Source organism: Poromitra crassiceps (genome assembly GCF_964638095.1).
Source record: "Poromitra crassiceps genome assembly, chromosome: 15".
NCBI lineage: Eukaryota > Metazoa > Chordata > Actinopteri > Beryciformes > Melamphaidae > Poromitra > Poromitra crassiceps.
This window is the reverse complement of record NC_139634.1, coordinates 26,145,342-26,206,289: the sequence shown is the minus strand read 5'-3', so window position 1 is coordinate 26,206,289 and position 60,948 is coordinate 26,145,342. Positions and strand designations below refer to the sequence as shown.

At 43.4% G+C, this 60,948-nt stretch overlaps 2 protein-coding genes across 2 annotated transcripts; one reads left to right on the top strand and one right to left on the bottom strand.

The window, feature by feature from the left end:
- Window positions 1–8,545: 8,545 nt before the first annotated feature.
- On the top strand, window positions 8,546–21,731 carry gpc2 (glypican 2; the record flags this gene model as incomplete). The annotated part of the gene is made up of 11 exons (XM_083651827.1): window positions 8,546–8,699; window positions 10,702–10,860; window positions 11,561–11,695; window positions 12,736–12,911; window positions 13,025–13,105; window positions 14,450–14,615; window positions 16,831–16,961; window positions 18,166–18,312; window positions 18,644–18,780; window positions 20,574–20,746; window positions 21,460–21,731. 11 exons carry the CDS (start codon window positions 8,546–8,548, stop codon window positions 21,729–21,731), a joined length of 1,731 nt encoding a protein of 576 aa, XP_083507953.1.
- A 2,405-nt stretch (window positions 21,732–24,136) lies between these two features.
- Window positions 24,137–55,765, bottom strand: LOC310790147 (integrin alpha-6-like; the record flags this gene model as incomplete). The annotated part of the gene is made up of 26 exons (XM_083651826.1): window positions 24,137–24,266; window positions 24,772–24,897; window positions 25,284–25,388; window positions 25,565–25,675; window positions 26,284–26,391; window positions 26,482–26,658; window positions 26,800–26,902; window positions 27,275–27,349; window positions 28,820–28,899; window positions 28,984–29,067; window positions 29,627–29,783; window positions 30,179–30,300; window positions 30,591–30,737; window positions 31,147–31,292; window positions 31,896–31,960; window positions 32,054–32,143; window positions 32,566–32,693; window positions 32,861–32,949; window positions 33,103–33,299; window positions 33,481–33,694; window positions 33,823–33,942; window positions 34,430–34,700; window positions 34,796–34,875; window positions 34,979–35,100; window positions 35,342–35,466; window positions 55,652–55,765. 26 exons carry the CDS (start codon window positions 55,763–55,765, stop codon window positions 24,183–24,185), a joined length of 3,240 nt encoding a protein of 1,079 aa, XP_083507952.1. The 3' UTR covers window positions 24,137–24,182.
- Window positions 55,766–60,948: the final 5,183 nt, after the last annotated feature.

The window sequence follows — 60,948 nt, the reverse complement described above, 5'->3', positions numbered from 1 at the left end:
ATCGCTTTAACAAATGTATTTCCTGTAGTCTTAATCTCTTTTCTCTTTTAACAATCTATTTTTCTTCCTCTGCCCTATCAGTTCTGTTTCCCAGTCTTATCCTAAACATCGCACTCTTGTTTATCATTTCCACCTTGTTTGTCCTTTTCATTTAATTTAAATTTTTCAGGTGGTCATTTCTCACTAGCATGATAAAGACATTCCATAGATTTGGAATGAACACAATGGTTTATACTTTATTCTGTGTAAAAAAAATTCACTGCCAAACAACTTCCCCCAACACATTTCTGCTTCTTGCCCCCATCTTCTACTTTATATTCCCCATCTTGTCCTTAGTTTCCTTCTTCCCCTCCAGTTCTAGCCCCTCACACCCCCCCCCCCCCCATTTTAACTCCCATCTGACTTTAAGCCCTCCATCTTCCTCCTCCTCTCCACCTTGCTGTAGTTCTTCATCTGTGATGGTGTGGAGGTCCAGGACTCCATAGATGATCAGCTTACAGTAGCCAGCCAGCTGTTTGAGCTTCCGTTCTAGAGCTCTTATCTTCACCACCTCCTCCTCCTCCTCACTTAGAGGAGAGGGAGGGGGGGGCGCATGAGAGAATGCGACAAAGACAAGAGAGGCAGTGAGAAAGTTTTAAGGTGTTGATAAGGCACAAGCAAAATAGAACATGCAATGAGACACAGCTTCTGAGTTAAGCGGTGTTTGGCTTGGGAATTGGCAGTTCTTTGGGAAATACGAAAACAAAACTGTTGATCATCAAAACAAGAGATCAAAAACTTTGTCCTAAGGCACAGATGGGGTAGATGTCCTACAGGAGAGTTTTGGCAGTTTTAAAATGAAAGAGTTCACAACATATCCACTGTGGGTAAAATCATCCTTTTATGAATGTCACTAAAGTAGCTCTAAAATATAGACGATGAAGTCAACTTTATCACTTTGTCAATAAAAGGGCGATCATTTAATAAGAGTAGATGTCACATTTAATGATTTAATTCGACCTTTAATAGATAGAGACGCCCCACTCCAGGCTCCGCCAATAATAAGAAATTGTACTCTTCCGGTCTCCTAAATGGGCGTGGTTATCAGCTTGTGATTGGCTGTCTGTCAATGGTATGAAACTTCATTGGCTGACCAGTCTCCTAACTTAAGTGGGCGTGGCATTGGCGAAACCTCTGTGGCACAGATACAGGAAGTGACTGGAAGTTGGGGTGTCTATCTATATTAAATGTATCTGGTTTAGATAAACACACAAATGGCTGCATGAGTAATCATGAGGCCCTGAGTGAGAGAGTGTGTCTGTCAGAGTCAACATGGGTTGGGATCGGTTGGGAGATGGCAACCCCCACCTAATCTATGGCTTGAACTCCGCCAGGGATAAGAAATTCAATGGGATAGTTTTGTCCGTATTTATTATACAGTCTATGGTTGGGATGCTCTCTTAACAGATTGCTGTGTTAATTGGCTGTTGCCTGCACAGCTGGTAAGTTGGTAAACAAGACAGGCGGGTAAAATGACAGGACAACACGCCAGCCACTAACATGCCCAGCATGGGTTGGCTGTGGTGGCGATGGCAATCATGGAAGGATTAATTTGGTAGGCTGGCACTCCCTAGCAGTAAGTGAGTGTTTGACATTCTCTCTGTGAGAATAGCACAGGCCAGCAGCGGCATGCTTAAGCAACAATGAGAAGCAAAGCTATGAGTTGAGAACAAAATGGGAGGCGTTATTTGGCATGACATCAATGTTTGTAGCCTACCTCGTTGAGGTTGGGCACGAGGGGTGACTTGCCCGGCTGGTTTCTCATGGACCCCTTGCCTGGGATCCCGGGCATAATATCTCTTGCAAGCATATGGGCACCTTATGCGACTGGGAGCATGACGTAATACTGAATGTCGATATATTGTGTCGATATAAGTGTGTCTTTGTTGGAGCTCCCCTGGTAATAGTTTGTCCCAATCATTGTTAGCACCTGGGTAGTGCAAAGGGTGACTTGTGTGTGGGAATTGGGTTTTTGCTGGAGTTATGCTGCTTGGGCTGGTAGGTTTGCTGTAATAAATATGTATCGGGATGTGGTGGCCAACTTTGTCTCATGGTGTGAGCTGAACCACCTGCAGCTCAACGTGTCAAAAACAAAGGAGCTAGTGGTGGACCTAAGGAGGGTCAAGGCTCCGGTGACCCCTGTTTCAATCCACGGGGTCAGTGTTGACATAGTTGAGGATTACAAGTACCTTGGAGTTTACATTGACAATAAACTAGACTGGGCTAAGAACTCTGATGCACTCTACAAGAAGGGGCAAAGCCGTCTCTACTTTCTGAGACGGCTGAGGTCCTTCAACGTCTGCCGGACCATGCTGAGGATGTTCTATGAGTCGGTAGTGGCTAGTGCCTTCCTGTATGCTATTGTGTGCTGGGGCAGCAGGCTGAAGGCAGCGGATGCCAACAGACTCAACAAACTGATCCGTAAGGCCAGGGACATTGTGGGGCTGGATCTGGGCTCTCTGACTGCGGTGTCAGAGAAGAGAACGTTGTCCAGGCTTCGCTCCATCATGAACAATGACTCGCACCCACTCCATGGCGTGCTAGTCAAACACAGGAGTATGTTCAGTGAGAGACTGATTCCACCTAGATGCAATACGGAGAGGCACAGGAAATCATTCCTGCCTGTGGCCATTGGTCTATTTAATGCCTCTCTTAAAAGAGCACCTCAGAGACGCTCAGTCTCCCTGAGACTGAGCCAGCCGATAGGTTAACTGTGCCTGGCTGAGCCACGTGTAACGTATAGGGCAAGCCGACTTAATATAGTCCAGGGTGCAATAATGACAATTGACACGGAATGTATACTTACTCGATGTAATTTGTATTTTGCTACTTAGACATTCTACTTATTTTTTGCTTCTAGCGCATTTACTAGTTATTCTATGCTATGTTGTGTTTTTCTGCTTATTGCTTAATATTGCATTTGCATTGCATTACTACTGTTTATTTTATGCTATGTGTGTTCTGTGAGCGAGCTACTGTAACTTGTCCCAATTTCCCCTCGGGGATCATTAAAGTCATTCTGATTCTGATTCTGAAATGGTCTCACCATGGGCTTTTAAATGGGTTTATCTGCCTCCTGATTGAATCTCCAGTAAAGGGCCAACTTCACAGCCTTTAAGGCTCATTAATATTAACGACTCTCTGTTCTGATTGGCTAAACATTTAAAGAGTGAAACGTGACCGAAACATTGTGTGATAATGATCAATAAATTGTGATGCTGAGCAAGAGCAGTGTGACGGATCTCCCTTCCACAAGTCTCAATCACAGTGCCAGCAGCTATAGGTAGGGAAAACTCTGGTGAACAAACAATAGCAACCGCTCAAAAAACAAACATACATGCATATATATATTATTTCTGATAAGAATGTTATTTGGCAAACCGCTGTGATGCCACAAAGTGCAAACGGCTCGTTTGGAGGCTCGGTTTTCTAATATGGATTGTGTGATTGTGTTAGGCTAGTTGGCTACCACGATGTTTCGATAGCACATCCAACTAATTTATATGCCTTGTTTTCCACCATATGGGACCTTTAATTTCTTTCATCCCACCCTCACAGAGCGTTACAATATCGCCTTATCAATACACAAGAGGATGAAGACAGCGCCTGCCTGGCACAAGGTGCTGAATTGTTAGCATGTTGGGAGATCAATAGTGGAGTGCCGATCAATGCCGAGGCTGAAATGAGAAAGATAATCTGTTGAACTTCGACCTCCCACCCCAACCCCAACCCCACGCCCTCCTTCCCTCTTGAACTCTGACCTTTGCATCCGCAGCACTGAACAATGAAGTTTACGAGCACCAGCAGGCCCGCCTCACGGCTTTGCTTGTAGCTGTCCAGCCACTCATCCACCACCGTCTGAAGATTGACAGGGAGAGAGCAGCCAATGAGAAGACTGCACTCGGGTCAGAGGTTCTCATTAATGGGTGGTTACAGTTTTGCCTGTGGCCCCTTTAACCTGCAGCCTGTTATTATCTCCCCACAACATGTGTGGGTCTGTATGTCCCATATTTCCCCTTTATGCTTCTGCCTGATTTTCTGTGCCCCCTCTAAATTCACGTTTCACTCACCGACTCCTTTGCATAATCATTTCAGTCAGCTGTGGCACAATTACACACACAGATACTCCACTTCTGAATATCTTTGGGCCATCTGTTATGTTGATAATTAATGACCGGATTTTCTTCTAAAGCCAAATAAATTGGAAATGCAATAGAAGTATGGAGTAAAATTAAGCCTAGAACAGAGCAAAAATTAGCAAAGCATTGAGTCAAATGTCTTGAACCTTCATTTGGCAGATTTTCCCAATGTGCTTTATGGCCCTCTCAGAGCTGGTGGACTGAAGTGGGTCTTCAACCAGAATCACCATCCTGCATTGTAACTGTATACTGTAGTGACAGACTGTTTTCTACTGCTCAACACACTTTATTGTCCTCTATTGTGCCTTAGTCCTTCTTTTTAGTTTTTACCCATAAAAGATTGGGGAAGCAGTGCTTCAGAGCGCCACAATGGCTGGGATGGACGCGTGCTGTCAATCATTGACTACAGGAGCCAATGGAAGCACTGCTTCCTCTCCACGCATCAAAGGCAACTCCGCGGGGTCACATCAGTCAGCTACTGACAGCGCATGATAATCGCTCTCATTGTCGTCGTTTCTCCTCTCATTACTCATCCCTCTCTCCCTCCCTCCCTTCATGTGTTTATCTCTAAACCCCCTTCCCCCTGCCCTTATAAAGTCCTTCATTCCTCTCCCACGAAACGGTTTGCTCACCACCATGGCACCCTTTCCAGAGCGGATGGCATCATAAATGTCCCCTGCAGTGATACCCTGATTCGCTCAGCTCACAGGCCCAGGAGAGGCCTGCCTGGACGTCCCAAGGGGCGGTTGCTGCTGCTGCTGCTGCTGGGAGGGTCCTGGAGGAGTGGGGATGGGGCTGACACTGGGGCTGGATGTCTGCCTTGCTGTAGTTTTATGCCTCTGTCTCTTGGGTGGCTTGAGATGAAAAGAGAAATGAAAGGGCAGCTCAGCAGGGGATTCTGGATGAATTGATGTAGCCACCTGAATTTGTGGTAGCAAGTGGCAGAGATAATGGTGTTGGCTTGAATCATCTACTACTGTGGAGTAGTGTAGTGTACTGTGCTGTGGCGGTTTAGCTCTACACTTCACCGCTGTCAGGTAAAAGCATTGTGATTTCAATTTTTGCTTTTTTCATCTTTCACATGAACTGAAACATAACATTGCCCCATGAAGACTGAAATGGTTCATTGGACCCCATGAAACGTTTCTACAATCAATTGTGGACATCTTAAATGTTATTAAATCATAAAACAGGGTTAATTTTCTTAATTCTGGAAATGATTGCTAGACCCATAGGCATCCGTCATGGCAGAAACATGAGGTACATTGCAAACAACGCCGTTTTTTAGGCTTTAACAGATACATTTGTCTCAGCTCAGCAGTCAGGTGACGCATTTCCCAGACATCATGAAACAATGGCCCGTTATGAGTTTTGATGAGAACTTACTCCCTTCTACGTGTTTACAGATAATACAGACAGCTACAAGGTCGAGATATGTGGGATGCAACGTCCCTTCCCGGAATCATTGCTACCTCGTGTGAAGGCCTTTGTTCAGGCAGGGCAGGTTACATAACTCTGTACAACAATAGTAGCTAAGGTTAGCAGATACTAGGCCCACATGTCATGATACATGCATCATTATTGGATAAAGTTACACCCCATCTAGCATGTGTGGGGGAAAATAAATAGCCTGTGTGGACGAGGCCTCCTCCCTACAGCCAGTCCGCGATGTGTACGGTAATGAAGTGTACCAATGAATGCATTATGACATTTCTTACGTTATGACCAGTGGGCATCCCTAAAGTTTTCCCATGAAGACGCGGAAGTAATCCTGAAAGCTGTAGTTCCTAGAATGGCCACTTGAGGCAGGACTCAGAAGTCCTGTAGTTCCCGTTCACCCCATGTTAAAATGCCCAACTTTGTAACAGTGATTAAGCATCTTTACAGCCTGGACCAAAACATAGTTTTGATCTATATAGCTAAGTTCACCTTTTCATAACAATTGTAGGGGGGTAATTTCTTATATAACTCACCAATTTTGAGTAAGATAGACGATATAAGAGGGGATGATTGACAGGTCGCCTGTCCAGTGATCGCACAGCTTGCCGATCACGGATCAATATAGCAGGCGGAGCTGCAGCTGTGGGAAACCCCCATCTCACGTGAGCTGCGCAAGCCTTAAGGACCCCAAGATGGCAACAGACAACACTTTTCTGCAAAACATGAGTCCAAAAAAGTAGTGGATGGGTTTGTCCATATTATTTAGGTCAGTGGTTATGACACACAACACTATCACCAACAAATGCATTTGCTAGCTTGTGAAAAAACAGACATAGAGATAGGCTATAGTTAGTGTAACCAAGCGTCATGGGCTCACCTAACTTGTAACATATAGGCCTAGTTACTCAGCTAGCGCAAAAAGCAGTTTTAGCCAAAAGCCTAAACCAGTATGATTAGCAATGTAAGAGTTGAGAGATTATTACCACTCGTCGATATGATTATTGTTCGCTTGTTGTTTTTTATGCTTGAGTTGATTTCTCTGTCTCTTTTTACAGCGCTTGCGTAATAATCAGGGCGCGAAAGGAGACGCAAAATAATTCTGGGAGCCGACTAGCTAGTAACACATCAGACTACATGATGATTGCTCCTTCTGGAAGTTGCGTTGATGGTCCTTCCAAGAATCTCTTTGCATGCTGTAGCTGTAATTACGGTATATGGCTGATTTATGGGCATTCAAATCATCTCATTTTGTATTCACTCAGGGCATCCTAAGATCCATATCATGTTTTCAGTCATCAAGGGCGAAGAGTAAGCCGATTTTCATTCATTACCAAATAGCCTACTCTGCACCGGTTGATTGATGATCACTGGTGTAGTGTTTGATTGAAATGAAAACCTGAGGCTTACTGTTTGCCCCTCAGTGGCACATGATTGAAAACTCCTTGTGGATGTTTAATAGGGTTAAATCTACATGGTGTTTTGCAGCACAACAGTCAAACAGTCTCTCCAAAGTATGACATCCGGATTTCTGAAAATATTGCCCAATTGTAAAAGAGTCAAGAAGACACTAATAAGAATCACTAGGTATTCCTGTAGTTAATGTTTTTTTACACTGACCTTCCTTAGTTATCTAAACATATTTTAATGTAATTTTGTATCACTACATTTTATACTATAGCTAAGTTATTAATCCAGTCTATAGTTTTTCTGTGATGTTTGTGTTGTGTCTTTGTTTAAAATGTGTCTGGACTGGACTGTGTGTTTGTTTCATTTTAGGACCCTGGGTGTTTTGGCCTGATTTGGCCTGCCTGACACCTGCACCCCCCACGCCGCTGCAGGCACCTCACCCTTCTCTCCCTGTGGTCTTCCCTCATGCTGCACGGTCCATTGTTCTATGGTTGATAGGCTGTGACCGGCATCAAGCCGGTCAGAGTAAAACATATAGAACTTCCGGTAAGGACCTTCAAAATAAAATACTGGTACTGGTCTAAATTCTAAATGATTGATGGATGGAATACTTTAGTCCTGAGTGCTTATATTATAGACATTTCTCATTCTGCATTATGCGATCTAGGCACATATGGGCTACCATTTAAACTGAACATCTTGTGTTTGAATCAATCCAGCCGGTATGTGACGTTCTCTCTCTCTCTCTTCCTATCAATGTGAAAATGCTAAAAAAAAAAAAAAAAAAAAGATAAAACAGTGTACACCTTGATCAATGTTTCCCCACAGGATTTAGTGAGACTGTGGTGGGTGGACCTCGGACCCTGTAGGGGGGTCTGGGGGCATGAAAATGTTGTACATTTTAAAGTTAAATACATCAATCTGGTGCACTTTTAGAGCAAAATAATAAATTAGACTATGGTGGGACAAATTAGACTATGGTGGGCCTGGGCCACCATAGTCTAGGTAATTAATGGGAAGCACTGCTGATTAAAACACTGACACCCTATTTAAAAAAAAAAACCCTATTTAAAAAAAAAAAGTTTTCACAGATGTTTTTGCTTTTATTCTGAAGGCGACATCGCCATTTTCCCGGTGTTCTGGACAACTCCTGCTGGCTTGACGCAGTGTGGAGGCTGTCAGATGCTGAGAGCAGAGCAGGGGGACGGGAGTGCCCCATTCATTCACACTCCCCAAATCTACGCACATCATCTGTCCCAGGAAGGACCATCTAAACAACACGGTCGATGAAAACGTATGTCTGGTCCAGAAACCCAGTGTGGATGCCTCTGAATCTGATGGACTTGTAGGGGGAAGGAAAGAAAAAACAGGACTATGATGATTCTTTTATAGACTATTCAATCAGGATTACTTATTCTGTTACTTTTGCGTGCATCTAACTGGTTGCTCATTCATTCACGCTGCACCCACAGACCGCTAAGATAAATCCCCTTCTGGTTTTTGGGAGCCCTGCGGTGAAGATGGAGACCCGGCTGCTGCTGCTCTGCGCCGGGCTGTCTGCCCTGTCAGGGACCCGGAGCCCCGTGGCTGCAGGGAGGAGCTGCTCCGACACCCGGCAGGTGTACGCAGAGAAGGGCTACAGCAGCAGCACCGCTCCGCTGACTCAAATCTCCGGTAAGTCTCTGCATGTGACTATAGCCTGTGGCTGGGATTGTGTACAATCAAAATTATCAAACCGTTTTGGGGAGTGCACGGTCCCATCCTCACCCCAAAAGAAAACAACTGTAGTACTCCTATTTTAGAATTATACTATAAAGACAAGTGACAAGTCAGTAGCCTATCAATACTACAGGAGATTAAAAAATAAGTCCCATAAAATCACTATAAAGTCACTATTGAGCACCACAGACACACTGCAAACCATAGAAATATTATAGTGAGAAAATAGGAGATAACAAAATACCATAAAGTACAATAAGGTTTAGTGAGCATCACAGATACACTATAGGAATATCATACTATTTTCACAAGGATAAACACTGCGGGGAGGCTTAAAACATATTGCACCCCCTCTGTCTATCTGTCTGTCTGTCTGTCTGTCTGTCTGTCTGTCTCTCTCTCTCTCTCTCTCTCTCTCTCTCTCTCTCTCTCTCTCTCTCTCTGCTGTATAAATAGGATGATAAGGGGATGAGCAAATTGCCAACACCGGTGCAACAAAGAACCTCACCCCTAATTAGTGTTTGCCTAGTGGGCTACTGTTGAGTCCTACCCATCAGCTCTGCTGCTGACTGGTGATAATCCAATCTGGTGAATACAAAGATAACACGAGGATTAGCCGGAGTTGGATCTAGGATATTTATATTAACTCATTTGGAGTTCTGGTGATGATTTCCAGAGAGAAACAGGATTGGAAAATGAGAGAAATGATAAATAAAGAGTGTGTGTGTGTGTGTGTGTGTGTGTGTGTGTGTGTGTGTGTGTGTGTGTGTGTGTGTGTGTGTGTGTGAGAGAGAGAGAGAGTGAGAGAGAGTGAGTTGCCTACAGACAGACCTGGAGCTTTCGCTGTTTTAAGTCAAGTGAAACTGCAGACCAGATAGAGATCTAGTGTGTGAAGATTTATTTTATGGCGATTCGGCTCTTCATTTGAGTCAGTGAATGAACTGCAATATTGATTGATCGTGTGTGTGTGTGTGTGTGTTGGGTTATCAGAGCCTGAGTCTTGGCTCACTGTCCCGTGGGCCAGGGGAGCAGATGGCCAGGCGAGTGAGGGATGAGGAGAGGCAGTTTAGAAATGGAAATAGAGGGATGAGAGAGGCCTAATAGCGAGACACACCGAGAGAACAAAAGAGGTAGAGAGAAAATCTGTGAGGGTGGAGGTGGGATTTTAGACTTTTGACAACATATTCACAACACGTTAGATGTAAAATATACTGAAACCATGGATTCTAGACAGAAACATTTTACACATCTTCTACACACACCGGTCGTCGTTTGCATATCATTACCTCTGACATATCAAAGACCCAACCTGAGTTGACAAAGAACGACGGATTGAATCTGCATAATTCATGCAGGGAAATTAAAAAAATGCTATTACTCCCTTATCTTTGATCAGATTTATCTGCACTAATAGCAAAGGCTGATGAGATGGGCAAGAGAATGGATAGGGCCACTGTCTCACTGAAAACATCTGTTTTGGCCTGATAATAGACTTGACATCACTATAAAGGATCGGCCTCTGTCTTTGTTGAGCTACTGTATTGTGCAGTCAAAGCACTGCCACTTGAGTATGTTACATTACAAGCCATTGTGGGCAGCTGTGGCTCAGGAGATAGAGCAGGTTGTCCACTAATCAGAAGGTCGGTGGTTCGATCCCCAGCTCTTCCAGTCCACATTTCACAGTGTCCTTGGGCAAGATACTGTACTGAACCCCAAATAGCTCCTGATGGTTGTGTGTGCGTGTGTGTGTGGGGGCACATGTTTGTAAAGCACTTTGAGTGGTTGGTAGACTAGAAAAGCGCTATATAAATGCAGTCCATTTCCCATCACGATAAAGGTTAAATAAGCTCCTCTCTCCAAATAACAGCTTCTCAAAATGTGTGACTTGGAGTATTCAATGATAACATTCCCGGTTGTGCTCCGTCTGTCTGGTCCGGTGTGGTTTTGCTTGGTGCAGGTGAGCACCTACGGCTCTGTCCTCAGGACTACACCTGCTGCTCCAGTCAGATGGAGGAGACACTGGCCCTGCAGAGTGAGAGGGACTACCTCAAGGCCATCGAAGACACCAGCCAGTTCCTGTTGACCACCTTCACCCAGAGACACCGCAAGTTCCATGGTGAGATGCAGACCACAGTTAGTAAGCACCGTTCGTGGGAGCTTTGAACTGATATTGAAATTGGATATGAACAAAGTCCTCCTCCTTAAAGATAAGGTATAGGTTTGAAGGAAAACAGCTCATTGAAAATTCAGAGTGAAGGAAAGAGCAGAGCAATGGTGTTCTCAATATCACCAAGATTCATATGAACAACCTATTATTATCTTACTCATTTATGTTCGACCGGCATTACTTTTGCTGAATCAAAACACCATGCCAACATAAAACCCATCTAAGGCAAGTATGGCTTTGAGGAGACGGTTGTGCCCACACTCTCATGAAATGATGTGTGTGGTATCAGGTTTATAACATTCACAGCATAGGTCTGAGTTGACACTCTCCTCCTACTTGCGGTGTTCCTCCTCATGTCCTTATGTAATGTACATGATGAATCATTTAAAGATACTGAAGCAGTGGGAGAGTGTATACGAGTCTCTGAAAGACTCATATACATTACCATCATATAAGAGTACATACTGTTGCTCTCATTTACCAATATGCAGGATCTGATGTAACTCTCCCTTTGAGGTGTCAATCTGGGGGGGGGGGGGGGGGGGGGTGTTTGAAGAACGCCTACATAGAAACCTGTTTTGTATATTAGAGGAATAGGAGGTGGGCGACAGATCCATGTCTAATCTCTGTGTTTCCTGTCTCTCTCTAGAGTTCTTCAGGGAGCTCATAGACCTGTCGGAGAAGTCTATGAACCAGATGTTTACCAAAACCTACGGGCGCCTCTTCACCCAGAACGCACACGTCTTCCAGGAGCTTTTCGTGGAGCTTCGCAGATATTATTCTGGTTAGTTGAGTAAAAGTGTCTGTCTGAGCTGCTGGTAAAGGAAGAGGCGAATAAGAACAATAATATAATAATGTTATTATAATAATATTATAATAATATAAGAACTCAAATCATGATCCGATATATTCCCAATATATAGAGGGTAATATTTGAGAGCAATTTAGTTTCTCTATCCTTGACTTTCTGGATTGTCTTGATGCAGTAAACCCCATCCATCAGGTACTACAGTTTAAATCAAAATTTGGAAAGTGGGCCAGCAAGGCATTTCCACTAACAGGTGAAAACTATTATCGCTGTGTGAAGATTCATAATTGTAGAGAGTTTAGTGTATCCGTATTTCTGTATTGGGCCACATTCCCATTATGGTTAATCATTACTGGCTATGGGCAGCAGTGAAGAGGCAGTATTGTCTTTTGAGTATTGGAAAGCCATGGAGAATTGGAGAAAGAGTAAATGAGAGTTGGAATCCCACGCATGCCAGACTGATTCTATTTCTGTTCCACATTGCTCTTATCTGTTTTGGCACGAGAAGCGCTAGTTGGCTGTCGTTGCTTAGTCAACCTGTCATTGTGTGCCAAACAGCATGTATAGCTCATTTGAGCCTATGCAGTAGTAGACTACAGATTGGAGTGTTGCTTATTCAGAGTCTGGCTACCAGTCATCGTTTTTCTCTCCATTTTTACAGCTTGAAAAAAAGCATACAATTTTCCCCACAGAGCTTGAGCAGCTGTTTTGTAGCCAAACAATTTGCACTGTAATTGGCCCCAAAATATATTGTTTTATCCCGTTCTCTCCTCACGACTACTGCGCAAGCTGTTGGAAGAAATTTGATTGGTATTTTATGATTATTTTCCCCTTCTTTTTCTTCTTCTAGCTTTTCAAAGGAGTTTCGACTGAAATTGGTGTCTGTACAGATAATGGCTACATTTTAACTATTCCAAGTGGGGAGCAGGTTGAGTTGGGAGACAGTCCTTCATCCAAAACACCTCTGCCCTGCTGAAGAAATAGATCCGGTATGACAGGTCTTCTTCCGTCCACAGGGGGCAGTGTCAGCCTGTCAGAGGTCCTGTCAGAGTTCTGGTCCAGACTTTTGGAGCGGGTCTTCTCTCTGGTCAACCCCCAGTATCAGTTCAGCGAGGACTACCTCGAGTGTGTCAGCAAACACTCTGAGCAGCTGCAGCCGTTTGGGGATGTGCCTCGCAAACTGCGTGTACAAGTGCGTGTCTTTAAAATGATGGTTGAAATGAACCGTATCTCAAATAGATTGGCTTGATGTCGCATAACAGTTGTGTAGTGATCTTATTGCTGTCTGTTGGTTTTCACGTTCAGGTGTCCAGGGCGTTCATCGCAGCCAGAGCACTGGCTCAGGCCTTGGCCACTGGGCGCGATATTGTTAGCAAAGCAACAAAGGTAAGTGGTTCCCATTACTGTCGTCTGTACCGCTATTAAAGCTGCTCTTAGGTTTTTGCCGGACCCGGAAGGGGCTGGCCAAGAAACGTCTCAGGGGCTTACTGCCTTACTGACTCACTCACTCACTCACTCACTCACTCACTCACTCACTCACTCACTCACTCACTCACTGACTAACTCACTCACTCACTCACTCACTCACTCACTGACTAACTCACTGACTAACTGACTCACTCACTCACTGACTCAATCACTCACTGACTAACTGACTGACTCACTCACTCACTCACTCACTCACTCACTCACTCACTAGCCCTTTTTACACAGAGAACACGCAATATTGGTGTAAAGAAGGTCAGAAAATAAGCCACCTTTGCCTTTCTACACAGAAAGCGGTTTCTAAGTGGTTTTAGACAGCAAGATGGCATTCAATATTGAAAGGAGGCGTCGACCTACCTGCTGGCAAGAGGAATACAAATACAGTCATACTAGGCTATAAGTATTGTAACATTGAGGATGGTTTTGAGGAGAGACTTCAGAATGCTGCGGAGCACTTTGAAATCTGAAAATCTACACTGCGTGTTGAGAGTTGAGCAGCATTAATCAACGATTGAAAACTATCAAGTTACTTTTTACCGTTGCAACACATGCCAGTTTGGAGAAATTGTGGAATTGTATATTACTGTATAGTATATAGTTTTCTCAACGGGAGACAGACTTTCTGTCAGGGTGGGTGAATACAGAGCTGCTGCATCTCCAAATGACAGGCATATGTGCGCATACAGTATAGATGCATTATAGAACGATGAGATCAAGTTTTGATTCTAAAATATACAGGAATACTGTTTTTTGTAAGGGAACGCAGAACAGGCAAGACTGCAGTAACGTTAACTAGCGATTTATTGCCCCTTTGATCCAAAGAGAAAAGGTGAAGCTGTCATTTTATTTTATGAATGAGTTTTCCGCCTCGCTAGGTTAGCCTTTTACAAAGACGCTGATTTGGGGCTGTTACTACCAGGACCAGGACATGGGGAGGGGACCAGGACTCATACCCCACCGGCTTCCCACCCACAGACCCGGCCAATTGTGTCTGTAAGAACGTCTGACCAAGCCGGAAGTACCGCTGCCGGGAATTGAACCCGGGTCTCGCTGTGGTAGGCAAGTGCTTTTATCTCTACACTACCCAGACGCCCAAAATCGAATCTTATTTGCATAAATTACCTCTCGCTGTCATTTGGAGCCGCCAAACACATTGCCTAGTGTAGCTTTAATGGTAATCATGTTTATATTCCCTTATTGGTTATTTTCCCCATAACCTCTTCACTCCCCCTGCTGTGCTTGCAGTTGACTGCAGGTTCAGAGTGTGTGCGGGCCCTGATGCGTCAGTGGTACTGCCCGCTGTGTCGAGGTTTGCCCTCTCTGCGCCCCTGCCACTCTCTGTGCCTCAACGTGATGAAGGGCTGCCTAGCCAATCAGGCCGACCTGGACACCGAATGGAACAACTTCATTGGTGAGTGAGGGGAAGAGGTGGGTTTTGGGGAGGATGAATGATATGTATTGTAGTTGTATATTATTGTTGATGTGGCTTTAGAAGAAGAAGAAGAAGAAGAACCGGACAGACAAACCCATCTTATTGTCACACGACGCCCGTTACAACACATGCATGCAAGGCCACACACACACACGCACACACACACACACACACACACACACACACACACACACACACACACACACACACACACACACACACACACACACACACACACACACACACACACACACACACACACACACACACACAGTATTATTTTACTCCTTCTGATTCAGGTTCTGTTTCACGTTGGTCAACTCCTCAACAAAATCTCCTAGTCAGGACATTTACCCTATATTCTGAACTATAATCATGATCAAATTGACCATACCTGAATCTGGAATCATTGTATTGCTCTCTGCCTCCCATTTCCTTTCCCTTAATGAATCCCCCCTTCATTAAACATTCATGCCTCTCTCCTGCTTTACAATTGATCTGTCTTCCTGTGTTTCCTCCCTCCTTTCATCAGAGCCCTCATGTTCCCTCCATTTCCTGTCTTCCTCTACAATGCTTCATCTTCCCTTTCATCACTCCCTCCATGTCTAATGTACCCAAACCCATTGTACCCCCATGTACCCATTTCTAATGTGCTCCACCCACTCCCTTCCTCTCTTAGTGGGGCTCAAAACAGCACCTATAGGTCGCTTCCGGTAAGAAGCGCCAAAATTGGCACAAATACTCCTTGTGGACTGTTATTTTGATAAAAGTAACTGGCCACGCAGAAATTTTATTTTTTTCCAAGATGGCCGCCATTTCCAGCCTGAAAACACTATTTTGGGGGCAACTTTGGGTAGAATTTTCCAATATGAATGATCTTGTTATCAAACCATACATTTATGACCACAGAGAAGCCAGATTTATTCCATGAAAATTTCAAAATGGCTGCCATTTTAAAGATGGCTGCCATTTCAGCCATTTTTACCATAGGATTTCACTGTCCAGGGCGATTTGGATGATTCTGGTGTCAAATGACAGGTTTTTAACTATGGAAATTTCAAAATTATACATCAGAAATGATTTGTATATCTCCTTTTGCCATTTACTTTGCATATATTTTCAAAGTAATGTGAAAATATGCATAAACAACAGTATTTTAGAGATTTAGTATTTTAGAGTAAATGGTAAAAGGAGATATACAAATGATTTCTGATGTATAATTTTGAAATTTCCATAGTTAAAAACCTGTCATTTGACACCAGAATCATCAAAATCGCCCTGGACAGTGAAAAAATAGCAGAAATGGCAGCCATCTTTAAAATGGCAGCCATTTCGAAATTTTCATGGAATAAATCTGGCTTCTCTGTGGTCATAAATGTATGGTTTGATAACTAGATCATTCATATTGGACAATTCTACCCAAAGTTGCCCCCAAAATAGTGTTTTCAGGCTGGAAATGGCGGCCATCTTAGAAGATAAAAACAATTCTGTGTAGCCAATTACTTTTATCAAAATAACAGCCCACAAGGAGTATTTGTGCCAATTTTGGCGCTTCTTTCCGGAAGCGACCTAAAGGTGCTGTTTGAGCCCCACTAATGGTAAAAATAGCTGAAATGGCAGCCATCTTTGAAATGGCAGCCATTTAGAAATTTACATGGAACAAATCTGGCTTCTCTGTGGTCATAAATGTATGGTTTGATAACAAGATCATTCGTATTGGACAATTCTACCCAAAGTTGCCCCCAAAATAGTGTTTTTGGGGCGGGAAATGGTGGCCATCTTGGAAAGATCGAGATTTCTGCGTGGCCAGTTACTTTTATCAAAATAACAATCCACAAGGAGTATTTGTGCAAATTTTGGCGCTTCTTTCCAGAAGCAACCTATTTTACATTGAAAGTGCATTTTTTGAGCCCCACTATCTGTCTGTGATGTTGGCCCGCCACTTGAACTTACAATTCCATTGGCTGTTAACGTAACCCTACTGTAACCTGAACCCCACTTGAACAGCTGTCAATCAAAGCAGCCGATAAGAGACTCCAGAGAAAGTGCTGTCTTGGATGTTGAGTGATGGGAGTCTGGACCAGGGCCAGACAGAAAGACTGGCTTCACTGGTTTGTTTATTTATTTGAGAAAGTGACAACCTCTCTCTCTCTCTCTCTCTCTCTCTGTCTCTGTCTCTCTCTCTCTCTCTCAGATGCTTTGTACCAGGTTTCAGAGAAGTTGGAGGGGCCGTTCAACATAGAGCTTGCAGCTGACTCCATCTCTGTCAAAGTATCGGAGGCCATCATGCACATGCAGGAAAACAGTGTCAGCGTCTCCACTAAGGCAAGGGAAGGGGTGGAGGGGTGGAGGGGAGCGAAGCAGATAAAGAGGCAGGTTAGAGGGGGGGATAGCTACATAGATACATGAAGAGACCGGAGTCTCATACATAAACACACCTCACCTTATAGATAAAATAGCATCATTTTACCGGGGGTTGATTATAGAAAGCGGTTGGTTTATTTCTTTATTTCTGGGCTATTCTTCCACAAAAATGATGTAGTGTATTATTCATTGGATTCACCATGCATGGGGTATGCATAGAAATCATCTAATAACTCTTCCAAGTCAATTTCATAGCTACAATTCCGATTATTGTTTTATTTGTTTAGTTTTAATTTAATCTGCTTAATGAGACAGTAAGCAGTGAAAATGACGGGAATTTATGCGCAGAGAGAATGACAGGCTGACAATATGATTAAAACATGGCGGGCTTCCCAGTAGCTAAGCCAGCAGAGAGACACATGCATCTCAGCACCAGACAGATGAGCCAAGCTTTCTGTGTCCACTGCCTGTCACTAGCACAATGTCATCATGGAGGTGATGGATGACCTTTTCAACAGTTTCCAGTTCACATTGAGTTTCAAGTTCTAAGCAACTATATTATTTTTCAGATTTTTTTTATTATTTTTTTTATTTTATGGTTAACGGAGAACTTCACCGAAACACAGTGCAGATTTATTTTGCACATGATCTCACGCATCCATTCATTTAGTTCTCCTTTAAGATTTTGAAGCCCCATTAAGTGCCTCCTTCTCTCAGGCTTTGATTTGCCAAAGCAATTGACCTTGTAAAGGAAAAATCCACACTAATACTGTTAAAAAATAGATAGTGGCATTGTATCTTGCATTTCTGGGCCCTTTTGTTAATTAGTGGTATATTTTTCTTATTCCTAATATTTTATTACATTATTTTGATATTTGCGGCACAGCCACAATGAGTTTGATGACAGAAAATGATCTAAAATGTCATCAGAAACATCAGGTTTTGGTGACAATCCCTCAGACTCTAAGAGCAAGGGGCTTCCTTCCAAACTCAGCATTTTGCACCAATGTTCAACAATCATACAGGGAGAAATCCATCGTAGAAGAGGAAGAGAGACCAGTTTATCCACTGGCATTAGCCTCAGTAGACCAGAATGCAATGCGGCCACAAGACTGTTTACACTGATGATGATGTTTTTTTGTTGTTGTTTTGTTTTGTACGCTAGGTGTTCCAAGGCTGCGGGAGCCCCAGGCCCGCTCCGGGACGCTCTAAACGCTCACCCAAAGAGCCAGGGGGCAACAGGAGGCCGTTCCGCACCTACAGCCCCGAGGAGAAGCCTACTACAGCCGCAGGCACCAACCTGGATCGGCTGGTGAGAGGAGCAGGGGGAGAGGGGGGAAGTCTCAAGTCTGCGTAGTATGGGTGTGAAAGTGACATGGAAGTGCTAGGAAAAATGTGAAAAGGATCACTCCTTTTCACATTTTCCCTAGCACTTCCACAGCAGAGAGGTGGTGCAAAATAGATGTGCATATCTATTTATAAAGGAGAAAAGGCATCTGGTTAGGAGTAAACTTTTGGAGCAGTGTCATGTCAGCGTTTCGCTTTGCCCGACGTCAGCATGGCGCCATCCATGAGCTTCCCCCAGCCAGCCACAGCAAACACGAGCCGTGACTCATAAGCAGGTTTCTTCCTCCTCCATTCAGGTTACCGAGCTGAAGGAGCGACTGCGGCCCATGCGGGGCTTCTGGCTGTCCCTCCCACACACCATCTGCAATGATGACAAGATGGCCGCCGACGTCACCAATGAAGACCGCTGCTGGAACGGGCAGACCCGCGGGAGGTGGGCGACATGAGGGGGGCAGGGGTGATGCAGAGGTGGTGGCAGGAGGACGCAACAGATGAAAATGGAGTTATTTAATTTCCTTACCACCAGCCATCCACATGGCTCTCTGCTTGCCTTGATGCAAACAGATATAGCACAATAGTGTAGTGTGTGTGTGTGTGTGTGTGTGTGTGTGTGTGTGTGTGTGTGTGTGAGAGAGAGAGAAATGGAGGGAGAGACAATAGGTGTGCATAATGTCTCCCTGTCTTTTTATTATGCTCATTGTTACACCTACACTAGATAAGATTTACATGTAAAAATACACCCATCTTATCGGCCTAAACCACCAAGTCTGGCTGCAATGGAGAAGAGTGTCCATGCTCACTAACCCAACAGATTTGTCCTATTTGCCTGAATACAATTCTGAAATCGGGTAGAGACACTTCTTTATCCACCTGAAGTGACAATTTCTGGCTATTGGATCATGGCCATTTTTTTAACCCGACCTTCATCTTCATGTCAACTACACGCCTGTAAAGTTTTAGCACTAACAAAAGGACAGACAGACCTGGTAAATTACTCAAAATGACTTCTGTGGTACTGTAGTTCCCGCTACAATAGGTGTCTCCAGGACCACATTTTGCCACTCACACACACACACACGATTTGAAAACAATACCAGACCAATACAAAAAAAAACACTCTTTTAAAAACAATGTTTGCTTACTTAGTGCTTTACATACAATAAAACTCAAAAGCAATAGCTGTGTTTACATGCACACGTTTTCCTCAATCTGATTGAAATCAATCGCTTTGAAGATTTCGGGTCAACTGTTTACATGGGATGTGATTTAATACCATCGGTGTTTACATGCAGCCAGAGCATAATTGAACAGCTGTGCGACATGCGCAAAAGTGATGAATACAGCTTGACAGGTCTGCCAACTCGCGCATCGACCGTGAGACTGAAGCAATTGACACTTCTCACATACTTCAAATACATTCTCTCACAGTGAAAAATAAATTCACACTGTATTCATACCGGTAGCCTAAAGCATGAATTATGCCAGACATATGAACTGTCACACGAAAATGAGAGACATGGAATCCTGACGAGAAAACATTTGGTGCTGTATAGCCTGATGATACTCTGTGCGGGTTTCTCCTCGGCGGAGTGTTGAAAATCTCCACTTTGTCCGCGTGCATAGTTAGAAAATAACTCTTCTGGCAGCAGCGCCTCTCCTGCCGCAGCAGGCAGGAGTCTCCTTTACGTCAAGACGGAGGGCATCATGGGCATGTGCAGAAAGAACGCTGCCAGAGAGTAATCTGTTTTCACAGTTTACATGATAAAACTTTTATTTTGATCGGTTTATGAAAAAGTTTAAACTATCCCTCAAAACCGATTGAAATTGTTATCGGTTTGGTCCTGTTTAAGCTGATTGTGGTGTTTATATGGAGCATTTTTAATCAGTTTGGGTTAAACCTATTTCAAGCTGATTATTGTGCTCCATTTAAACGTGCCTAGTGATGTGGAACTACCACAATGGATGATAGTGATGTGTGTGAATGTGTGTGTGTGTGTGTGTGTGTGTGTGTGTGTGTGTGTGATTGTGTGTGTGTGTACCCATGTCTTTTATTCATCTGTGTGTGTGTGTGTGTGTGTGTGTGTGTGTGTGTGACGTGTGAGACGTGTGTGTGTGTGTGTGTGTGTGTGTGTGTGTGTGTGTGTGTGACGTGTGTGTGTGTGTGTGTGTGTGTGTGTGTGTGTGTGTGTGTGTGTGTGTGCGCGTGTGTGTGTGTGTGTGCCCCAGGTACCTCCCGGATGTGATGGGCGACGGGCTGGTGAGCCAGATCAACAACCCCGAGGTGGAGGTGGACATCGCCCGGCCGGACGTGAGGACCAGGCAGCTGATCATGGAGCTGAGGGTGGCCACCAACAAACTGAGACACGCTCAGACCGGACAGGACATGGACTTCATGGACAGTGAGTCCCCCCCCCCTCTCTCTCTTTCTCTCTCTCTCTCTGACACCTTTTTTGTGTCAGAATTCTCAACTGTTTTAATTTGATTCACTATAGTCCACTCTAAAATACCCACAATGCAGAGCAATTTCTAGTGAACAGAGAATGTACCCTACATTTTCTCCCATATACCACAATGCAATGCTGTCGTGTTTACCGAAGGAGAAGAAGAGTGACGTAGTGTCCGAAACTTGTTTGATAGTTCCCATATTTCACTATATGATAAACACTACATGGGGAATAGTGAGTGAGTAAACGAGTGAACCATTCTGAACACGGCTAATGTGTTATAAGCTCAGGGATGTTACTAACTAAATTGTTTAGGATGCATTGCATATGAATCTATGTATTATTGTCCATCGCATTGTATATAATCATAATGTGTTCCTATAATTACTGAATTTGCCTACCATTCATTGTAACAAATTAATCTTTATTGTACATTATTTGATACTGTAGCGTTGTAATATGCTTTGGGAACACTCAATGTTTGACTCATGCAATAAAACTCACTAATCTGAATCTGAGAGAGAGAGATAGAGAGAGAGACATCACTAGCATGAGAGAATGCATTTCCTTTGCATTTCCACATTCAAAACACAAAATGAGGCCATGAAAAGAATGGCTATGGCCTGAACTGCTCCCCCAATCTGAATCGTCTTCTCTTCCCGTCCCAGGTGAGGAGGGCAGTGGTTCAGGGGGTGGAGATCGAGGTGAGAGGTACAGTGATGATTGGCCGGGCTACGGCCCGTACTCCCCACCCCAAAACAAGCCCCCACGTGACCCCGCCTCCAGCCCCGTGAAGCCGCCCCGCGTCCGAGAGAGAAACGGCTCCAAGTGGAACAGGAACAACGGACGAGCCAGATCTGCAGCCGGTCAGCTCACACTCTCCCTGCTCCCCCTGTTGTCTTTGTCTCTCATGGGCACTGCTGCCCCCATGTGGAGATAGCTGCTTATTGCAGTCTGGAGTTCATTCACAGTTGAGAGGTTGAACAGAATTTGTTGTCTTGTTTGAGTCTTAAAGCACACTATAAAAACAAAAAATAATTCCAGTTGGTTACACCAGCACAAAAGAGACAAAATAATGTTGGGGCCAAATTCAATCTTTTACAGGTTAGCAATAATCAAAAACCTGTTTGAAGCACAAAATAATCAAATGTGATTGGTTATATTGATATGTTTCTTACTGTCCAAGCCACAAGTGACGTACTGCCTGCCCAAAAATAATAATAAATCACTTTTTTTAGTAGTATTCATGGTGCAGGAAAGAACTTGAATGAACTGAGGAATTATCAAGCAGGTAGGAAATGAAAGTTACTTATGGTTTGTTGATCTGTGAGATAGAGATTACGGTAGTTGTGCCAGTGATTATGTTTCAGTGAGCAGCTGATTTGATTTGAGTACATTCCTGTGCTGTGCTTCTCATGAATCTGCTCAGTTAATTCATTTTATTGATCTTAGTTTCAGTCCAATTGATGTCCTTTTTGTCCCATACGAGCAATAACATTTGATTCAATCAGTCAAAATCTTCATATTTAGGGTCGGAAATTAAAAATAAGACTTGGGTGACAAAAAAAGACAGACTCTCGAAACCAAACGGGTTTATTTGGAATGTATTTATAGCCAAACTTCATTTTGGGTTACCTGTTGACTCATGTAATATATTGATGCATTTAATTTATTTCTAAGTTTGTGATATTTCATTGTCTTTAATGTTATGATTTTCAATGTGAGGTTTGGTCAAAGTGTTCTTCTAAGACTTCTAAAAGAAGTGAGTGGCCTAAAAGAAGCGAATATCTTTAACTTTATCTGAAAAAAGCAAAGATGCCGTTTTACTTCTTGTAAACCATATTTTAAACCATATTTTTAAAATTTTAAGACATTTTGTTATTAAATCAGTCACAACAAGAACACTTATTTCCAGTAAAATGTTGGACCACAAGACCAGTGTGTGCGTGTGCATGCGCACGCGTGTGCGTGTTTGTGTGTGTGTGTGTGTGTGTGTGTGTGTGTATGTGTGATGGTTGTACATTTTGGATTCAAGTTACAAGGATCTGAGGTTGTTGAGAAGGTTTTGTTGGAACATTTTTTAATAGTGCACTTTTGTACTTATTTTTCCTAACGCAACAAAAGATAATGAAAACATTGTGTTGAGTGAGCTCATACTATGCGATGGAACAATGGATTGAATGTTTATAGAAAAACAAAAGGAAAGTCAAAGATTATGGAAAGAAAAAAGACTGTCAAGAATTGTTTCCATATGCTGAATGGTGATGTGTTTTGACAAAGATGAGAAAATCGAAGAATGTTCAAGACAGAAAAACTCAAAGTAAGGACTGTTCATCGTAATAAAAAGTGATGGCAGATAGAGAGGAAGGGCACTGCTGAAAGTCCATATGATACAAAAGCAGCAAAAGAGTGACACAGATGGAGAGTGAAAATATTGGTCTCTTTGTCGTAACAGAATTACACGTCTAGACTGTCAAACATGTTGTTAGCCCTGTACAATACATAGATAGCAAGAGAAGGCTTTCAATCCAAAACAGATCGATATTACCTGTTTTCACCACTCAGTATTAAATGACAAAGATCATTACGCCCTCTACAAAAATGTCATTGTTATTATTCCCAGTGTTTTTCCCAGCAGTCCTATGTGTACATTTTTCAAAAGGTTTTGGAGTGAAACTCTTCCTGGTCAGTAGGGTCATGGAGAATCTATGTATTTTTGAGATGTAAACAAAAGCAACAAGAACAAAACCCAGAGGGTTACATTGCACAACTGCAAAAGAAAACACACACACAAAAGCAACAGTATTGTAATCATATGTGCTTGCAATGATCAAAACACATGAAAACATGTAGAATGTGGCTATATTACTACAACTAGAAATATAGCGCGCCTCACGTGCTCATTTCTAGGTCGCGTGCTCATTTGTTGTGCGCTCAACTGCACGCGGGTCCCCTCTACGCCTTATTATTACTACAAATATTCCATTGATTCCATCGGCCAAACATTTAGTGCGACCTCTCATCCATTCCCGCTACTAGCACATGACATTATGGTGAAACTATAGCACAACTTTTGTTCATGTTGATGTAACTTTTTTTTTTGTATCAAGCAAGTGATACTTTCTGTTTCATTAAAAAAAACTGAAGAAAATTGTCAGCAAATTCATTTTTCTACTCTCATTCCTGGAAGTTTACAATAGTAGCAAAATGCATGTAATAAGCAAACAGACAACACCTAAAATTCAACTGTACCTTTTATTTACATTTGAGTTATAACTGTATAAAAAATGTGGATTGAGTATGGGGTTTCCCCCCTCTTTTTCTCCTTATCTCTCTTGCTCATGACGTGTCCCATCCCGCCGAGGCACCGGGGGGCCCCGGGCATCTCATTTCAGGCCTTAGGGTGAGCAGCCTCTGTGTTTGGGTTTTCACTTGAGGAGTTCTTGTTATGTACGGGACACTGGATGTATCCACACTGACAAGGAAGGCAGACAATAAGAGACAGTCAGTATAATAGCATAAGTACGTCTACTGAGGTGTTGTTATATACTATACTGAGTATCTTGTCTCTTACATCCATTGAACTACATTAATTACACATTCAGTTACTTACAAGAAACAGGCTCTGCATATAAAGTTAAGGAAAATTAAGGTAACATGGAATTTGAATTGACACATCATTTGCTGGATGATTTTATTCATCACCTTACGATTATGATATACACCTATGAATAGATATATTTCTAGAATGGGGGGGTGCTTGAGTCAGCAATCAGAATACTGTTAGTGTGAACCACCATCCAATTGAAATAGGCTAAGCCTTTTGAGGTTAATGCATTAAGTGACAAAATTACGATCAGTATTTTTTACTTTTGCAATTTACATAGAAATGTCATAGCAATCTCCCCTCCACAACTGCTATCAGCACAGTTTTGCAGCAGGACTATGATTGGTTGATTTGTTTTGATGTGCTTCGTTACCTTCCACAGCAAGAAGCCAAGCGCAATCAATAACAGGAGTCCTGCCATGACTGTCAGGAAGATTATCCACCAGGCAACTTTGGTGAAAGATTGAGTCTTCCTTTCAGGGAATACCGTCAGCTTCACCTACAAGCAAAATTGACACATATGACTGGGAAAGTTGAGATACGCCACATCAAAAGGCACACAACAAGCTCAACAGTTTATGACCACAATTTATTGTTAGATATCTTTCAATTTATGGATTATAGTATTTTCTTAAGAAGACACGATTGTCATGTTAGTTATGTCAGTGTGATAGTACTTAATACAATGTATCCTGTTATCTATATCATGCATATTCACATTAGCCTGCCCTGAAAAGTGTGTGACCTTGATTTAGGGCGGTGCACCCACCACTTCCTGCATGATGTGACCCCATGTGATAGGGAGGGAGATGAATAAGATAAGAGATAAGATCAGTTTGGCCAGTATTTCAACAAAATGTTCATGTTTGAAACCGTGTGCTTTACCTGGGTTCTAGACTTCTCTGATTTCAGTCCAATATTCTCCGGAGAGTCAGTTAGGCTCAGAGTAGCATCTACAACAATGTCCAGGTAGTTCAGGTAGCTGTAATCCTGGTATGTGAGCCACAAAACAGATGCATGGGTGGTGACACACGTAACAGTTTTTGAGTCATGTTGATGGACAATGCTCCCGGCAAAGGGCAACAAAAAGTCCACAGTGAGCTCAACAATATGCTGATGCATTTGAAACATACAGTATGGGAAGAAGATATTTTCTAGGTAATCACCTCTGTAAAAGTAGTGTGCCAGAGGCGTGAACGCAGAACCACCACTGCAGTGCTGTCGAGGCCCAGCAGAGGGCAGCGTATCTCCACACACTTCCCTCCATCTGAGCAGGTCTGAGGAACAGAGTCGGAATTATTCACAGGGGTCAAAAAGGTCAAATTCACAGATGAGTGTGCTTTGAAACCCCCTAGGTTGTTGTGTTGTGAGTCTCGAAACTTTCTGAAGGTTGATGAAGTCTGTTAGAAGATCATGTTTACCTATAAAGTCACACTTGACCTTTTTCAGATGATTCTATAGACCTATTTGAGGCCTATTAGCATATATTTTTTATTTGTGTTTTTATATTAAGATTTCAACCAATAAGTCAGACCATCAGAGATTTGTGAACAATCCCGCCCCTCCTCCCTTGCTCATTGATATTACATTGATTGACACTTTTGAATGGTCCCTCTCCAAGTTTTGTCTCGCCCAAATATCCTTTTCCAACAGGAAATGCATCACACTAAGGAAGCAAGATGCTCTCAAAATGCAGTTTCATTGTGATTTATTACTTTTTTGATGGGCAGGGTTGCGATATTTTTCGGCACTGCAATCCATCAATCCATCTCTCAACACATAGGTCTCATTGAAATACATGGGATGTTTATTGTATTATTATTATTATTTACATATTGCAAATGTTCATGTGAATGGGTAATATACAGCATATAGAATTTCTTACCAAGATTTTGTATTTCCTTTTTTTTGGAAGGAATGTGAAACCATCAGTTGAGAAGGCTTCCAGTTCAGGTTCAACTTGTCGTCTTTTCCTCGAGCTATCAGGCCAACCCTTGATAGAAAACATTGCTAGGTTACAGGTAGAGCTTACAGGCACGTTATTGCCTAAGACTTGCACACACACAAAAAAGAGATGTATTACCTTTAAATGTTTCATTGGATTGATCTCTTGTGCAGGTGAGCAGGGGACAGACTGTACTCCCTTGGTGCTGATCTGAGCCAGGTACAGCAGCCACTTCCCTGCTGAATTCTCCTTCGGCCAGTAGATGTTAAGTGATGCATTGGCAAACGATCTCAATGATCTGCCCAAATTTGTTATCTGTTGAAGAATTAAAACAGTTTTTGTGATGACTCGACAACTTGAACAGTCCTGTGCTGTGACTGGGACCTGTTCAATAACATTAATACTAATATAAAAGAGTGAAGGAATTACAATGAGTTCCAAAGGATGGCAGCTCACCCGAAATTCATAATGAACCAGAGTTCCAATTTCGTCCTCTGAATGTATGGCGCTCTCACCCCTCTTGTCTTCCCCAAAAGACACCTGGGAGGGCTGAGCCAGCCTGACAAACACAGCCCAAGACATTATATTCTTTATCATTTCCATTAATAATCAATACAAAATATTTGATGCAATGTTCAAGTTCAAGTTTACTGTCATGTGCATTACTATAATAAAACACATGGAAAGCTTATGCCCTGGGCTTATTCCTGTCATTCTCCCCTTAAAAAGAAATCAAATACACATGAAAATAAACATTACACCTGCATTAAAAACACAATAAAAACAACCAAATGTGAAGTTAAAATGCATTAAAAGGAAACAGCAAAACAATAATGACGTAAAATAATGTAATTAACAAGACAATACAACAACAACAACCAAAAAAATCATTGTAGGGCATCACAATGTGATTGCACATCCATACTCCTACCCAAATACTTGCAGCTGTAGCTCAAAAACCACTCTGGCGTTTGCCTCAACTGGCTGTATGATCTGCACACTTGTCCTACATCACAAGAATAAGAGAACAAGAAAACACAGTCAGAAAATGGGTAACACTTTACAATAACGTACACAAATCCTATAGTAGTTACTGATAAACTAACCATTAACTAATCGCCAGTTAATCATTCGCTAATGAAAAATTTGGCATTAGTTTATCACTAGTTAATCATAGTTAATGAGTAGGTAGTCATTAGTTAATGATTAGTATCTAATTTCCTGAGTAGAGTAGTTAATCAGTACCTAATGATTACTAAATTTCAGCTCGTGAATAGAGTAGTTAATCATTACTTAATGATTCCAAAATGTCAGTGCGTGAATGTATTAGTTAATCATTAGTTAATCATTAGTTAATCTTTTTGTGTACCCTATTGTAAAGTGGTGCATCATACTCAGTAGTTTATGAATACTGAATCATTACCTGTCCATTAGTTACTCTTTTCGCACCCTAATATAAAGTGAAAGATATCCTTATCAAATAAACACTCCCTCCAGGTGAGATTCGAACCCTGAACCCCAAGATTGTTAAATTGTAAGTCTGGTTCTCTACCATCTGAGCTAACCAGCCTGTTGCTTGTTTGAGCCATACTATTGAATGTAGAGCCTGAGACCAAGTATTATAGTTTAAAGGTATATTCCACCCAAATACTACTTTCTGTCCAAGTACTTACAAGTACTTAGACATAAGTAGTATTTGGCTGAAACATACCTAAGTACTTGGACATGAAGTAGTATTTGGATGGAATATACCTTTAAAACTATAAGTATTTGGAGAGAAGGTAGTATTTGGGTGGAATATATCTTAAAAACTATAAGTACTTGAACAGAAAGTAGTATGTGGATAGGACATAATACTTAGTCTCTGACTCTACAGACCTATAGTATGGCTCTACCAAGTAACAGGCTGGTTAGCTCAGATGGTAGAGAACCAGACTTACAATTTAACAATCTTGGGGTTCAGAGTTTGAATCTCACCTGGAGGGAGTGTTTATTTGATAAGGATATCTTTCACTTTATATTAGGGTGCGAAAAGAGTAACTAATGGACAGGTAATGATTCAGTATTCATAAACTACTGAGTATGATGCACCACTTTACAATAGGGTACACAAAAAGATTAACTAATGATTAACTAATGATTAACTAATACATTCACGCACTGACATTTTGGAATCATTAAGTAATGATTAACTACTCTATTCACGAGCTGAAATTTAGTAATCATTAGGTACTGATTAACTACTCTACTCAGGAAATTAGATACTAATCATTAACTAATGACTACCTACTCATTAACTATGATTAACTAGTGATAAACTAATGCCAAATTTTTCATTAGCGAATGATTAACTGGCGATTAGTTAATGGTTAGTTTATCAGTAACTACTATAGGATTTGTGTACGTTATTGTAAAGTGTTACCAGAAAATGTATTCATAATCATTTGGCTTTTATCAATATACTGTACATACTTACGTTTCAAGTTGTAGAGTGACGTTGACGTCTGTTGTACTCAGTGAGATTCGAGCCGTTGAGAGTATGACATAAAAAGTAACCTGAGGGGAACCAAATAGCCATGATGCAATGCAGAAGGGGACACACACACATGCACACACACACCATTGAACAGTGCTACTCACTTCGGTGTTTCTTTGGAATGGGTTTCCCAGTTCACAGTCTATCAGTGTTCCGTTGTCATTGGCTTTACACCTCACTTGTGTTTCCTATGGATACACACACACACACACACACACGCGCGCGCGCGCACGCACGCGCGCACACACACACACACACACACACACACACACACACACACACACACACACACACACACACGTTAACTGATACATCGGTCACATTATAACGTATTCCATATAATCATCCCAATATGTTCCCCCCCCTGCCTTTTTCCCACTACATAAACTGTCGTTTTAAGTGTTTGGCCAATATTTATTTGTCATTTTATACAATGCTGCCAAGCCAATAAAGATGTAAAAAAAAACTAAAAAAAAACATCTGTCCCAGTGCCACACTGACCCAAGCTGTAAATCTCATGGTAAAGGCTTTACAGTATGTACTGATCCTTTATAGTGGATGATGGAGGAGTCATGGTAAAGGCTTTACAGTATGTACTGATCCTTTATAGTGGATGATGGAGGAGTCATGGGAAAGGCTTTACGTACTGATCCTTTATAGTGGATGATGGAGGAGTCATGGGAAAGGCTTTACGTACTGATCCTTTATAGTGGATGATGGAGGAGTCATGGGAAAGGGTTTACGTACTGATCCTTTATAGTGGATGATGGAGGAGTAGCGCAGAGTATCTGGCAGCTTGATGACTGAGTGACTCTGGTGTGCGTCATCCCCGTCCCTGTTGGTCACAGTGATCTCCAAGGCGATGTCGTCATCAGAAGGGGTGATCACTGCAATACCATTCTCTCTGCAGACACAACATAATTTCATTATGTAAATTGAAGAAAAAAAAAGATCCAAGGATAGCCCAGTAAAGCAGCTTAAAGTTGCAAACTAGAAGCCTACTTATTTCCACTGCAGTCCTTCTAAGGGGTCCCTCTAGGTGCGATCACACTTACCGTTTGTTTTCTCTGGCCCGAACCAGAGTGGAAAATTTGTTGTTGTATTTTTCTATTGGGTTTGTTTAGGTTTACAGTTACACTACCTAATTACAAGGAAATTGTAAAAAAAAAAAACAGGCACTTGGACTGACAGTAGCTGGTTAATTTTTTTGTGACAACTACTATTAAGAAAACAACAATTCATGAATGCACAGAGACATAATTAATAAATGTGAATATGAAAAAAAATATTTTGTCTTACCTGTGCAATGAGTTGAAAACATCCTGACCATGTTGTTTCTGTCTAGAACAGAACTTGCACTGTAACTGTAAGTTACTTTGGCAAATGTTGTCACTGCCACAGCCCTTGTTTATTAAGGCAATCTGTGAAAAACAACAAAGGATAAAATATTGAACCATCCTCAAACTATATTTTACATTCTGGTACAGCATTAGGATTTGTATTGGAGATATCCTGTGTGCTTGTATACAGTAACACACACACGCACGCACGCACGCACGCACGCACGCACGCACGCACACACACACACACACACACACACACACACACACACACACACACACACACACACACACACACACACACACACACACACACACACACACACACACACACACACACACACACACACACACACACACACACACTCTACCTGTGAGACAGCGTTGCCCTGCTGGTAGAGGTTGAGCACAGGGGAGATCTGGGGCAGATCAGTGCTCTGCCTCGTGGTCTGACTGGAGCTCCACAGAGACACAGAGACAGAGATGGGGATGCTGTGCAGCCTGTCCTTGATGTCACGCTAGACAGATGAAGAGTTCAGTTCATGTTGTTCAGTGTAAATCCTGCATGGCACTAACACTGCCAGGGACAGGGGGGGTGATGGGTCATGCTAAATGAGAGACCTGAAGGGCTCTTTGGATAAAAGTATCCACCAAATGGCATGTTATGTAATTCATTGCTTTAATATTGCTAAAATACAAGTGATTTTATGCTCTAAATTGATGCTACTTTGAAAGTAACTGGTTTCAGATAGCAAATACTTTTGATGATCTTTAATGAGCAATCTTTTTTCTTTCATGATCATTATGAACATAGCACTTGTCAAGGCACAATAGATCCAAGCCGTGGCCACTTCTATTGCTTGGTTGCTTGTAATGATTGTAGTGATCTGTAGTGACAGATTTGGTGAGATGATGGTGAGACAGTACCAGGAGCCTGAACTTGGTGTCTGTACAGACTTGTCTCCCCTGCCCAGACAGCTCCAGGCTTCCCCGAGGTGAACCCAGGATGTCCAGCCTAGGAGGAAGTCTCTCTTTTCTCCTCTCAGCATCGGTCTCAAAGGTGTAGTTGAGCACTGTGGAGGAAACATGTTACCTGAAGCTCATCACTCAGTATCTTTCAAATACAACCCAGGGCGTCTGGGTAGTGTAGAGATAAAAGCACTCTCCAACCACCACGGAGACCCGGGTTCAATTCCCGGCAGCGGTACTTCCGGCTTGGTCAGACGTTCCTGCATACACTATTGGCCGTGTCCTGGTCAATGCACTAGTGCCTCCTCTGGTCGGTTGGGGCACCTGTTCAGGGGGGAGGGGAACTGGGGGGGATAAAGCTCCTCCCTCGCACTACATCCTGCCGGTGAAATTCCTCGCTGTCAGATGAAAAGAAGCGGCTGGCGACTGCGCATGTTTCGGAGGAAGCATGTGATAATCTACAACTCTCCCTAGATCGCCAGAGGGGGTGGAGCAACGACAGGGGGAATTGGCCAAGTACTGTACAACTGGGGAGAAAATTGGAGAAAAACGAAAAAGAAGGGGGGAAAATATATGATCCAGTTTGTCAACCAAGAATTTAACTTGTCAACCACCCATGAAACAGTACAATAATTAGCTTTAACTTTGTGCTACCCATCAATTTATAAAAGTACAGGTTACAAAGTCCTACAAAAAAGAGAACTTACTCAGTTTAGGGTTGAATGATGCTGGATGTGCTGTGTAGGTAAAGCATGCCCGTGCCGCGACATAACTTCAATAATGTGTACAAAAAGACATTGAATCAATAACCAAGCTTCCATTTGTTTTGTGTTAAAATTGGACTTCTTGAAGATCTTGATCTTACCATGTGTTTTTGTCGCAGCGTTCCTTCACGATATCTATTTCATTTGGCGTTAGTTTTAGGTTGTTGCTGACACTGATCACTGGCCTTGCCCTGTTAACAGAGTACACACACACACACACACACACACACACACACACACACACACACACACACACACACACACACACACACACACACACACACACACACACACACACACACACACACACACACACACACAATTTAAAACAAAATAAGAAAGAGAAAACATTACATTAAAAACAAAGTCTGTAAAGGTGATATTGGATTTGGTCGTGAAGGTTTACACTAAACACAATGAGAATTTCTAATAATTTAACACATGTACTCAAAAGGTTTTCAACCCATCCTGAGGTTCCACATGCTACATGTAGGTAGCTTGTACAATGGACTGTACTTTACAGTATAAGGAGTTTGATTGAAACAGGAAAGTGCTGGACCAGAACTAAAACCTATTCAACCCATTCATATCCACTACACATGTAAACAATTACCTGTAAACAAAGACAGAATCTGAGAGTGATCCAACGGCCAAGTCAGGATACTGATTGTCATCTACGTCCAGGTTGCCAGACAGAGAATATCCAAATAGAGTTATTGTTTTGGCTCCTGGTGACAGTACCTACACAACAATAAAGCACACTTCAATTTCATGTAGCCATATGCTGTTTTTAATGTGGTTCCATCAGCGGGAAACTTAACCACTCAACTATAACTCTGGGCACACACTTATTCCCTCTGTCTGTCCAAAGTGCCCCAGCTTTCAGATCAAAAGCCCAACAAGCTCACCTGTGCTGGCTTTTTGTTGATGCCATCTGATGAGCCGTAGTAGAGGTATACTCGACCAGAACTGTCGTATGGTGCTCCCACTCCAATATCTGTCAGCAAAGGTTAACATCTGATTTCATCGCAGAAATATGGCCACAGAGTTAGACAGATAAATCAGCAGTTTAGTTAAAATAACATTATGCACCTGTGAGAGTAACTAGATAATAATCAGTGCATGCAGTATGGTATAGAAACCTCACAACCTCCATAACCATCTTGATTCATATCTCCTATGTTTTCCACTGCCAGGCCAAACATGGAATCTTTATGTCCAAGAAGTTGGGTGGGATCAATCTTCTCCCAGTCTTTTCCTTTGTTGTTGATATAGATATAGACCGCTCCTCCCACCGCACCATCTTTGACAAAGAACTCTGGTGCACCCACAGCAAGGTCATCCCACCTGGAGACAGCAACAAGACATGACTTTGACAACAATCTTGTAAGATCAGACTCAGGAAACCATGTGCCTTGTGGCACAAGGCTGAACATATGTGATGTGTATCGTCTACTTGCACTCAGGTTCTGGGTTCCCTAGGCTGTAGCATGTTTGCCTTGATGCAACCTGCACCAACCTAACCTACCCATCTCCATTGACATCCACCACCGCCACATCGTAGCCAAAGGAGGAGGCCAGGCCTGGACCAGCGAGAACTATCTCCACAGACAAATTCTTCTGTGCCAGAGGATCCAACTTAAGAAATGTCACCTTGCCGCTATAGCCTCCCCGAGGTGCTCCTGATACTATGGTCAGCTCACCCTTCCTGGTGAGGGCCATTCCAGAGTCCACTGAGAATCCTGGGGGGCAAAACAAATGAAGTTTCTATTTGATACAGCAATTATACATCTTAAAGGAATAGGGCTACACTTTTTGGGGTACTATTACGTGTGGCTGAAATCAGACTGTTACCACAGTTGAAACTGACCTAGGTAGCTGTTTCGCTGGAGAGGAATGAGTTCCGGGTTAAATTTGTCTATATCTCCAGTCTCTCGAGCCTCTTCACTGGGCACCGCCAGGTTGTCTAAGGGCTCCATTCGTACAATTCCTTTGAATGATAGCAGAGAACACAGAATAGCAAGGCTTCTAATCCTGCACCAAGTGAAAACAGACACATTTGTACCTACAAAACCTCCCATGCCGGGTCCATTGAAAAATGTCCCATAAAACTGACTTATTTAGTTTACCGTATTAACTTTATTTTAGTAGCCTGGGAAATATAATTCATAGTTTAGAATAAAAATGTTTGGCTTTAGTGAATGCTTGGTTAAAATATTTCTTATATTGCACACATGCACCCAGCAACCATCATATTATAATGTGCAGGCTAGGTATTGAATGATACAATTGGAGACTATGAAAAATAACAACAGAATATTACAGTAAACCTTTTACTTAAATTCAAGCGTTCCACTGTGACTTCTTGGCTTTGATGCAGATGAAATATTAGATAGAAATCAAATGAAAGCCCATCTCCTTGTCTCAAATACATGTCTGGTCATTTTGGTTGATGAAACAAAGAAGTTGAATGGTACCTCTCCACTGGTAAGCCCCTGGTGCTCCAAACAACAGAGATCTGTTGTCCTTGGCAAAAGCTGCTCCATGACCCTGTTGGCAGTATGCAAACCAATCTGCGTTCTTTGCACGCCTCTCTAGGTGTTCAGTGTCACACACTACCCTCCTCCACATCCTCTCTGCCGTTCCAACATGTAGGCCATCTCCTAAGATGTAGCACTGGCCAGTCACCAGGTGAGGGATATAAAGGTTTGGGCTCGGGCTCCACTGCTGGTATCGGTGACCACAGGTCTATTATGGAATAATGGAGGTACACAAAACAATATGAGTGTTTCCCCCCAAAGCAAACTATGTAATGACTCTTGATGTGTGAGTGTTTGCCTTACCATAAGACTTTTACCGGGACCTTGGCTTATCACCCTAACTCCCATCCACTGGTCGTTTATGCCTCTACTATCAAGGAACTCTGGGAAAATCAGTTGAAATGAGAGCTCACTGTGGACATAATGGCAACACATTAAGCACACAATGGTGAGTCATAAAATTGCAGATATAATAGTCAAACAAACCATCATTGTCAAACTCAATAGGCTGACAGCGCTCAGATGTTGTAGCAAGTTCACATTGGTAGACAACACCCGTAATGTTTGCCTGGTTCTGATGTTTGGAACGTGGCGCCCCCACCAGCAATCTGGAGGGAAAGACCTCAAGTGTCATTTGGTAAGACAGTCACTATAGTGACATGCAATGCAGCTGCAGCATTAGTTTCTGCCCCCTCCCCCCTTCTTCCTCAAATCAGTTTACAGTTTCCACAAGGGAGCATACCTACTATTAAAGTATCACTACTTAAACAATGACAATTCTGAACTCTTTTATTTGCACAACGTGATTTAATTTCATAAAACATAATCGAATAATTTAATTTCACTCACAGTTTCTTACTGACAGGGTTTAGCTGCTGGTGCAAGGCAATAGAAAATCCAAAGAGGCTCCCTGGATCTCCATTCCTCCTCAGTACATTCTGGGTGTCCAGATTGAAAGCTGCAACATGAAGGATCTGGAAGTGCCAAACACTCCATAGACACACCGGAACTATTCGCCAATGTTTTGTCATGATTTTGTTGGTGGAAGTTTGTATTCTGGTTTGATTCAGTAGTTTCTCATGCGGTGCCCTTGCTCTCTGAGTGCAGGGAGGGAGTGTAAAGCGTCATAGAAATCGGATTGGTCATAGCAGGTGCTAACTGGCTCACTGTAGACAAACAAGGTGTGGTCGCAAGAAATGTATCTTCATAGTAACTACAAGCGGCACTGTACAACTTTATGGGGTGATATATAGCTGCAGTTAATATTAACCATTTCTCTCCTGAGGAAGTCGAACTTCAGACACACCTTTGAACAAAAGTATTTTCTGATGATGGGAGCATGTTGACAGACAGTTGATCATGGCTGGTTAAGTTTGGTGCCACATGTATGTATTGCACTGCTCTGCAAAAAGAAATGCAAAAGTGTAAACATGGACATTTGAATGTCCTGAATTCCTTGTCTAGGCGAGATTTATTGAGCACACATGACCTCTTGTTCAGCAACACCCTGCTAGTCATATATATATATATATATATATATATATATATATATATATATATATATATATATATATATATATATAATTTATTTTAGTTAGTCCATTGACCTTTTTTTGTTAACATTTATTTTTCCTTTTCAGTTCAAATATAGCCTATTCAAAGTTCAAAGAAAGTTTTTTCAAGTTCAATAAATGCACAATGTTGCCAAAGTCAAATAGGCTATCTGTTGCCATCTTAAAGTAGCATTCAGTTTTTGTGTTCAAATAAGTGTTAACTGGCTCTATATTCTCACAGCAATCACTGAAATAGTGTGTTTGGTCAGTAACTTGGAACTCCAAACCCCCACTGTAGGCCTACTCTGTCTCTCTCCTGTAGCCCTGCATGCAGAGTGGATGTATCTACACAATCGTAAGTCGTAGAGACTCACGGGTGGTGGCATTGGATTCGGAGTGAAAAAATACATAGGCATTGTGATCGGAGTCGGACCTTCCGTTTCCCAGAAAATTGAAACATTTCTCTGATTGGATGGGAGGTGTAAAAAAAGGAAAAAATATATAAATCTACTCGCGGACCACTAGGGGGTGGTCTGAGAAACACTGGCTTAGGGGAACCTGATGGAATGTAGTCTCGCTTGCCAGACTCTCTCCCTACAATGGGGAAGAGTCTGGCTGTACTGGCTGGCACTCTGGTATAGCGGTGGGGAAAGGCTCTGTTTACCTTTACAACCAACCACCGAAAGTACCAAGCAGGCACAATCCAGATCCAATAGTTTTCAGCGTGTAGCAACGAGCTAGCTTTGTTGATGTTGTTTCACAGCTACGCAGGCATTTGAGATCACGGAGGGGGCGGAAAGGAAATCCATATATATATATATATATATATATATATATATATATATATATATATATATATATATATATATATATATATGTATATATATACATATATATATGTGTATATATATATATACTGGGGCAAATGACCTTGTTTTTTTCCACTCACTGTGTTGTATAGGCCTATTATACTTTCTTCTGTTTTTGTGCACAGCACCCGCGGGCTCACGCGCGCGCGCGCACACACACACACACACACACACACACACACACACACACACACACACACACACACACACACACACACACACATACACACACACACACACACACACACACACACACACACACACACACACACACACACACACACACACACACGCACAGACACATACATGACCACAGCTAAACAAAGAGATGCATGGAAAATGTAGCATCATTGTGGTTGTGCTGTCAGAACAAGGTGTGAACTCACACACGGTCTATTCTTCCTGTAATGCTCTCAGTACGGAAAGAAAGAAGAAATTGGGGGCTTTCTCATTTCTCATGTCTTTTCAACAAGGCAGAATAAGTGTGTGAATGTGCGTGTGTCTATGTATTGTATGTATGTACTGTATGTATGTATGTATGTATGTATGTATGTATGTATGTATGTATAGCCTATATATATACCGTAAATTCCGGACTATAAGACGCACCGGTGTATAAGCCGCGGGACCAAAATTGACTATTTTTTTCTTCTATAAGCCGCACCGGTCTATAAGCCGCGGGTGTTTTGATGTTTAATTACCATATGAAAGGGTTCGTGCACAGAGAGGAATGTCGGGAAAGCGATGGCTGTTTGGGGAAGCTCCCATTTATTAACATTTCAACAAAACAAAACAAAAGTCAGGTCACTAATCCCCAGACAAAATCACACAACAATAGGCTATACTGTATGTGCAGCAAACCTGTAACCAGAGAAGTCAAGTCACTAATGCTCGTCTTCCTCTTCTTCCTGCGTACTGAAACCACCAAAGTCCTCATCTTCAGTGTCGGAAACGAACAGGTTCAGGGTGGCTTCGTCAACCACTCTCCTCTCTCCTTCATTGTCACTCAAAACCAACGAACTCCTCTTCATCTATAGCTGTGTTTCCATTACAGTTTTTCGCAAAAGAATTGCGATATTTCTACAACTTCGACAATGTACAATTGCGACTTGTAGGCGTTTCCATTGAAGTTGCGTTTGAGTGATTCCCCGTTGCAGCAGCTGCCACAGTGATTACGCACGGGGATCTGCCCCATATCCCGTCCCCTGCATGCTCAAATCCAACCAATGGTCAATGGAAATCCCAACATGAAGTTACAATGCATATAAACGAGCCTGATTATCAATTCAAAAGAAAATGAGTCGCAAAATGTTGCTGGCTGCGTGAATGCAGTCAGCGCGACAGGCAGAGGAAAAAAGGTAGCCTAATAGCCTACAACTGGTCCGATTTAGAGATGGAGGGGGGAAAAGGCTGATTTGGTTCTATAATTGCACCTGAAACGTGTGCAATGTATTAGCCTACTCACAGTCACTGTATTCACTTCAGACAGCACCACCGCACCAGTGTGTGCTTTTCATCCTCTCATCTCGCCGCTGTGCCAAATGCGCGCACACAGGCAGCCTGCTGTCACCATGGACCGATTTCTGCCATTAAACATTATCTAATTTGCCCGGCTACGCTTTTGCACAACACTCGTCTTTCTGCTAGGTAGCGTTGCTTCAAAGTTTTCCACTTGCTGCGGAGGTTTTGACACGGCTATCGAACCTTACTTACCAAACTTATTTTCCGCTCCTTTTCCAAGGGATAATATGGGTCACATGACGTGCAAATGCGAAAAATGTGTTTCCATTACACTTTTGCGATAAACTGCTATATCGACACGTCTGAAAAACCACCTCATGATCATCTACTGCTCGTTCTCATGCTGTCGAGAACGAGCAAAGCTTTTTTTTGGTGAAAGAATCCTCCAGGGCGCTTCTTGTTAACAGTCCGAGTGAGTGGCAGGTCGAACGTCAAAGGCACTTCATCCATATTTATGATCTGCTCCGGTTCGATGGAATATTCCTTGATCTTCCTTTGTGTGAATTCGCCGAAGTTTGTGATTTTCTCCTGGTAGTCGGGGGAGGGAGTTGATGGGCTTGTGGCCGTTTGCTTACCGTAATTACCATATGTAAGTGGTCACGCACAGAGGGGATTGTCGGGAAAGAGATGGCTGTTTGAGGAAGCTCCCATTTACCGTATTACCGTAACATTTCAACAAAACAACATAACACAACACCACCGTTGTTTATTTTTACAGTGCACACAGTGTCCGCGGTGTGGTGAAAAGAGGGCAAGAGAGGAAATTAAAACAGAAGTGGATTTATAGTTAGAAAGAGTGCTAAAAAAGAGAGATTTTTTTTTTTTTTTTTTTTTTTTTCTGAAAAAATCCATAGATAAGACGCACCGTTATATAAGCCGCAGGGGCCAAAAAACGGGAAAAAAGCCGCGGCTTATAGTCCGGAATTTACGGTATACACACACACACACACACACACACACACACACACACACACACACGCACGCACGCACGCACGCACGCACGCACACACACACACACACACACACACACACTTTTGGCAAGTAACTCCAAATGCTAAGAGCATTGTGTATAAGGGAATCAGTGGTAGTGAAAGGGAGAGGCGACGAGCAACACTCAGTCAACTTTCTCTGCCAAGATTTTCTTCCTCGGTGCAAAGATTTAAACTGGTGAACTTTCATGGAAGATTGCAGTCAGCCAAGCTCAGCAAGTCACATGACTGATCAGTTTTGGGGAAATATGTTGGCTTGTAACATGTTAGTTATCAGATTACTTGATTTTACTGTTATGTTTCTTTCATATGATTTAATTTTCATCAGTGCAAAAAAAAAGAAAAGAAAATCCCATGCCATCTCACATGGCAACAAACATGCTGTTACTTGGAAAAACAAATGAGTTTTTGGCTCTTTTAACATGCACTAGCTATGTTTTTAAACCTTTCAAAATGAAATAGCCATCTACAGTGAATAAAGGTGTTTTACTTTCTGCCAGAAGAGTGCCTCAAGTTGGACCTTTCTTTTTTGAGTTTGGATTTCTGTTTTAAAAACAGCAATAGTCTTCCAATGCATTCTAAAACAATGAGTGACATAGCCTACACTTGGCAACAAAAGTAATATTACTACAGAGTGTTTTTGAAGTGGGTGAAACAACTTTAGCTTGAAGATCGAGTAACAGAAGCCAGTTACTTTTTAAGATAAATGACAAAGTTACCTAATTCATTGTAAAAGTAACTTCCTCTAACACATTAGCATTATTGTAGTAAAATTGGCAGCTCATGATATAATGAGCATCGTTTGCATCATTTGTGAGAAGGAACTGTATAAGACATTTAAGACATTATATAATGTAACTCCTCTAGTTCACCAGGTGGCACCAGAGTATTTATCAACCCTAAATTTAAACACATTTTGACACTGACCTGCTGTACTCAGTGCAATAGCTAAACTACTCCAAGCGGATTCTACAGCCATTAGGCCGCAGTTGATTAGCTCATTTTATGCTAGGGTGTATTGACGGGTGTAGTTGCAAACACAGCAAACTATCCAAGGTGGGTAGTTTACCACCCCTCATTGATTGATACAGTTGATCTGATAATAGATGAGTAAACTTGACTTGGGTTTACCCCCCACTACGCCCCTGGTATTATGTCGAAATGCTGAAATGTTTTGAAGTCCGTTGTTACTGTGATTTGTTTGGGGTTTTTGTTTATATATTATTGCATACTTTTAATGTTTATCAATGTCTCATGGAATTTATTATTTAAATTGTGGAAAACTCATATTTCAAACTACAGGAAATAACATTGTCTGCAGAACATGCAGACAATAACAACAGACAGCATTGTGTTTGAAAGGGAACACATTAGGGTGACCCGGTGAGTCAGCGGACTAAGGAGCATGTGTACTTGTGACATTGTGGGTGTGAATTTGGCTCATACACTTCACTGCATAGCATACACTCTCTCCTCCCTCCACAGAGTGGATGCTATGCCCAGGGGAGAAGTAAGCGGTACTACAGACATCAGCCTATTATCAGTGTCTGTCATAAAATAACTGATGACATCACAATTGCTTAAGTCATCAGAATCAGAATCACTTTTAGTGCCACAAAATGCAAACAATACATACAATTAATTTGTCTTAGTGTATGGCGGTCATATCAATATTTAGAGATAAATAAACATGAAAAATATGGAAAGACAATCACAACAAACACAACATTGCAAGTACAGCCAATATGTACAGTATATACACGAATAGGAGTGTTAAGGCATTAAATATGAATTTACAGTCCAAGTTAAATAGGCATTACATTAAGCAGGAATTACGGTCCAAGCGGTGCTCGATTTAGTTAACAAGAGTAGCTATAATACTTTAGTGTCCAGTCCAGCTGCTATAGCTGTAAAGTGACGTTTTATGACACGTCTGTCACAATGTCTATGACATCATCAGTGGGGCATCATCAGTGGGCCAGTTACCACTGGCCCACTCAATGATTGTGAGAAATTACATAATCAGTCACATCACTCAATGATTGCGGGGCATGACATCATTAATGGGTATGACATCATCAGTCGGGGGCGCCACAGACATCATCGGAGCCCTGGCCACTCGGGCCCTAGTGGCCACATATGACATCATCTGCAACCTGGCCACTCGGCCCCAATGGCCACGTATGGCATCATCGGCGACCTGTAGTTCTGTAGTTCCGATGATGACTTCCAAACCCAGGCTGCTGACCTAGAAAAACGTTTCCAACAGAGACAGTATAAAGATCAATGGGCCGCACAAGCACGTCGCCAGTTTGAAAATGTATCACTAGCAGTATGTCTCCTACCCCGACCCAGTCTCACTTCTTACAGTCTATTCCTCAGGGTAACTACAGATGCGGTCATTGCACTCAGTGTAACTTCACACACATAGCCACTACGTTCAATCACCCAAGTACAGCATAACCCTTTATATATTAACATCAAAGGTGTGATAACTTGTAAGAGTAAATACTGTCATCTACATGCTCAAAATGTCCGTGTGGCCTGGCCTATATGCAAAACCACCAAACCACTTAAGACAAGACACCAGAAGTCCAGTGGCAGTTCACTTCACACAAGCTTCCCACAACGTTTCTTCTCTCATATATTTGGGTATTGAACTTGTTAAACATCCTGTGCGTGGAGGTGACATCAACTCTATGCTACTTAAAAGAGAGGCATTCTGGATTTTCACCCTGGACACTCTGACCCCAAAAGGGCTTAATGAAGAGTTTGATTTACGGCCATGTAGTCCATTTGCTTTCCTCTGCCAGTTTTCTCCACCTACCAGGTGTGTGTGCTTGTGTGTGTTCATTTATGCCTTGTGCCTTTGGCTCTATCTTCACATCATAATGTTCACATTGACCTCTGTTTTGGAATCGTGAGTCTGTTGTGTTCTCCATTTGTGCGGCCTGTAAGTTTGAATAATATATTATACTTTATAATACTCTACTCTTAATTGTATGTGGTATTTTTACTTTTTTTTTTTTTTTTTTTACAATATTACCACATTTTCAGAGTAGTAGAGGCGCCTCTGAATGATCAAGTTATACTCACTTTTTTCTATAAAATGTTTTTTTCTATTTTTACTATGTATCCATGTATCACATGATCACTCAGGTGACCCCTGCAAGGGTATTTGAGGGGTGTGCCTTTTGCACTTGTCTCATGTCTGAGGCAGGGCTTTGCCCCGAAACGTCACTTTCTTGTGGTAACAATTAAACTGTGGGAGCAGCATTTGCCGGTGTGTGGACTCTATTCTTGTTATTTATCATGGGCGACCTGGCCACTTACTAACTCTTTCTTTCTTTCTTTCTTTCTTTCTTTCTTTCTTTCTTTCTTTCTTTCTTTCTTTCTTTCTTTCTTTCTTTCTTTCGGGGGACATACATACATACAGACAGACAGACAGATGGACGGACAGGCACACCCTCTTATATACCACTCGGCCCCTGTGTGGCCACTCCGTAATAACAGTATGAATTGACTTGATAGAGCCACATCCTGTGTGTTTGGTGATCAGCTAGGTTTTTACTGTCTTTATAGTCATAGCCTACCTCTGGAATAGGTTTTGTACTACAGGCCATCATCCCTTTAACATAGAGTTGGAAAGGCAAGAACAGCAGTTGCACTCTAGTTAATGTATAGTTGCTCCAAGAAAGCTACATATACCAGGCTATTATACATCATACAACAGTTAGTTGCGGCCGAGCAATTTGATTGGACAAGAGGCATTCCAGCCATGATATACATTATATCTAGTACATCACAGGACGCATCACTGTACTGTAACACCACTCTGCTTCACAGCTGTTCTAATGTAACCTTGATTAGGTTAATGTTCAGTATTTTTCTGTGCACAGTGGTGACAACAATATGGATACATTTGAAAAGTAGCCAGCTTAGCTAGCTTGTATAAGGGAAAAAGTGTACATGTTGCTTGCCAACAGTTGATAGCGTTAGTGCAACCCTGACTCTGAGGGAACTGTTTTTGTTGGGGGAGACAAATAACAGACACAAATCTGTTTTCTCAAATTACTCCAATTATTGCTATTATTAGGGTCTTTGGTCCTTTCTTGCCAAAGTTAAGAAGAGACTGTTAAACAAACAGAACACCTCCATTTGCATACACGCACGCACGCACGCACGCACACACACACACACACACACACACACGATACACACACACACACACACACACACACACACACACACACACACACACACACGATACACAACCGCAGCTAAACAAAGATGCATGGAAAATGTAGAATCATTGTGGTTGTGCTGTCAGAACAAGGTGTGAACTCTCACAGGGTCGATTCTTCCTGTAAAGCTCTCAGTACGGAAAGAAAGAAGTGGGGGCTTTCTCATTTTGTCTTTTCAAACAGGCAGAATATCACTGTGAATGTGTATGTAGTGTACTAGGCACCGGCCTCGCCCGTAGCTCGCCCTCGCCTGTCCCAGCAGCTGTTCTGCCCTTGGGGTCATATCCTTAGCAAAAAGAAGTTTATACAAGTGTACAATTAGTATACTTTAGTATACTTCTTTTAGACTTAAAATGAGAGAGTATACTTTCAGTTTACTTTTTATATACTTATCAAATATATACTTATCAAAATTTTACTTAAGTATACTTACACTTGAGTATATTTATACTTAAGTGTACTTACACAGTATACAGTATACTTACATTTAAGTATACTTATACTTAAGTGTACTTACACAGTATACAGTATACTTACACTTAAGTGTACTTACACAGTAGCCTATACAGAAAGTATAAGTATACTTGGCTTGTAGTTGATTTGTTTTATTTTAAGTAGGCTACAGTAGTTCTGCATATAAAATGGAAAAGTCAGGATATCACAATACATCCCAGAGCCTTATTTCCATTGTTGTCCCTTATAGTTGATAGATTATAGCCTATTAAATACTTTTTCAGACATATCGGTTTCTTTGAAGTAGTATACACCATACACATTTGGCTGATTTTATTGACAATTCTTCCATGTGTGAGAGTAGCAGACTTGATTTATACTGGCTGCTAAGGCAGTACCAGAATATATGAAGTGCTTGAGTGATGTCACTCAGCGCACAATTGCTCAACTTCACATCACTGATGACATCACTCACTGATGACCACCACTGATGATGTCATAGATGTGATGATGTCAAAGACATTGTGACATCATCAGTGATGATGTAATATACATTGTGATATCAGTGGGACAATTGAAACAGAGAGACAAACAGAGCCCGTGCTCCCTTTTATAGGCACAATTAAAGCAATACAACTGTGCCTTTTGCTTCGCCGGAAATTATGGTGGTGTCCAGAGATGGTTTCCAGAAGTACACAACCTGCCTATGACCATCCCCTGATCACAACCCACAGCCATGCAAATATTCAGTACAATGCCACCTGGGGTGTGGGTGTGAGGTGTTTTCCAGGACTTTCCAAGTGGTTCCATGACTTGATGAAGTGCCTATGACCTTCCCCGGATCATAACCCCCTGCCATGCAAGATTTCAGCCCAATCCGACCTGGGGTGTGGATGTGAAGTATTTTCCAGGTGGTTTCCAGGATCTTCCAGGACTTTCCAGGTGGTTCCAGGACTTGGTGATGGACTCATGACCTTCCCCAGATCCTAACACCCCGCCATGCAACATTTCAGCCCAATCCATCCTGGGGTGTGGGCGTAAGGTGTTTTCCAGGTGTTTTCCAGGATTTTCCAGGTATTTCCAGGTGGTCCCAGGACTTGATGACATGCCCATGACCTTCCCCAGATCACTACCCCCCGCCATGCAAAAAACATACAAACAAACATAAATATCGCCCACATACTCAATTTTATAGATATATGTATGTATGTACTGTATGTGTGTGTGTGTGTGTGTGTGGGTGTGTGTGTGTGTGTGTGTGTGTGTGTGTGTGTGTGTGTGTGTGTGTGTGTGTGTGTGTGTGTGTGTGTGTGTGTGTGTGTGTGTGTGTGTGTGTGTGTGTGTGTAGCTTGTTACACTACTTTTGCATTACTTTCACCAAAATAGTAGTAGCAGAATGACATCCCCGCCTGGCCGGAGCCACCCCGAAAAATAATTTCAACTGTCTTGAAGTCAGTGTAAACCGTCCAAAATTCTGTTATCCTTTTCCTTTGTTGTTGTCTCTATAGTGGTTATTTGCATAAAAACATACAATTTGATTGAGAAATTATTGTATCTTTAAAACCCACTTCTCTGATATTCCAGCTTCTACTGCTCCACCTCAGAGCTTTGACCGTCCTTTTCATCAGGAAACTCACATTCAGAAGTTAGTTTCTTGCAAGCCTATTTTTTGGGCCGTTTGTGTAGGGTAACCTTACAGCATTTATAAAATTACCACTGTAAAATCTTAATTCATTATTTTATTCATTATCATTATTTTATAGGGAGTTAGAAGGAATTACTTTTTTTTTAACTACAGTTACTGTACTGGGGGAAAGAAAAAAAACGTATATTGATTTGTACTATATGAGTAGGCCTGCACATCCAGGAAACTAAAACTAAAACTGTCAGGTAAACTGTCTAAACTAAAATTAGCATCCTCTCCCCGAGCTGCACATCCTGTTGATGCCCATATAGTCAGGTCTGTTCTGAGTAAACAGCCTTGGTGGTCTGTCAAACACAGAGATGGCCAGCCACAGCCCACGTCAGTACTAAGCTTAGGTGTTGCATGTGGCTTTGCTTGTTGTTTCCAATGCACTGGTGTGCAAATGAACACAGTGCTGCAAAACCACAAGAACCTGTTTCACACAAACTATGTTAGTACTACGAGCCCATTATACCCCACAACAATCAATTTGGCAGAACTGCTACATGCAGCAACTCAGGCTCACAGTTATCCTCAGTCTATATGACCTCTGTAAAATGAAGCCGCAACATATCTATTTACAATTAGATTACAGGAATCATGACATACAGTATAATTATTTTTTTATTTTTCAATAAAATTCAACAGTGTACATCTTCCTTCCTCCCATTTATTCTAATTACCATCCCCCCTAAGTGGCGAACACCCTCCTCCCACCCCACCCTAGTAAGATCTTCATGATGTAGAATTATGGATTACACAGATGAGTATTACATAGATAGACACACAGATTTTGTCTAAAGTAAAAAGGAAGAAATAATAAACATTATGTATGGCAATAAAAATTAGAATGAAAATGAAAATGAAATCACTCCAGTAGATTCTTGATCACTGCAGCTGCAGAGGCCCAAGCTTGTAGTGTTTTCTGACTAGCTCCATGCAATCTGGCTACAGACAGCTCCATGTAGAGGATACTCAAGAATGATTGTAGGCACTGGGTACGATTGAGGGTGTGTGGAGGCTTCCAGCACATGGCTAACATGTTGTTAGCTGATGTTAGGCCAACAAGTGCACGTATGAGAATATAATAGGTTTACTGAAGAGGTATCATTTAAAAGCAGCAGCCTGGGACAACAAGGAATGTCTGTCTCTAATATATTAGATAATGTGGAAGCTACTAGACCCCAAAAACACACTTCCCCAGGACATTCCCCCCTCCCATTTTCTTCCCAATTGTACTTGACAATTCCCTGCCCTGATCGTTGCTCAACCCCCTCTGCCGATATGGAGAGCCGTAGACTAGCACATGTGCAGTCACCAACCGCTTCTTTTCACCTGATAGTGGGGAGTTTCACCGGCAGGACGTACTGTAGCTCGTGGGAGGATCACGCTATTCCTCCCAGTTCCCCTCCCCCCAAACAGGCGCCCCGACCGACCAGACGAGGACCACAACTCATACACCACCGGATTCCCACCCACAGACACAGCCAATTGTGTATGTAGCAACATCTGACCAAGCCGGAAGTACCGCTGCCAGGAATTGAATGCAGGAATTGAACCCGGGTCTCTGCGGGGGTGGTAGGCGAGTGCTTTTACTTCTACACTACCCAGATGCCCCCATATGACATACAATATTTGCTACAATGAAATACCTGGACTTTTTGACCTGGCACTCTATTACAGATTCAGGAAAATACATTTTTCTTCCTAAATTTGAAATCACATAATTCATGGTTGACTATCATACGGGTGGGGGGCGGGGTGGGGATTTCTGCCAAAACCACACCCGGTTTAAACCCTGCTCACTTCTGGATTTATCTGAATACAGATGAAATTACAAAAATAATTTGTTTGGCTGAAGAAATACAGCCACAAATATTGCTAACTGCTAGTATCTTTCTTTGCAAGGCAGTAGTGAATGTTCATAAATATAAAACAGAAATACATTTTTGCTCACAGAAATTCAGTGGTGTTTGAGAGGGGAGTGGAGTGGTGCAACATCACAAACGTACTTCATCCCTTGCTCTATTTTGGTAACAATTATGTGGGCCTCCCTCTAGTACCTGAGTTAAGGAGATCACATGTCTGGTCTGAAGTGGTGAGGCCCACCAATGGGTGCTCAAAGCATGATGAGCTTTCATCATCAAAGCACGCTTGCGAGTTTTGCGAGTTGTGCTTTTAGGCGCGAGGAAGAACTGGTATCACAGACCTGTCTGCATGCATTGATATTCTTCTCAAAACCCTCTTGTGAAATGTGACCTTATCTGATCTAAGGATTGATGATATACCTTGAAAACCCATGACAAGATTTTATGCATGGTTGTCAATGTTTTGAACTACAAGTGCTAAGATGTCATGTGAATGACACCATGAACTTTAGGTCTCAAAAATTAAGTACATGCCAGTTGTAATCAACCTGTGCTATTTTCACACTACCATTGGCTAACTTTGTTGTTCATAGCACATATAAAATTGGCTATGCCCCAGCTATAACCACAGCCGCTGAATGGATCATCGTTTAAACATTCACCAATCACAGCCATTCTAACAACAAGGGGGTCCGTTTAAATACGGCCTCCTCTCACTCTGATCTTTGCTCCACCTATGCTGCTCCCCACCGCTGCTGTGGCAATGCTTTGCCTCCACCACCCCAGCCTCCACCTTCTAGCGAGAGAGTCTACTCTGCATGGCTCAAAAAGTGAACGTGTATTCCACGTCTTGCTTAGGCTCCATCTGTTACTCACTATGGCTTTAATTTAATCTGGAATCTTGTATCCCCATGGAGGATTTTGCTGCACTCCCTGCTCTGCGTAGCATATGCTACTGGGCCTATTCAGGGAGCATCTTCTGTAAAGAGCAGAGCCTCAACGCCAGGGCCGGCCCGCCCTATATGCGAACTAAGCGGCTGCCTAGAGCCCCGGGATTTGCCAGGGGCCCCCTCAATTTTTTTTTTTTTTTTTTTTAAATAAACATAGGCTATAATATTATAGGCTGTGTGTGGTAGTTAAAACATAGGTTGACGTTTATTTATGTTTGTAGTTTAAACAAAAACATAAATACTGTAGGCTACATACAGTACAACACAAAAGGCTGTTATTTACCTTTTGTCGCCACCTGGTGAGTAAATATATATGTAACTAAAACCATTTCAATCAGGAGAGGCCAGTTGGTAGGATTAGACAAACTTTATTTAGCAATCGGCGTGCATGGCAAATGCTTTGGCGCTTGACTCCATTGGCCAGTGGCGCTGCTCTTGAGGCAGAGGAGGGCGCCTGCATGGGCTAGGCGCTTGACTCCATTGGCCAGTGGCGCTGCTCTTGAGGCAGAGGAGGGCGCCGGCGCTTGACTCCATTGGCCAGTGGCGCTGCTCTTGAGGCAGAGGAGGGCGCCTGCATGGGCTAGGAGATCCCCCCCCCGTGGGGGATCGGGAGTCAAGACTCGTTGGTGGTGGACTGGGGAGGTGGGTGGGGCAAAACAACGCTTCGGAGGCCGGCTTCAAGGGAGATGGACTGCCGTGGGCTGCTGCTGCTATGATCGGCCAGAGAGAGAGAGGTGACGTAGAACCCTTGCTATATATATGAGGATTAACTGACGTCATGTTTGACGTCATAGCAGACGTCATACTAGGATATTTGACCACGTTGAGATCAGATTACGCGTGAGTGGCCTTCTGCTTGAACTATGGTCTGGAGACCTCACTTCAATCAGGAGAGGCCAGTTGGTAGGATTAGACAAACTTTATTTAGCAATCGGCGTGCATGGCAAATGCTTTGGCGCTTGACTCCATTGGCCAGTGGCGCTGCTCTTGAGGCAGAGGAGGGCGCCTGCATGGGCTAGGAGATCCCCCAAAAGGAAGATCTGATTACCGGAGGTTAATTGAGATCTGCATGCGCCAGTAGTTGATTGCACTATTCCGGCCTTCGACCTTTTTAGCGACTTACAGCTATTTGCGGCTGGCGCTCCCAACTCGGTCGGGCACCTCGCGATAGCGCTTCCCAGCTTGGCCTACCTGGCCGCCTTGGCGCTTCGCGATCGTACTTTCCGGCCTTCGACCTTTTTAGCGACTTACAGCTATTTGCGGCTGGCGCTCCCAACTTGGTCGGGCCTTCGATCTTGCTTTTCCTGCCTTCGACCTTTTTAGCGACTTACAGCTATTTGCGGCTGGCGCTCCCAACTCGGTCGGGCACCTCGCGATAGCGCTTCCCAGCTTAGCCTACCTGGCCGCCTTGACGCTTCACGATTGTACTTTTCCTGCCTTCGACCTTTTTAGCGACTTACAGCTATTTGCGGCTGGCGCTCCCAACTCGGTCGGGCACCTCGCGATGGCGCTTCCCAGCTTAGCCTACCTGGCCGCCTTGGCGCTTCACGATTGTACTTTTCCTGCCTTCGACCTTTTTAGCGACTTACAGCTATTTGCGGCTGGCGTTCCCAACTCGGTCGGGCACCTCGCGATAGCGCTTCCCAGCTTAGCCTACCTGGCCGCCTTGGCGCTTCGCGATTGTACTTTTCCGGCCTTCGACCTTTTTAGCGACTTACAGCTATTTGCGGCCGGCGCTCCCAACTCGGTCGGGCCTTCGATCTTGGTACATTAGAATTTAGCTTGGCGCTTCCCGGCTTGGCCTACTTGGCTGCCTTGGCGCGACTACCCTGACTTTCTGCTCTCTCTTTCTCTTTCCCCCCCCAAAAATGAGCCGGGGAGTTTACTGCGCCTTGCTGGCGCCGTGCTTTCGAGGAGCCACCACCAACGAGACATTTTCTTCATCGGCACGGAAGTCCGGGACATTGTTTGTTGCCATGCTCACCGATTTAAGGGAGGAGGGTTCTTTGGGCCGCCAGTATGGCCGCCTGCTCCGGGCGGATGTAGCTGGAGAATGCCGATGACGACCAGCGGCCCATTTGCTGGAGGGAGGCGGAGGACACTCCTTGCTCGGCGGCCGAGGTGGCCGCTCCGATCCTGAAGGAGTGGCTGGAGTAGTTCTTTGTCGGGAGGTTGCATTGCTGGAGCGTTTGCTTGAGGTGCAGGGTGAACCAGGATCTTGTCATGTGGTGACAAGGTGCGATGAGGAACAGGGGGGCCGAGGGGCCGGTCCGAGGCCTGAGCCTGACGTAGTGAGCCATGGACGAGAAGGGGCAGAAGGGGGAATTGTTCCGGGCGATGACGATGTGCCGATGAGGGCCAGCGGCCCGTTTGCTGGAGGGAGGCGGAGGGCACTCCTTGCTCGGCGGCCGAGGTGGTCGCTCCGATCCTGAAGGAGTGGCTGGAGTAGTCCTTCGTCGGGGGTTGCATTGCTGGAGCGTCTGCTTGAGGTGCAGGGTGAACCGGGATCTTATCGTGTGGTGACAGGGTGCGATGAGGAGCAGGGGAGCCGAGGGGCCGGTCCGAGGCCTGAGCTTGACGTAGTGAGCCATGAACGAGAAAGGGCAGAAGGGGGCTAGTGCCTTCCTGTATGCTATTGTGTGCTGGGGCAGCGGGGCTCTCTGGCTGCGGTGTCAGAGAAGAGAACGTTGTCCAGGCTACGCTCCATCGTGAACGATGACTCGCGCCCACTCCACGGCGTGCTAGTCGAACGCAGGAGTACGTTCAGTGAGAGACTGATTCCACCTAGATGCAGTACGGAGAGGCACAGGAAATCATTCCTGCCTGTGGCCATTAGTCTATTTAATGCCTCTCTTACAGAGCACCTCGGAGACGCTCAGTCTCCCTGAGACTGAGCCAGCCGATAGGTTAACTGTGCCTGGCTGAGCCACGTGTGGCGTATAGGGCAAGCCGACTTAATATAGTCCAGGGTGCAATAATGATAATTGACACGAAATGTATACTTACCTGACGTGTTTTGTATTTTGCTACTTAGACATTCCACTTATTTTTGCTTCTAGCGCATTTACTAGTTATTCTATGCTATGTTGTGTTTTTTTTTTTTTTTTTTTTTTTCTTTCTGCTTATTGCTTAATATTGCATTTGCGTTGCATTTACTACTGTTTATTTTATTTTAAGCTATGTGTGTACTGTGAGCGAGCTACTGTAACCTGTCCCGATTTCCCCTCGGGAATCATTAAGTCATTCTGATTCTGCTTCTGAAGAAATGCCAGAGGCATTTTACTTTGAAATTCGTTAAGAACAGGAGGTGGTGTATTAAGACCGGGTAGCTTAACACGGAAAGACGTCAGCATTCCCTGGGCCGTCTGGCTTCGGTCCGAAGTTATGCAGTAACACTCATTCTAGCTGATGCTCAGACAAGCTCCGTGGGCCAGGGGTGTTAGAATGGCCCCTTGCGTGGTTATTATTATTATTGTTGTAATTATTATTATTATAATTATTATTATTATTGTGACTCCCGCTGGCCATTTGCCAGAAGCGATTTCCGCTTAGGCGTCGGAGATAGGCAGGCTGAGATGCCCGCTGGGTAGAGTAGTCAGATCACAGGCCAAATAACTTGTCAGTCAGCTTCGCTTTATTTAGTCAAAGCCCGAGGGTTGATCTGACACCTATATTCCTTTGTGGTGTTGGATACACTGTAATCAGGGATCTTGCTTTATCAGTGTAATTTATTGTATTTATTGTTTTGTATTGTTTTTTTGGATGTGTACAGAGTACAGCTTGTTTGCAGTATTCATGCCTTAAATTGCCCTTTGCGGGACTGGACTGGTAGATTGCCCGTTTAAATGCTGAAGTACTGATACTTTCCTCATGGGTCCTTTCGCGTCCACGGGTGACTGGTCCTCCGGGGTATGCTCGGTGTGCTGTGGTCGTCAACCCCGTCCTTGGTAGAGCAGGTAGCTCTTGAGAGAGGCGGGCAGGGGCAGTCCGTGGATTCCGCTCAAGCGGTCCCTTCCTAGAGCCGCCCGCACGGAGCGCCTGCACAGGTCCATCAGAGGGAGGGGATCCGGATCGAGTCCGTTTATGTACCGGATTCGTATTTCGCAGTGTCCCCACACGGCGCTCACTGCGGGGTACACCTTCCTGCCCTTAAGTCCTCCGAACGCCACCCCTAGGTCATGTCCGTCCACTATGAAACCTAACGTCCCCTCGTCCATGTCCAGACGACTAACAGAGCGAGTCTGGTATTATGAAGGTGTTGTCGGGCTCCAGGAAGGGGGGTGATAGTGGAGTTGTTTTTTAAGATTGTTGTTCAAATAAACCCCCTCAGATCGGCTAAAGTTAAGAAATTATCATTGTCATCATCACAGAAGCTTCCTAATTTAATTTATCAGTCACCATCAGTCACATGGGGTCACTGGGGACCCAGAGGTAGAAAATAAACAAACTCAGCTGCGTGTAACAGCAAAGATAATTGAGAATGAGAAGGCAAGAGTATATACTGTAGTGCCTTTTTGAAAACAGCGCTGCGGCCATTTTGGCCTGAAATACGGCTCCTTGCTGGGGCAGAAGCTTAGTCTCCAAAATGGCGGATTGGCTGTGTGCTGTCGCATCTTTACGATAAAAGGTCTCTGGTTACCGTGAACCTCCGTTTCACAAACACCACGACAAGGAGAGAGACAGCTACTTTTCACACTCTGTTTTGGATTAAGAGGATGTCCTGAAGTGTGACGGTGGATTAAAGACTTGATGAAAAACGTCATGTGATCTGGTGGATTATAGTCTTCGTGACAGAAAGAACAGGACACCCGATGGGTTAACGTTACATGGATGCGAGTTTTACTGCCGAGTGCGACTTTCTGCTTGACTGCATGTAACGTTAAACTTTTATCGTCCATGAATTCCTGGGAGTGCTTATTCTTTTCGTGAATGGATTATTTTACGTCGCTGGATTTGGAAGGGAAAGCAAATTGCACTACATTTCAGCTGTTGCCGCCGGAATGAACCGTTCGCCCCATGGGATGCCAGGGTATTCGTCCGGGCGGGTTGGGTGGTGGTGGGGAGCACGTCGGCTTGCTGCGCGGGCGGGGGCGGGATCGGCTGTTGAGCCGGCTGGGCTGAGGCGAGCGTGGGGGAAATGGGGGGGGGGGGGTTCCAGCACCCTCAGGCGAGCCTCCACTGATCTGTTAGCATCTAGCAGGGACAGCAGGATGGCTCTTAACTCATTCACTGCCAATATCTGACTGGCATTTTTGGCACAGGCCAAGTATTTCCATAATGTTTGGTCATCTTTCAAGACCCACAGTAAATTCTGTACTAGGACTACAGTGATGTCCAATACCTCGAAATGAAGATCTAAGTCTCTACTTTCACCCCCAAAAAGAAAGTTAGCTTTTAGCATGTTCTGTACTCTACTTATAACCCTTTTTATACACCCCATGTTCACCAAAAAAGCCTGTCTGGGAAGAGAAAAGGGAGAAAAAAGCATTTTTGTAAAAGGGCACAATCTCAGGCATAACTCACTCTCAATTCTTTTATTTTGAACTGTATTGACATCAGACATGTAAATATTATTCGTTAGGACACAAATGACAAAAAATAAATAAATAAATATATATATATATATATATACACACATGAAGTGCTTTTTTTTTTACATTCAACAATACAGTTTACTCGGTGTGAGTGTGCAGACAGACAGACAGACAGACAGACAGACAGACACACCGACAGACAGACAGACAGACAGACAGACAGACAGACAGACAGACAGACACACACACACACACACACACACACACACACACACACACACACGATCCCCCTTTTAGATTTCTAACCCAACATAGGATAAGCAATAACCACGCCCTGTGGCGCTGGGATTGGCCAGGAGCAACACTGGAGGGCACGCAGCCCAGCGATTTCATGAACCAACTGAAGAGCTCTTGAGAAGGACAGCGGGCTGCTGTGAGTGCCTTCTGCCCGCTGCTGCCTAGCTGTTCCTGTGTTTATTTTTGATTTGTTCTGGTACACCGTCCTCGTCCATGTCTCCCTGTCATATCAACTCTGCTATTTGATCGTTCCCGTTTTCCCCTCGGCTATTCAACACGTCCTCACCGCCCTCGCAAACTGATCGATCATTTCCTCATTCCTCCGATGATCAAACACATCTCTTGATTACTTTCTCCCGTTTTCTCCTGGCTGGCACAGAGGAAGGCGACTCCAGCTCGTGCAGCGCGCCGAGGGCGTTTCAATGGCGTTTCTCCTGTCTGCACAAGGAAGCGTTACCCGTTCTCTGCTTTTCCTCTTGCTCAATTTCAAAACAACAGCTGCGGTATGTGTTTGATCGCGTGCTGTCGGCTACCCTTTGAAGGCAGGGACCTGTGTCTGTGTCACAGGCTGGGCAAGTGTTTGCTGCAGGCGCTGCACCAATAAAAACAAAAACACGTCAAACACGTCTTTGGCGTGGATGGCTATTTCTGATAACACGTCAAAGACGTCTTTGGCGGTGAATGAGTTAATGGCCCGGGCAGGATCGGCTGCTGCTGGGCTGAGGCTAACGTGGGGGGAGTGGGGGGAATGGGGGGGGGGGTTTCCAGGGCTCTCAGACGAGCTTCTACAGATCTGCTATTATCTAGCAGGGACAGCAGAATGGCTCTTGACGACCCCTGTCGGCTCGGCGGAGCTACGAATGGGGCCGCTTCCGCTTCCGGGGCGGCGGCCTGGAGGTCAGTGCGACCAGGAGGTACGTGGCGTCTCGCAGCGGCCCCGCGGCCTGCATTTCCTCGGCGGCTCCCGGCTCCCGGGGCAGCTGCCTCTACTGGTCTTTGCCCGCGGCCTCTCGCACGTCCACGCCGAGCGGCCTCTCCCTCCGGCACGCTCGCACGCGTTCTTGGGCGTCCACGGCGCGGCGCTTCGTCTTCTGTTACACGGGCCGTCGCAGTGGCGCGCCCCGTGCCACGGGAACGCGCGCTGGGCCTTCTCGTCGGGGCTATGCTGGCAGCCTGTGGTCCGGTCGCTTTGCCAACGTTTTCGTCGGACACCTCGGAAGGCAAGTACGCTCCGTGGCCGGTCCGGGACAGGGAACCGATGTCTAGGCTGCCGTCACAGTCCATGGGCTGCCCTGCCTCGGAACTCGACATGCCAGGAATGGGAATATCCACGGGTAGAGAAGGCTTGTGGGTGCTGATTCGGTCTGCGGATCTGGTGCAAAACAACGCTTCGGAGGCCGGCTTCAAGGGAGATGGACTGCCGTGGGCTGCTGCTGCTATGATCGGCCAGAGAGAGAGAGGTGACGTAGAACCCTTGCTATATATATGAGGATTAACTGACGTCATGTTTGACGTCATAGCAGACGTCATACTAGGATATTTGACCACGTTGAGATCAGATTACGCGTGAGTGGCCTTCTGCTTGAACTATGGTCTGGAGACCTCACTACAATTGACAACCGGTCCTGCATGTATCTACCGGTCCTTGGCACAAAAAAGGTTGGGAACCCCTGGTTTAACTGACCTGGCAACCCCTATGGCTGCTGGGTTCTACACGCTTGCTTGACACTGATAGGGCTACAAACGAGCGTCATCATCGTCACGTTTGTTTGTTTTAAATATTCCTCTAAATATGGCTAAAAGTCCAAAAAACGTCAAATTTTCTTCGGCACTGCCCTGGCGGGCAGCACCGAGAGCCCCCTCCTTACACCACCCCCTACTTAAAAGTACTTCCAGCGCAGATGCCCCCAAACCCCCGCCCCTGGGAGGGGGCCCCTAATCTATATCCTGCTTAGGGCCCCCAGATGGCTAGGGCCGGCCCTGCTCAACGCCAAACATAACTCTATTTCCATTTATGCAATAAATGGTTAAATCTATGACAAGAGTGTTCTTGAATTAAATTATAAATGCCAAGCGAATGGTGATAAGCAAATTGTATCCGCGGACATCCACGTAGTGCAGTGGTACCGTAGATTCCCTGCCTACCAACACGAGGGCCGCAGGTTCGAGCCCCCTTGTTACCTCCGGCAGGTGTCCATACAGGCACAATTGGCCGTGTCTGCTGATGGGAAGCCGGATTAGTGGTGTCTTCTGGTCGCTGCAATAGCGTTCAACAGTCACATGACGTTCCGTGACATCTCCTGGTCGGGAAGAGAATTCCCCATTCACTTTCTCCATAGACATTTCGAAAAATCCTTATATAACGAGTTTTAAGCCTGGAACCAAGCCAACCAGCGACGTACTGTGTTATGAGTGACCATAATACATTAACTTGGAGCAAAAACAAAAAATAAAACGCAAAAAAGAAAATAGAATTGTCTATGTTTTTTCCCAGTTTTACCAGGAGACGTCACGTGACTATTGAACGTGTTGCTATAGTGCCTCCACTGGTCGGTCGGGGCCTGTTCAGGGAGAGGGGAACTGGGGGGGGGGGGGGGGGGGGTTGGGGGGGATAACATGATCCTCCTACGCTGGTGAGTGCACAACATGTATCGGATGGGTTAGGGTTATGTCCTAGTCTACAACTCTCCCCAGATCGGCAGAAAGGGTGGAGCAATCAATGACTGGGACAGCAAGGGGAATTGGCCCAGTACAATAAGGGGGGGGAAACGGGGGCAAATCAGAAAAAAACACTTAAAAATAAAGACAAATTGTATCCGCTGTTATACTTTTTACCCAAAAATGAATAATGGGATAAACAATAAATATGTTTGCAGCATGAGACACTATCACCCACCTACTGCTTTGTTGGATTGATGATTTATATATCATTGATGAGTTATATCAATACATGAATACTTTTGACAGTAAATTACATATAATTCAGACAAAACATTAACATTTTGAAAACGATAAGCTGCCACCATCTTGGACCTTGTGAAAGTGAGATGAATTAAGTGTTTGTAATTAATTAGAGCTTTGGTGATCATTGATTTCAGATTTCCACATAACAAGGAGGGTGGTAGGAGTTAAAGCCCCCATGTTGGCATCCATCCTGCAGACGTCTCCTTAACAAGGATCTTAACCACAGTAAGCATTAAATCATGATTATGGTCAGAATTACAACATTGCATTGGAAACGCTATAGCTAGTCTAATTAGAAATCAACAATTAACTGTAGCCCACAGCTTACATTCAGTGAACATGGGTCATGAGTTGACTAAATTGAACAGGAAGTGCATCTTCTGTGTTTCAACCAATCACATATGATTTACATGGTCGACCTTGTTCATGGTGAGACAAAACCTTTGATTTGAGTCGGAAAACATCAGTTATGCAAGACAAAGGTGACACAATGATCGGAGGACTGGTTGCTTTGATTCTCCTTAGTACAGTGTGTAAGTGCAACTCTGAACTATTATGAGATAGTATACTGTAAGCATTAGTGTAAACAATTTTGCAATTAATTGTTTTGATTTATTGAAAAATATATTAGACATGATAGAAATGTACAAGGCCATGCAATAAGTATTTTTTAATAATAATTTTTCATTGTTCTTTTCTTGATCTCTATGATGTCTAGTAACTCTATTGTTTGTCTCTCTTCTTTAGCCCTAATTCAAACTGTAGCGGTTCCTGATCTGATGCCTTCGACTGTGGTTCAACTTGGACATAATGTTACTCTGCGATGCCAGGTCCCATACGCGGACCACAAATTACTTTACTGGTATAAGCAACCTCTTGGATATAAGGTCCAAATAGTTGCTGTACATTACGCAGATATATCATTTAAAGGACAGTTTAACAACCCACGCTTCACAGGTGGAAAACATGATGCTGAGTATTATCTGACCATCAAAAATGTAAGCAAGGAGGATGAAGCAACATACTTCTGTCAAGACAGAGACAGATCATACGATGGGAATGATTTTACTGGCACGTTTTTGGTTGTGAATGGTACAGTATGCTATACTTTCTAATATACTTTCTATACAGTATATCTGTTTTGCCACAGTCAATCATCACTAATTTAGTTCATTCCTTTTGATTCTTTGTTGAATTATGCAGGTTACAGTCAGCAGAAGTTTGTCCACCTGACACAGTCAGAGCTGGGAGACTCAGTGACTCTCCAGTGTTCGGTCTCCAACAGCAAAGCAAACAGCTCCCAGTGTCCAGGTGAACACAATGTAGCAGACAGCTCCCAGTGTCCAGGTGAACACAATGTGTACTGGTTCAGAGCTGGATCAGGAGAATCCCATTCAGCCATCATGTACACTGACAGGAACAGGAGTGCTGAATGTGAGGAGAGAGTTTCTCCTCAGCAGAAATGCTCCTACAGTCTCTCCAAAAGTCTCAAGAGCTCCTCTGATGCCGGGACTTACTACTGTGCTGTCATGACATGTGGGGAGATCCTGTTTAGCAACGCGTCTAAAGTGGACACAAGTATGTGTTTAAATTTGAATTTAATTCATGATTGAATCAAATTGATCATTAGACACCAATTAGTTACCATAAACTACTCAGTAAAGTACTTACTAAATTCCCCTCCTTAGATCATCTACAGGTTTGTTATGCTAAAAAATAAAATGTGTTTATTCATGCATACTGTACGTGTCTATTACACACATGCAAGCTTCTTTATTTTACCAAAAGTCCCGAGTCTGAGTGTAATCAATCAGCTTTTTGGCCGTTAGGCTACATAGCTCAGGGCATTTTCTTCAGATGTAATTTTAACTTATAAATTGTGCCTGTTGAAGACAAATTATTAATATTCAAAATGCCACAGTACACTGCTGATATATAATTTTACAACTTATGTAATGATTGCCCCATAAAGTACTGTATTTCTATTATGAAATGTCAGGCATCAATGAGTTAAAAGCAAATGAGGAGTTGAGTGTAATTCTTTTTCTCCTGATTTCAGAACCAGAATTGAACCCAGTTGTCCTTTTGCTGGGGCTACTGTTGGCTTGCAGTGTCATTGTGAATGTGATTGCCGTCCTTATTTTCTCCAGAAATCGAAGGCGGGATTGTAAACATTGCAAAGGTATAGTAGCTTCATCATGTATTAAATTTTTGATGCATTACAGTCAGGATCCTCTATTAGAAATTGGAAATTCTTTATTAATATATTACAAAGGTGCCCTTGAGCAAGGCATGTAACACAAAATTGCTGATTGCTCTAGTGGAGCTGCTCAGTGGCCAAAAGCAGTGCAGTTGTATAGACCATTTACACAGGGGGCATTTTGTGTCGAAAAGGCAGAATAAACACAGCTGCTGCAAGCAAAACACTAATTCATGGAATCATGGAAGTTAGAAACCCTCATTAGTGTTTTGCTTGCATCTGTGTTTACCCTGCCTTTTCGACACAAAATGGCCCACGTCAGAAGGGTATATTGAGGTCCCACAAAGTAACTTTAAAGCCAGGTGTTGCTGAAAATGAGCAGGTATTCAAATCCTCATTTTGTGCAGACCTGACCTTTAATGTGTACTGGGATGAGAGAGGATGTAATTACATGTAACTAGGAGGGAATTAATATCGCTTTAGAATACAGAATATATATACAGAATACAGAATATATAGAATACCGCGCCCCTGTAGTTACCCTGTATAATAGGTACCCGATAGTTATGGAATAACTATAGTATAAGTTATCCTAAATTGAAATTAAATTGAAATTATTATTTCTCATATAGGTCATACGTATCCTGTAACAACAGAATGGGGTACCCGCGGTCGTTACAAAAATACCTATGGTATAATAACAGAATAGATACCCGGTAGTCACAAGAATAGATACGGTATAAGTTCTTTATAAGGCCCCCTTCATTACCCCATTATCCCATGACTTCAGATTTTGTTACCCTATACTTACTTACCCTGTAAATTCATATTTTGTTACCTTGTAAGTTGCGGGCTGTATTCTAAAGCATTACAGAGGATGACAAAATCACATTGAAATGAAAAGAATAACCATCTTCCTGGATTGTCTACGCCAGGGATACTCAACGTGCTTTGCCCGGGGGCCACTTTCGTGAAATGATAGGAGGCCAGGGGCCAGTTAATAAACAAACAATATAAATTTTTCTGTAGCGGATTGTAGGTTTTTGAGGTGTCAGCCGGAGTTTAGTCTGACAATGTTGTGCACACCGGATAGTTAGTTAGGTTAAGTGCCTGGGTAGCGAGCAGACGGCGGCATTTGACAATTTAGCTGGAGCTCAGTCAAACTTGATTTCACATTAGTTTTTATTGTGAATTAGATTCTAATTCACAATGAAAACTAACGTGAAATTATTAGAAAATGGTCGGGGGGCCACTCTGCACCCTGTCGCTGGCCGCATCTGGCCCCCGGGCCGCAAGTTGAGTATCACTGGTCTACACTCTTTCATGTCAT